This window comes from Bidens hawaiensis, unplaced genomic scaffold (assembly GCF_021521415.1).
Source record: "Bidens hawaiensis isolate Kalapana, Puna unplaced genomic scaffold, B.hawaiensis_p1.1 tig00018044_1, whole genome shotgun sequence".
NCBI classification, from domain to species: Eukaryota; Viridiplantae; Streptophyta; class Magnoliopsida; order Asterales; family Asteraceae; genus Bidens; species Bidens hawaiensis.
The window spans coordinates 57,638-129,726 of record NW_027492726.1 but is presented as its reverse complement, the minus strand read 5'-3'; the positions used below and the strand labels follow the sequence as shown (position 1 = coordinate 129,726).

The 72,089-nt window shown below is 36.8% G+C and overlaps 4 protein-coding genes, 2 non-coding genes and 1 pseudogene across 6 annotated transcripts in view; 4 read left to right on the top strand and 3 right to left on the bottom strand.

Annotated features, from left to right (window-relative positions):
• The window catches only part of LOC143555312 (protein LONGIFOLIA 1-like), a 3,645-nt gene extending 3,521 nt beyond the window's left edge, over positions 1–124 (top strand). The window contains exon 5 of the mRNA XM_077044884.1: positions 1–124. This exon is cut by the window's left edge and continues 724 nt beyond it. Coding sequence (XP_076900999.1) covers position 1 — 1 coding nt within the window. The 3' untranslated portion in view covers positions 2–124.
• A 4,471-nt stretch (positions 125–4,595) lies between these two features.
• TRNAT-CGU (transfer RNA threonine (anticodon CGU)) lies at positions 4,596–4,667 on the top strand. Its single transcript has one exon. It is a non-coding gene; the product is annotated as a tRNA-Thr (tRNA).
• Positions 4,668–10,383: 5,716 nt separating this feature from the next.
• On the top strand, positions 10,384–13,989 carry LOC143555306 (putative alpha-amylase 2). Its single transcript, XM_077044879.1, has 14 exons — positions 10,384–10,535; positions 10,620–10,680; positions 10,873–11,482; positions 11,571–11,602; positions 11,679–11,811; positions 11,903–12,000; positions 12,184–12,228; positions 12,320–12,425; positions 12,503–12,629; positions 12,881–12,996; positions 13,108–13,184; positions 13,254–13,388; positions 13,475–13,543; positions 13,634–13,989. The coding sequence occupies exons 1-14, from the start codon at positions 10,393–10,395 to the stop codon at positions 13,904–13,906; spliced, it is 2,025 nt and encodes a 674-aa protein (XP_076900994.1). The 5' UTR covers positions 10,384–10,392; the 3' UTR covers positions 13,907–13,989.
• Positions 13,990–14,195: 206 nt separating this feature from the next.
• Positions 14,196–14,268, bottom strand: TRNAA-UGC (transfer RNA alanine (anticodon UGC)). Its single transcript has one exon. It is a non-coding gene; the product is annotated as a tRNA-Ala (tRNA).
• Positions 14,269–43,815: 29,547 nt separating this feature from the next.
• Positions 43,816–48,759, bottom strand: LOC143555319 (uncharacterized). Its single transcript, XM_077044889.1, has 17 exons — positions 48,723–48,759; positions 48,142–48,215; positions 47,946–48,011; positions 47,790–47,861; positions 47,644–47,716; positions 47,521–47,558; positions 47,315–47,428; positions 47,091–47,210; positions 46,926–47,006; positions 46,762–46,830; positions 46,588–46,665; positions 46,335–46,490; positions 46,135–46,242; positions 45,977–46,045; positions 45,821–45,883; positions 44,738–44,889; positions 43,816–44,185 (listed from the first exon to the last, which is right to left on the bottom strand). Exons 1-17 carry the CDS (start codon positions 48,757–48,759, stop codon positions 43,816–43,818), a joined length of 1,740 nt encoding a protein of 579 aa, XP_076901004.1.
• A 6,104-nt stretch (positions 48,760–54,863) lies between these two features.
• LOC143555317 (H/ACA ribonucleoprotein complex subunit 4-like) lies at positions 54,864–62,482 on the top strand (annotated as a pseudogene).
• Positions 62,483–63,856: 1,374 nt separating this feature from the next.
• On the bottom strand, positions 63,857–65,884 carry LOC143555305 (microtubule-destabilizing protein 60-like). The gene is made up of 8 exons (XM_077044878.1): positions 65,160–65,884; positions 65,021–65,066; positions 64,831–64,920; positions 64,588–64,707; positions 64,406–64,504; positions 64,269–64,328; positions 64,078–64,172; positions 63,857–63,935 (listed from the first exon to the last, which is right to left on the bottom strand). Exons 1-8 carry the CDS (start codon positions 65,882–65,884, stop codon positions 63,857–63,859), a joined length of 1,314 nt encoding a protein of 437 aa, XP_076900993.1.
• Between the last annotated feature and the right edge of the window lie 6,205 nt (positions 65,885–72,089).

Below are 72,089 nucleotides of genomic sequence, written 5' to 3'. Positions count from 1 at the left end.
GAAGTTGAAATGTTTGCTTGCTTTAGAAGCATAATTTTAGATTAGTGAAAGCGTGTATCTGCAAAGCGAAAGCTTATTTGAAGGCATATAATTTATAATACATACTAACTGCGTTTATATATATCTTATTTGCTTCAAATCATTAGTTGAATATATATTGTGACATTATTGGTGAAAGATGTTCAAAACTAGTTAATACAATTTCAATGCAAGTAATTTTGTATTTAATATTAGAAGTGCATTGTTATAAACCGTAACATCTGCTTAAAGCAACGAATTACTTTTATGAACATATGCCGTCATTTCAACCATCTAATTGGCTATCAAGTAAATTGGCAAGAAAAGTACAGAATGGTAATCTCAAAGAATCATAACTGTCTAGAACTCATAACCGGAGAGTATCAGTCTATCAGAAGCACCTACAAAACCTTGTAGCTAGGTCTCTCTAAATTGCTCGATGCTCGATTGAAAAATGCTAGTTCAACTTCGGCTCGGTTTGTAAAGGAGCCAAGCACGAGCAAAGGTACGCTTGCTCATTGTCGAAACATGAAATGAATCTGACCTGATCCATGACGATGTTTCCACGGATTTCGAGATGAACGAACCACGTCTTGATCTTCTTCTCCGGTTGCTTGAGATCTGCAATGGCTTTTTGGGGGTGTGGAGGTGACTGCTAAGAAATCTCAAGGATCTCTTGTTTACAGACACAAAAATATGGTGGTGGCTCTTATTGAGCATGACCCCTTAATAAGGAGGTGGAGACCTCCTTATATAGAGAGCCTCATGGCCACCATCATGGTACCCTAATGGGCCTAGGCCAGTTAGGGTTACCTCCACAAAACCCCCTCAGCCCAATAACATTGTATTAGTCCATATAATAAAATAAGCCAAACATAATAAATTTAGGGTCGTAAAACCGGGTTTAGTACCGTACCCCTACAAGCCCCCCAAGTCCAGCGTTGCTCCTAGGCGCGCAAGCGTTTAGGTGGAGCGCTGGACTTTATGAGGTGTGTTAGGACATGAGGCGGTTTTTTCCCTTTTCTTCGGCCTTGTCTTTATTGTCTTTGAGTTTTGGGAGGTTTTCTTCATGATGGTGACATGTTATGGTCCTTATGATAGTGATGGTGCACTAGCATGAATAAGATATATCACACATCATAACAATAGTGGCGCGGGGCCTGATAAAAGATAGAGTGCGCGTTTCGATAATAATGTAACATAACTTGCGCGCGAGGCAGCTTACGAGCTATGAGAATAATAAAGCTTGCGCGCGAGGCAGCTTACGAGCTATAAGAATAATAAAGCCTGCGCGGGAGGCGACTTACGAGCTATGAGAATAATAAAGCCTGCGCGCGAGGCGACTTACGAATCTATGAGAATAATAAAGCCTGCGCGCGAGGCGACTTACGGATCTATGAGAATAATAAAGCCTGCGCGCGAGGCGACTTACGGATCTAGGAGAATAATAAAGCCTGCGCGCGAGGCGACTTACGGATCTAGGAGAATAATAAAGCCTGCGCGCGAGGCGACTTACGAGCTATGAGAATAATTAAGCCTGCGCGCGCGAGGCGACTTACGAGCTATAAGAATAATAAAGCCTGCGCGCGAGGCGACTTACGGATCTATGAGAATAATAAAGCCTGCGCGCGAGGCGACTTACGAGCTATGAGAATAATAAAGCCTGCGCGCGAGGCGACTTACGGATCTATGAGAATAATAAAGCCTGCGCGCGAGGCGACTTACGAGCTATGAGAATAATAAAGCCTGCGCGCGAGGCGACTTACGGATCTATGAGAATAATAAAGCCTGCGCGCGAGGCGACTTACGAGCTATAAGAATAATAAAGCCTGCGCGCGAGGCGACTTACGGACTATAAGAATAATTAAGCTGGCGCGTGGCCATGTGGGATATTATTAGGCTCCCGACCTTTAAGTTTGGCGCGTGTGATATGCGCCATGCGCAGATGTTTCATGCGCGGATGTGATATGCGTGAGCATATGTGATGCGTGAGCATACGTGATGCGTGAGCATATGCGTGAGCATACGTGATGCGTGAGCATATGATATGCGCCACGCGCATAGGTTTTGGCTTTGTGTCTTCATGACATCCTGATTTTAAGCCTCGTCTATATTTTGTGGGTTGACCCGCCTCGCTCGATGTAGGGCGGGTGCATACCCCCTTCAAGCCCCCCAGTCTAATGTGTCTTGTCTCGCGCGAGCGAGATAAGATAGATATTAGACAAGTTTGCTTTTTCAATAGGGCTTGTTTTTTCTTTTTCTTTTCTTGCACGCGCGTTGCGCGTGATTCCATCCCTCTGGTGAAAACGAATCGTCAATGCACGTGGTTGGTTGGTGTTGGATCACGGTGGTGCGGTGCTCAGTGCTAGTGCGCATGAGTGACGGCGCGCTGCTGCTTCAGGGCGATGTATTGAATCGTGGTGGCGCATGCGTGGTGGCGATGTATTGAATCGCGGTGGCGCATGCGTGATGGCGGTACATCGAACCATGGCGGCGCATGCACGATGGCGCGCGCGTGTGCTTGTTGAATATAAGGTATGCTTACATGTTGAAATTTGAACAAGGTTGTAAGGAATTTATTAAGTACTCCTTAATAGTTGTCATATTTCAGGCTATTTTGCGATATTTTGAATATGCTGACACGTGTCTTGGCATTTCGTTATTCCTCTTTTGCGCGACGTTATCATGCACTTATTATAGGGAATTATGAATGAGTTCTTTAGCCTTTTGCGCGTCAGTATGTGTTATATCCATAATAATCCCATGCGCGGCCCCGACCTGAAACCTCAACAACTATGTTTTGGCATGTGCTTTGCCTTAGTTGTGCTTAGGTATGTTATGGTCGAGCCGCGCAATACGCGGGATGGATGCTTTGAGTAATTTGAGCTAAGGCTCATATTATTGGGCTAAGGCCCTGACGTTTTAGAGTTAAAACTCGTCAACGCGTTTGAGCTTGAAGCTCGCGCATGTATGTTTTACTTCGTTTTATTTTTAGTTTGATGTCAATATAATGTTGTCATATTGCTCAAATTAATAAAAGGAAGTGTGAAACATGTATGCAAAGATCAAAATCAGGCTTGCACATGCATGGCGGCGGAGTCGTGACTCGCGGGCGAGCATGCATGGTGGCGAAGCTTGCTCCTTGGCAGTGCGCATGCATGGCGGCGGAGCGGTGACTCGCGGGCGCGCATGTATGGCGGCTAGTCTTTTGCGCAAAACCCACATGATGGTTTCCGCATGGTGAGAATTCGCTGGCGCGCGTGCATGGCGACGGGAGTCTCCGTAATCTAGATTGTAATTTTAAACCTAAAATCCAGGTCTGTAATCCAGATCTAGATCTGTAAATCAGATCTAGATAGATCTGAAGCTCGGAGCAGAGAGAATTTAAAACCGTCACAGATCTGGAGGTTTGATCATCCGAATCAGGTAGTTTCTTTTTTGGATCTACAAATCCTTTTCAGCTTCATTTTTGCACAGATCTGGAAGCCTCTTTTAGATCTATGGATCTTTTTGAGCTTTAATAGAACAAGTCTTGAAGCCTCTTTCTGTAAACTTCTAGATCTGGGTTTTTCTTGGGAGAGATCTGAGGACCGAGACGAAAAATCGAAGGGTAGTTCGTTGCCGTCCCACGGATGGCGCCAATGTCGAAACATGAAATGAATCTGACCTGATCCATGACGATGTTTCCACGGATTTCGAGATGAACGAACCACGTCTTGATCTTCTTCTCCGGTTGCTTGAGATCTGCAATGGCTTTTTGGGGGTGTGGAGGTGACTGCTAAGAAATTTAGGGTCGTAAAACCGGGTTTAGTACCATACCCCTACACTCATTTGGCTAGAATTAATTTTTTAATATAATACCAGTATCTACATTTCTATATAGTATAAAACTACTAGTCTGGTCACTACCTAATTGCCTAAGTTCTAAAAAATGTAGATTTCTTAGCAGTCACCTCCACACCCCCAAAAAGCCATTGCAGATCTCAAGCAACCGGAGAAGAAGATCAAGACGTGGTTCGTTCATCTTGAAATCCGTGGAAACATCGTCATGGATCAGGTCAGATTCATTTCATGTTTCGACAGTGCCGAACACGAGCAAAGCCTCGCTTGATTCAGCTCGGCTCGTGAACAGCCCTAGTCCAAATGTTTCAGACTAATTTGCATAGAAACTGCTTGTTATATCATCAGACATGTCATGGCAATTTTCATCCTCATCTTCAAACTAGACTCAGTTCTTCTTGAATTTGTTCATGTAAGCAAATTCATATCACAGTATTTGAACATGTTAAAATGTATTAAACTAATCTATTGAAGCAATTAACGAAAAGCACAATTACTAAACAGCTCATGGACAAATTAAGGTTATCGTAATTGACGTCTACAAATGAAGATATTAGGCTTACAGTATAAGCAATACGTGAACTTACCGATTGTACGTATACATTAGGGTTTCCACGATTCAACAGCGAAATGAGACACCAAACACTTCAATTCGAATTTTACTGACAACGAATCCAGTAAAACCTCAGATAAGTGGAGAGACAAATTGAACATGGCCAAACTTGTATAGCATATTTGCTTCCGTAGCATAGTCGTAGTGCGTTCGCTTCGTAAGCGAAAGGTCGCGAGTTCGATCCTCTCCGGGAGCTATGTGTTTTTACAACTTCTAGCTAAACCTAAATTTATGGTATTCACACAGCTCATATCAGCCTTGATTATATGTGGCTTAAAAATATTCAGATAAGCTAATTGCACATAGTACGGATAATGGACCTAACACTGAGTACCTCTCTTTAACGCTCATCCTTCGTTCTTTTTAACTTCATACTTAATTGTAAACCTATGATAAAAGAGTTGAGATGCGAAAGTAGCTAGGGGAGTGATCAGCGTTGGAGCATGGGTGTTAGTCTAGACTTCAAGTTCGGTAATCTTAAATCAAGGAAATGAACTTGTAATAGTTCCAAATAAGTATGATCTTTGAATCACATAATTTTGTGCTAGTTGATTAATTAAGAGTGTTGGTAAAGTTATTCATGTAAGTATTAGAAAACATGAATAATAATAAACCTATGAACGAACCTGTTATAGCAGGAAGAATAGTAGCCGTAGCAGGGTATGATATAGTCGACATGTTTATCATCTTAATCGAGTTCCACTTTAGGATATATAGTTAATGATGGTGTTAGGGTTCTTGAGGGAAACCCGATTTTAGAAGAGATGAGGCACACAAATTTCTAATGTGTGTGAGATTATATTATGATTTTAATTTATTCTCTTATATATATACACCTAAGGGGAATATGGCCCATCAACAATTAGTCAATTACCAAACTAATATATGATAAGGTATAGTTTATATTTTGATCTAATATTATACAAATGATTATAATGGCCACCTATAAATAAATAGATATTAATTTTATTCTTACAAAGAGTCATTCAACGTTGCTAATGTGTTGTGACTTCGAGTTTAGTCATCGATTAGTTTGGTCAGTATCAATTAAATAACAAACTTAAAAGTCCATATGGTGTCAGTTCAACTAGTATAATTATTTAGGGAATTCTTTGCACAATCTTTCTGAATCAAGCAAGTGCTTTCAGATTGAAGTATTTTGGCATCAATGTGCATAAAAATTAGCGACTTTATAGCTGATATATTTCGCTAATTGACCGCACTTTCAGCAAAGAAAACATCAAGAAACCATACTCATAAACCATCATGTGTCCACCACAAACTGAATGTTTCAGTTCAGTCACCCCATGAGGAAACTTTAGATTTGGCGTTGGAAGAGGAGATCTTTAACTCATGAGGAAACTTTACATTCGGCAGCATGTTTGAATATGCTGCTGCATGTGAGGGTGAACAAAGTTAACATTCAATGCATGATTCATCCGGAATTTTTTCGGTTGCGTCTATGAAGAAGTTGTTGTCCGATTCCTCCAACTCTCCCGTCTCGTTTGTCATGAAGTGGAATAGTTGGATTCCTAAAAAAGTTAACATTCATGCTTGGAGGGCCGAAATGGAGAGGATTTCGTCTCTAAAAGCGCTTTCAAAAAGAAACATTGAAGTGGGATCGATGAAGTGTAGATTGTGTGGGAAGCATGAGAAAACAAGTGAGCATCTCTTTACGTCTTGCTTCGCTGCCTCGGTGGTTTGGCAAGGAGTTGGTACTTTGTGTCATCTACCTCCTATCTATGCTTTCTCGGTGCCGATCTCCTCAAAGTTCATGAAACGAGTGATTTGGGCCATCTCAAAAGTAAGGTGTTATATAGTATTGTTCTAGCCGCTTGGTGGTGTATTTGAAAGGCAAGAAAAAAATCTCATCTTCCCCAACAAACCTGTTTGCTTATCTAAAATAATGGAGGATATAAAATCGTTGGGTTATCTATGGATCAAGAATCGTTCTCCTCTTAAAAGCATTAGATGGATTGATTGATGTAATTTTATGTTGTAATCATTTCTTGGTCGTGTATTGATTTCTAGCGCCTCGCTAGTTGTTTTAATGAAATTTGCCATTCAAAAAAAAGTTCAGTCACCCAATTTTACCATTGTGGAAAGGGGGCACATGAATGCAACCAAGGCAAGACTTTTACAACTTTCTAAATATAAATGTTGCTAAAAAGCCAGGTGATTTATGCTTTTTTTTAGCAAGGAGAAGCAGATAAAACATGGACACAGATACATATGTCTTAACGGCAAGATTTGAATCTACTGTTGATACTGTTTCATTCATTTCTTGTAAAATCGGTTTGGGAACTGGAACTCGATGAACTTATTGGCTCAAACATGCGATATGAAGTCAGGTTTGGAATGAAATCTTTATATCATATATTCAAGATTCAAAGGAAAACAATGACTGAAATATATCCAAACAAGCCCGGCAGGCCATCTGAACAGAAAAAGAATTCGATCAAGATTTATAAACTTTTATATAATTTTAAAAAAATGGTTCAAGATTTCAACTTTTATAAACCCTTTCCAGCCCCATCAAAATTCATCAACTTTGAACAGCACCCAAATCTTGAAACTTTGAAGCTTGAATCTGCACTACCTCATATTAATGGAAACAACCCACAAAAAAAAAGAATCAATCTTGAACATTTACCTTGAATTGTTGATTTTTAGCATACGAATTATGATGATGGCAAGAGAGAAGATGACTTGAAAGATTTAGTTCTAGCAACAAGTCTTTTGGAGACTGGAGACATCATCATATCTGATCGGTTGGACTTTTATACCTACTCAAAAACATGTACACAAGCAAAACTCAAATTTTATAACCCGGCCAAAAGTATTAGAATTCAAGTATTAATTAATCACTTACATCTCCAGAAATTTGAATGCTTTGGAGACGGTAAGACGATCAGGGGTGGCGGATGGAGTTGGGGAATTCATTTGAACCTGAGGTGTATGGGGAGAGTTTTGATCCATGGTTAGAGATGGTGCTTTGTAAAGTTTTATGATCAGAATGCTGGTTTTTGGTTGGGATGTGATCCTCATACACTACCCTCATATGCCTATGCGGCTCGTATAGGCCTATACGACCGACCGTATAGGCTACACATGACTGACAATGGGACAAAAAAAACAGTTTTTTTCAACCTATACGACCGTATAGACCTACACGAGCCGTATAGGTGTTAAATGGCTCGTATTACTACCTGACACACCATAAAACCTATACGGTCGTATAGGGCCGGCTATACAACCGTATAGAAAACTTTTGCCAAATGTTTGGGGTGCACATTTATTTTTATGTATGTGGACCAGATGTTAATCAGTATGTTTTGGTCATATGTTTTCTTGTTTGCTTAATCATTGATTGATTATTGTGTATAGACTATTATTAAATGTAACACAATATAATCTTAAATAAATGTTCTTGGGTACAACTACAAATTATTTAGCCGAGTATGTTATGTAAATGTTAATAAATAATTTATTCTATTCTAAAATATCATATTTAGCCAAGTATGTAGCGTACTTAATACATTAAAATGTAAGATATTAACGTATTAATATTTAAAATTGTGTCCAAAAACTTGTCTATACGCCCGTATAGGTCTATACGGTATTAACGTATTAATATTTAAAAATGTGTCCAAAAACTTGTCTATACGCCCGTATAGCCCTATACGGCCCGTATAGGGCTATACGAGTCACTGCAAACAATGACCAACAAGTTCCGACACAAACTGACATGATTCAGGTGCTATACGACCGTATAGCCTTATACGAGCCGTATAGGAAAAAAATGGTGTGTGAGGATCCAAGATGGTGTGGGAGGATCCTAAGCCTTTTGGTTTTGTCGATGTGGAAGAAGATAAAGTGGTGGGAATAAAACGACCGTTGGTACTTGCTACAACAAATTAGTGGTTAATTAACGGCTCAAATGGGCGGGCCATGGTGTAACACCTTGCTAGTGTTTTTCAATAATTTTTCTTTTTGTTGTCGTTAAAAAAATAAATATTTTAGACTTTCTCCATCATGGTGGTTCTTCAACTATGCGGAGTTTCTGTAGAGAAAAGAGCCCAAGGTCTTCATCGGTTTAAAATAAGAGTCCCTAGCTACAGATACTACTTAAAGAAGAGAGCATTTTTGTGATAAACGGTGTGAAGGTCCTTCGAGGTCTTTGCTTAGTAGAACTTTGACCGGAAAAATCCACTATAGTTTTGGTTTAACGCAATGAACCACGGACTAATAGATATTGTTCGTATATGGAGCACTGACTAGAACACTTTAACAGACTTTCATTAACTAATTAAGTTATAGTTTTATTTAGGTATCAAGATTTTTAGGTACAATTTTAAATTCTTGAAGGCCCATTAATAATTTTAATAGCGGGCGAGAACTTGCCAAATTCAAGAAAAACACAAAAACTTTGGAGAAAATAAATAGTTTACACTTTAAGTGAACACTTCTACCGACATTTCCAATAATTTAGGGATCCACAATATCATTTCTCACACTTTAATAGAAAATTATATTATTAACTTATTTTAGCAACAACAATATAATAATAATAATGCAAATTAAAAATAAATAATCTCACCTTTCGTGAATTGGCTGATAATCATCTCACCTTTAAAAATCACCAATAACTATAATTGACCTCCGTTGAAAAACTGAGTTTCAAACCGATGTTTTAGGGTTTTTAATCGGAATAATAATAAGAGTCGATTGATGTAAAACTTATCTCGAAATGGTGATTCAAACGGCTTGATTTTGATTAATTGGTAATTCAAACGTCCGAATTGGTTGGTGTGTTTGTTATAGAAAGGGAAGAAAACGTAGAAATAGTTGGGTATAGAGGATATAGTTGTCAGGTTGTGAACAATGGATCAGTGGATCCTTATATTTGGGGAACTATTGTAACATTCATGAAATTATTCGAGATTTTGATGGAGAACCCCAATATAAGAAAAAACTATAATTCCTAATTTTTAATCCAACCTCTCTTCTTCCCAACACCATATACTCCTTGATCCACCATTTAGATACCTAACACTTTACTAGCCTCCTTCTGCTGCCGTTCAATCCCTGATTTTCAGGTCACTGAATCTTAATGTTGAACGTTTACCTGATCCTTTACTATTTGTTATGAATTTAGGCGTTTTTACGCGTTAGATGCAGCATATGTTTTTTTTTCCGTTATGGTGTGCGTATACATGATTTGACTTGTCTAATTGTATACCTGTGGCAATTTCCATTATCTGAAATGAAGAATAATTCATGCGTCATATTTAAGTCTAATGTTTTTGCTTACAGATTCAGATACTTTTATGAAAACCGTATTGAAACGGTTAAAGTGGCAAGCTTAATTAGGATTTAATTAATAGTTTGAAAGTTTAGATTTATCTGCTTAGTTTATGAATGTTTATCTAGTTTGTTTGAATGTGAGTTTGAGGTTCATATGGTTAGGGTCATTGTAAGTGTGTCAAGTATTATATTATAATAAACAGAAAGAGTCATCTTGGTTGAGATCAAATTCCGTGTTCATGTTGTACGGCCTCATTTCCAGCAAAAGCCACGTCGTTGAAACCTAACTATTCTTTTCAGCTAGCGTAGCTTAATAGAATAACTTGTGGATAATTACTCTGCGAAAAGTGATATTGTGATGCAACCATGAGCTTTTCTGATTGGGAAGAAATTAATGTCTGTTATGTGTTTAATAAATTAATACTTAATTAGTGTCAGTGATCTGCCTATATTTGGATACCGTTTATGTGTGGCTGTTTCATGTGATGGCCTTGGGTTTGAAGTTTGATTCTGTTTTAGGATGTTTAGTTTTTGATGAATTGGCACTCGTAGTAATATTTGTTTGTTGCTATTCTAAGCTTTGTTATAATTAGTTATTCTGTTGACAGGGATAAATGGCTGCAATCTCAGTAACCGATGTCGCCTTCAGGACACTTCCACACCACCCCTTTATTTCCTCAAGCAGTCACAGGTCTAATTTGCATGTTCATCACAAGAAATATTCACTGACCTGTAGAAAGCACTCCAACAGTAAAAGGTTTATATTTTTAAGTTACAGCTTTACTTTTTTACATTTTTTGTTTTGACCTGTCAGTTAGAATCATGCATGTGGTTTTTGCAGAAAGATCTTACAAAAAAGTGACTACCTGCGCAATTCAAGGGCTGCAGTGTGCTGTAGTGCGGTATGTTAATATCATTATATGCTATACTTCTTTACTGTTGTGAAAAATGTGGTGCAATGCATTAAATTGGCATCGATTACATAAAACAAGTATTGGAAGTATCAATGTCAATGATCCTGTCAGTTTAATGGAGATAGAAAGCTAATCTGCACAACTGAAATCCAATATTATTCTGTGTTTATTTTCTTACAGGGTGATTCTGGCGACGCTTCTATAGATAATACCATACTAGAACTCGATGAAGATGACTTAATCACCGCTAAACAAGCACTTTATGAGGCAATATCCAGACAAGAAGCCTTAGAAAAGGAAAGACATCAACTACTTGAGGAGTTGGCTACATCTAAGCTTAAGCAACAAGAACTTTTGTCAATACTTACACAAAACAAGAAAATGACAATCCCGGAACTTGCACAACCTGTGGATGAAGATGAGATGACTGTCAATGGTGGAAGATTAGCCCTGGTAGTTGATGATAATTCTCAGAAATCAAAACTGATTAATGACGGCCCACGTAGAGAAATACCAGATTGGATGGCTCGAAGGATAGGCTCTGTTCGCCCTAAGTTCCCTCCTAGAAAGATCAACTTTTCTGAAGTCAACACATCAAACTTTAAGTCTTTGGAGTTGCCTAATCTTGCTGAAGTATGGTCAATTGCACAAGCAAAACCAAAAGATGGAGACACATTAACTAATCATGTAATTGAGAAAGAAGTAATTCAAAAGAAACGTAAGGCTTTAGAACGTGCTCTGCAGCGGAAGACAAGTCAATGGCAGGAGACTCCAGAAGAAGTCAAATTAGGTGTTTTTTTTATTTCATCATTTAGCTTTACTAAACCGTTCTTTCTTCTCTATTATGTATAATTTTAGTTATTCTTTATGTCACACAGAGCCAGGAACTGGCACAGGACGTGAGATTGTGGTTAGTATCTTGGTTTAGACTTACTACAATTTTTATTTCTTTAAATGCATATCTTATAAATCTTTGAATTATGAAGTTTCAAGGTTTTAATTGGGAAAGCTGTAGAAAAAAGTGGTACCAGGATTTGGCTCCAAAAGCTTCAGATTTATCTAAATGTGGGATAACAGCAGTGTGGTTACCTCCACCAACTGAATCTGTTGCTCCACAAGGTCTTCATTACTTAATTATCCTTTTTTTTTCATTATTTTCATTCTTTTTTTTGCCCAAAATGAATTGAATTAAAAAGATTAATGACTCCAGGGTATATGCCTTCTGATCTCTACAACTTGAACTCTGCATATGGTACTCAGGATGAGCTGAAGTATTGCATAGAGGAGATGCACAACCACCATCTTTTGGTATAATTCTGAAACAAAATAAACAAAAGCTCATATAGATGATAAAAACATTGTAGCAACCAAAAAAAATCTTTTTTCTATATATCCATCGATCTTTTTGGGTTGACTTGTTAAAATCATAAGTTCAGCAACCGTTTCTTTATCCTTTTTTGGAGATTGATATATTTGTTTCATGTTTTGCAGGTATTGGGTGATGTTGTACTAAATCATCGATGTGCTCATAAACAGGTGAACTACCTATTGATATTGCTTATTTTCAGTTGTTTTGTTTAGACATAACATCTCATTGTATAATTCTGGTGCTTTATATTGATGCCAGAGTGAAAATGGAGTATGGAATATATTTGGTGGGAAGCTTGCATGGGGACCTGACGCAATTGTTTGTGATGACCCAAATTTCCAGGGTCGTGGAAATCCTTCAAGTGGTATGGATATAATCATTTACAGCACTTATATGTATTTATATTTGTATCACTTCCTTTGCTCATGTTATGAATTGCAGGTGACATATTTCATGCAGCACCAAACATTGATCATTCTCAGGATTTTGTAAGAAATGATGTAAAAGAGTGGCTGAATTGGCTCAAGAGCAATATTGGTTATGATGGCTGGCGCCTTGACTTTGTAAGGTGAATGTTTAAAGTCGATCTATTATTATTATTGTTATTGTTATTGTTATTGTTATTGTTATTGTTATTGTTATTCTTATTCTTATTCTTATTATTATTATTGTTATTGTTATTGTTATTGTTATTGTTGTTGTTGTTATTATTATTATATTATTATATTATTATTATTATATCTGTAATTTCTTGCTTTTACCTATAATACACACAATTTTTTAGTAATCCTATTAAAGATGAATAATTTTGAGTGGCAGAGGATTTTCAGGTGGATATGTGAAAGAATACATTGAAGCTTCAAATCCCGCATTTGCCATTGGAGAATATTGGGATAGTCTAGCTTACGAAGGTGGTAATCTATGCTACAACCAAGGTAAAAGAAAACATAAAACTTAATGCTAATCATGTTTGATTAGTGAGTTGACTTCATATTTATTCGACATTAAATCACCCTTAATAGACGGTTTTGATTGTATGTTCTCAGATGCACATCGTCAACGTGTGATTAACTGGATCAACGCCACTGGTGGTACTTCGTCTGCATTTGATGTCACAACAAAGGTAAGCCATTTGTTATTACATAAATCCTATGAAAAATAGCACAACTGTAATAGTTATTGTACTCTGCAGGGAATACTTCATGCCGCATTGCATAACCAATACTGGAGATTAATAGATCCAAATGGAAAACCAACAGGGGTAATGGGATGGTGGCCCTCACGTGCTGTCACTTTCGTGGAAAATCATGATACCGGGTCAACACAGGTCCACTCTTAATCTTCATGTTTGGGCCAATGGCTATATTTTAATCATATGATAGCTTAAAATGTAAATTAACAATTTTGTTACAGGGTCATTGGCCATTCCCACGAGATAAGCTTATGCAAGGATATGCATACATCTTAACCCATCCCGGGACGGTAATCTCGTGCTTTTTTAATACAAGTGGCCCATCATTTTCATTCTCATTTTTTACCACAGTGTTTGAGTTTTTTCATTCTATTTTGCAGCCTGTGGTATTTTATGACCATTTTTATGATTTTGGGCTCCGTGAGGTGATAACGGAACTAATAGAGGCTAGAAAACGGGCTGGGATCCACTGCAGAAGTCCGGTGAAGATTTACCATGCGAATAATGACGGGTATGTGGCGGGGATAGGTGATACATTAGTGATGAAGCTTGGCCAGTTTGATTGGAATCCTTCAAAGGAAATTGATTTGGATGGGAGTTGGCAAAAATTTGTTGATAAAGGGTCAGATTACCAGCTCTGGTTGAGAATGTAGTTCTTATATATATTTGTATGTATAACATTATTGCATTAAACTACTCAAATAATGTGAAAATAAACTTTAATTAAGTGAAATATAACTTGATGCTAATCTCTATAAAATTGAATACAAATGTCTTGTAAGTTGTAATCTTGTTACAAAAATGCCTTCTGTTTCAATTACTTTTATGTTTAAGAAAAAGTTTTAAAGCTGTGGAGATAATAATTACGGTCATATAAAATTGCATTTAATATTATTGTGTAGAAACTGAAAGATGTTTTCAAAACAAAATACATGATTTAATTGGAGATGCGGGGAATCGAACCCCGTGCCTCTCGCATGCAAAGCGAGCGCTCTACCATTTGAGCTACATCCCCATCTTTGCTATCTTATTTGAGGACTTTAACTAAATACATGGTGATGTTAAACTAAGTTGCTTGGTGTGACGAATCAGTATGACGCATTTATGTAGGGGGTGTTAATCAGGTATACTTGGTCGGGTTTTGTTTTAAAAAAGAAAAGGCTTACCCACAACTCGACCCTATTAAGGTTCGGGTTTTCCGGGTTCATGTTAGTTGGGTTTTGTGTTAATAGGATCGGGTTCGTCGGTTGTAATAGATATTGGGCTGCAATATATATGTTTTTTAATGATTGGGCTGTGAATTGTACTATAACGGGGCCATGTAAAAATATAAAGTTTATGAAAGACAAAAAAAAAATAAAGTTAAACAACCCAAAACCATTAATCCTTGTGAAAAATGTCACATTGGTTTTGAAAAGGCCTAATACATGCCTGTCCAATAAGGGGATTAGGGACTGCAAGCTTTAAACTCATTTTATAACTCAAAAGACAAAATAAGCTTCAACCTTTCTGTGGTCAAAGCAAAGAAAAATGATCACATCACATGAATCAAACAATTTATTCAAAAAATAAGCATAACTTTTATTAATCGGGTATTCGGGTCAACTCAAAACCCAACTTTTAACGTGTCCAAAAAGAACCTTAACTCGAACACACTTGGAATCATATCATCTTAACATGGCTCGTTTAACCCATTTAACTACATATGCTTTTATGGCTTCAAGGTCACAATCATGGAATTTGCAGGACCCCATTCTTAGAGAGTATGGCATTGATGTAGTTGACTCTGATTATCGATGCGCGATGGATCGTTTGCGCATGTTTCTTCCCGATTTCGATCTTAGTTGTTTCTCTAATAAGGGCACCGCTCCCTAAAGCCCAGCATGCTTTGGCGAATGCCCTGCTTAGTGGAATCGTATAGAGTTTAGGATCACGGTTTAATCTTTCCCCTCACCAAAAAACGGTGTTTGAATGTCTTCGGGCTCCTCGAGCTCAGGATTTCCTGATGGTCATCCCCATTGAAGGACTGGGCCAGCATATGTCAGCTTTGGAGTATCGGCCTATTCTTAAACATCGACTAATGATCCCTATGTTTCTGGTTGATGGCCCTTGCCCAGTTTGCTGCAAGGTTTGCTTGGATTCTTTTGGCGAGCACACACTCCATACAAGGAGTTGCCTAAGTTTAAATATAGGTATAGTTTGGTTAGGGGTGTCATGTGTGATGTTCTTAAACGAGTAGGAATTTCCACTAAAAAAGAGCCCTCCCTCCCCCCTTGCAGGAAAGTCAACTCTACGGCCAACTAATATTCTTGTGTTTGGGTGGGCAGAGGGTGGACATTTTTGTGTGGACATCACAGGAGTGTCCCCTCTTGTTGGCTTAAGAGACAATGGGTTTATTGCGGGTCAGACTGCGTTGAAGACGGAATCAAGCAAAGTTGCCAAACATGAGAAAACTTGTTTAGAGAATCAACACGTGTTTCTACCATTTGCTTTTGATACATTCGGTTTCCTAGCTGCGGAGGCTGTGGCTTTTTCTGACCAGTGTTTAACAAGTTGTGAGTAGTAACTTTTCAGATCCTAAAACCCAAAATTTCATTTTTAGTAGGATATGATTTGTTATTTAAAAGAGGGTTGCGATGCAGCTTGTTGTTCGCTTTACCTGCCACTTTATTGTAATTTTTTTGAGTTTAGCAATGAAAATGAGGGTGATTAAATATAAACTAGACGGAGTTGAGAGTTGTAAATGTGTTAAGTTGGTTGATGAGTTGCAGAGTTACAATTAATGGATTGTCAAACCATGTAGTTAAACGGGCTAAACAAATCAACTCAAACAAGACTCATTTTTGTGACATATTTTATGTCATCTTATAAAAAGCTACCGACACTTTGGATGTTTATTTTTAAAGAAAAAAAAATGTATTAACCGGTTCTTAACTAAAAAAGTTCTATACTTGCTCCGGTGAATGTTGCTATAGAAATGATGTTGGTAATAACTATCATTTTATAGAGAAAATCAGCAACTAATGAATTAATATTGTGAAGAAACTCAAAAGTTTTCAACAAAGAATAAACAGCAGGTTTCGAGCTAAAAGGAACAAAAAGTTGAAAGCTGGAGATGGGGAGGATCGAACCCCGTGCCTCTCGCATGCAAAGCGAGCGCTCTACCATTTAAGCTACATCCCCATTAGTTATTTTCTCATCTACTCAGTTTTATAGAATTTAAAGTTTCAGTTTCTATAGATTACAAGAAGCTACAATAAATTCACATACTGCAATTCAAAACAACTCATTTACCTAAGCAAGCCAAACATACAGTAGTAAATGGATTGGACATGTCAACTTGTAATATACTAAATTGCGTTAACAATATTATGTTTTAACTTTTAATGTTGGACATCATATACCCAACTGTGTTACTTGGCGCTTTATCTCTCTTATTGTTAGAGGTAACAACACATCATCGACTATGCCAAAAGTATAATACGTTAAAGCTAGTCTAATGCACAGGACGTGCCAAAAGGGCAAAATTGTCTTTTCATATTAACATTCCAACCCCTTTTTGTTAAAATTTGAAAAAGAAACATAAAAATTTGGCTATCTTGTTCTGTTTTTCTTTTTTTTTCCTCACGACGGATACTTATGAGTTTCTTGATCTTGATGGTGGTCAGGGCAAAGTGAAAATGATTTGGGATATCTCATAAGCTTATTTGAATAATTGATATATAATGTGTGTTCATCTCCTGTATATCAATCATTCAAATAGTGTGTGTGTGCGCGCGCGCATGGCACGGTATAAACAAAATCCATCACCAAATATAAGATAAACATGAATATTGGAATCAAACCATTAGCATTACAAGTAAACGTAAATTCACTATATGTGAGCAATGCAGTTGCAATTCAGTGGCGAAGCTTGGACTAAGACACCGGGGGGGGGCGAACTCAAAATGTATAGAAAAATTCACAAACGATGGGGGGCCGGACTCAAATTTTCGGCCGAAAACGCCTAAATTTACACTACGCATAAAAAATTTCGGGCGAAAACAGGTAAATTTACACTACTACGCGAAAAAACCGGGGGGGGGGGGGGGCGGGGCCTCCCCTGGCCCTAGTAAAGCTTCGCCAGTGGTTGCATGTGGGTAAAGAACAAGTAGAAATATAGGCTTTGAAATGAAGTCAACGGTGAATTTCAATCTACAAACACATCTTATATTTTATATTTTTGGAACGGCAAGAATTGTAACTAGTAAGAAACTAGAGAAGTCAAAACAAGACCCGATACAAACACGGCCCATCACAAGTTTGTTTTTTAGTAACTTTGTATCTAGCTCCTTGCAAGATGCTGTTCTTTCAGTTGTTTAATGAATAATGATTAATGAATTCACCATCGAAAGGCCCATTCACATGTGTAGCCTGCCAGCCACAATCCAGTTCATCTATAAAGAAAACCCAACCAAAGTAAAAAGTCAACTAAAGATAATATCGCAATATCACATTATCATCTGCTGTTTTCTTTTCTCCTTAGATAAACAAAATCTTTTTAATATGTTTTGATTGATTTTTTTATATTTTTTTCTTCGGTTCACATAAATTCACATATGATCTAACTCTCAATCTCTCTAATTAAAGCATTTGAACACTTGTTATAGATGTTTAAAAATGCAGGCATTCAGTATGAACCTGTGTTGGTTCACATGCAAACTAACGTGCAGCATGGCCCGATCAACACGACACGTTATGCCAGCTCTACAGTTCATCACAAGCTACAATCTAAACACGCATAAAACAACGTTGTCACTAGACCTCGCATAAACCAACGTTAGTTTGTATCTTGCACGTACGTATGCATCTCTCTAGGTATGCGTATATATGTCAAAATGTGACTGTGTAATACAAACATAGAAACTGCAATAATTTCCATAGCATAAATTCCATTTAAATGTTTTAAAATGTAAACAACATTAACATGAAACCTAAACACATCAAACTGGAATTCTGACACAATACAAGACTTAACCAAGCCATCATTTAGTTGACGGTGTCGAGGGCGTCAACGGCGGGTCCCTGCGGAACTCCTTAACAACTGCAGCAAGTGCCTCCGGGTTGAAACCGAGGTCACAGAGGGCAATGAGCACAGAAAGGGTGTGGCGGTCTAAACCGGTCTCAAGAATATTCGACATCTGAAAAACTAACTCAAGTGAGTCCTTTGCAGTGCGTGCAGGATCTTGATCCATAGAATCAACCTGCAGATTCAAAAACCTTACTAAGAATCAAACAAATTATATGATAGTTGGACATGAAGATCACAATTGAATTGAAAATATAAAATATAAAATATCATAAACACCACAGAATTTGTCAATTTGATTTCATTACAGCTTCCGGTTACAATTAGAGGTGTGCAAACAGGTCCGATACACGATACCCGACCCGGATCCGTTTAGTGGTATTCTCAAGACTGGGACCCGACACTATTGTAAATAACTGGGTGGGTCTGTTTATGTAAAGAGAAAATGGTCAGACCCCGTTGAATGGTATTCTTAGGACCTGGAACCGACCCAGTTGTAAATAACGGGTCTGGTCTAGGTTGGGTCTTAGCCGGTTTATGCTAACCGGAATTAACCGAGGAAAATTAAATGATAGGCATCGTGGATTCAAGCATTGTATATGAGGCAGATTCGATATCAGATCTTGCGAATCAAAGCTATAGGAAAATGTATGTATCATAAATCGGTCTCGAATTTTACCTTTTATACGCACTTGAAACGGATCTGGAACTCGGACTAGTCACGGAGATGGTGATGCCGAGTTGCGACGGTGGTAGGGTTTCAGGGCGTTGGGGATTTGTTCTGGTTAATAATGAAGTGACGCGGGTCGATGGGTCATGTACGGGTGCGGATTGAGGGCTGTAAATGAACCAAATCGAATCACATTCCTCATGTTTGTTCATTTAGCATTACATGTGTTCACGAATATTTCGTGAAGATTAACTAACTGGACGGAAAATCTTGTTCGTGTTCATTTATTAAGAATCTGAGCTTGTTTATAAACAGATCATGAATAAAACGAATATGTACTATTTACAACCCTACGCAGAGATGAGCAAATTCGGGATTGTTGCGGGAACTGAAATCGGTACCGAATCGATACAAAAAGTTTGAGTTTTCGGGACCGGTACGGTATGGTACTAGTATTTCCCGAAATTTACCTTAAATACCCGGTACCAATACCGAACCGTACATTTCGATACCAATACCAAATTTTGTGATTTTCGAGATCTGGATTTTCGGTACCCGGTACTTACCAAACTATCCCTAACCCTATGTGTCATCGTTGCCTGGTGTTTTTCATTGTTCTTTTATTTGTATTTATATTAATCCATTACTTTATTTCTTAAATATAAATTTTTACAACGTTAAATTTAAATTTCACTTCGTTAAAAGTTTATTCTAAGCTATTGTTATTACACCTGGATCATTATTATTTTTTGTTCTTTTATAAGTTTGGTTATCGTAAGGAGCCATCTATCTCTCATAAATGATACGAGTTCGAAATCTTCTAGAATACATAAAGCTTAAGTGCTACATTGGCTTCCATGTGCTTTCGTAACCTAGTCCAAGTTGTGGTACACGAGAGCATTCACATGATCCTAACTCTAAATTTAAAAAGAAAAAAAAATCAAAAGACTATCATATCTCTATAAACGGCTTTTCTGGCGTCCCCGACTACCGACATTAAGATTATCTTATTGCAGATCGTTGGTAGCAAATATGTTAAAGATAGGACCGTCAAAATGCATTTTGTTAGTTAAGATTATTACTTGTCAACATTTCTTAGTTAAGATTATTTAAACCCAATTTTTAAAAAATATTGGTGATGAGGCCTGCCTTCACATTTTCAGTTTTTTTGGGCCCAATTTAGTTACTCTTAATTTAAGGGGGAAAAAACAATAATTTTCGCTTTGGGCTTTTGTTTGTGTTCTTATATATTTTTTGTTTTTTGAATAAATGTTTACTAGGGTTCCGTAAGCTTTTATCCAAGAGAGAGAGAGAGAGAGAGAGAGAGAGATGAATAAAGTACTACTATAACTACACAAATATGTAAAAGAGGTAAGAGTCTAGGTCGGTAAACGAACCGAACGTTCGGTGAATATTCGTGAACCGTTCGGCAGAAAGTTCGTTTATGTTCGATTTTTTAATAAACGAACGAACATGAACAAAAAATTTGTGTTCGTTTAGTTAAACGAACGAACATGAACACATGCTCCGTTCGTTCATTTATGTTCGTGAACGTTTGTTTTTGTTCGTTTATGTCTGTTTATTTATGTTCGTTTATGTACTAATATAAAATAATTAAATATTATCTGGATAGTTCATTTACATTTGTTCATGTATGTTCGTTTAGTTTTGTTCATTTATGTTTGTGTAGATTATAAACAAACGAACACAATGTTAATTTTAAATAAACAAACATAAACATAAATATTTGTTTGATTATATGTCTGTGTTCTTTTAAAGTTAAAATGAACGAACACGAACATGCCCTTATTCGTGTTCATTCGATTCGTTTACAGGTTTTCATTATTCACATTGATGAATACATCGGCCTCAATCTTTAGGCTCTACCGATTTATTTGTGTTCGTTTGTGTTCGTGAACCGTTCGTGAACACATTAATTTCCTTAATGAACGAACACGAACATAAAATCTCGTTCGGTAAGTGTTTGTGAACACATTATTTTTTAACGAACGAACATGAACAAGGCCTTGTTCGTGTTTGTTCGGTTCGTTTACAGCCCTAGGTAAGAGTGAGGTATCGCTAATGTTTCTTGTAAAAAAAATATAAGATAACTAGGTAAGAGTGAAATGGTGAATTCATGTGAGATTTAGAACATCCAAATCTATGATTGAGTTTTCACTTTCTAGGAGTATTCATTTACCTTTAAAGTGAAAAAGAACGAAATCAAAATTTTTCTATTTGCTCATTTTACTCTATTTTTAAATTAAATTATCAACATTGGCATTCTATATTAATTACTTTAGCTATAAACTTATTAGACATAAGGAAATGGCTAAAAAAAAGTCAAAATATGACTTGAATAAAATGTGATATATTTCTCAAGCCACGTTTTGTTATAAGCGAGTCCAAAACCTCTATTATTATTGTTTACGTATATGTAAAATCTATAGCTTTTGGTATAATGGATTAATGACAAATAAATTCAGATAACATAGAAATAACTTTGATATCCAAGTTACCATATGTCACAATAATAACATGGAAATAACTTGGATATCCAAGTTACACCCCAGCTATTTATCACCATCTTCGGACAAGGCAAAAAGCCATCACAAATTCTCTGTCCTGTCACTCAAATGTCTTCGTCTCTTCTCCACGGAAAGATAACATGTGACATTTATTTTGATATCTCATGCCACCTAAGCGTCAGCTAGACGACATACTAGTTCAAAGACCCTCATTTCATTCATAGGTTAAACATTTAACCCATCGGCCCACCAAAATACATAGATTCACATCACCACCAAATTCACATTGTTTTCTGTCGATTCTATCAACGAATTTCAAAATTAATAAGTCGATTAACCAATCATACAATCCCAATGAATTCACATATTAACATATAACCAACATATTAAGACCAAAAAAAATAAATAATTGAAAATGAAAAAAATAATTTAAACCCCTAGAATTCCTAACATGCATTCAAAATCTAAAGTCAACACCAAATTAAAACAAAATAATAATAATAATAATAATAATAATAAGAATAGATAAAATAAATAAAAAAGCCTCTCTTTAATTTCTCTGATCCATATTAAAAAAAATAAAAATAAAAATAAAAAATCTTATATGTAATAATTAATAATTACTGCTGTACAAGTGAAGGTGAAGAAGACGTTCCATAAAAATCGACTAACTTCTGTAAGATGGAGACTTGTGTGCGTAGAAGAAGAATGTAATCCGCTGTTTCTTTGAACAGCTTATCGGCGGATGACGTGGCGACAGCATCTCCGTCGATTTCTTGTGTCGGTATGAGGTTCTTCAGAGCCTCCAGCTTGTCGGAAACAGAGGATGTTTTTGTAATTGTTGATGTTTTCTTGTTGTGTTGGGATTTAGATCTTTTGCAGTGTGAAGGATTGGATTCTTTTCTTGCCGGAATATTCTTTATTCTTTTTGGTGTTGATCCCATAATTTGCAAGTGGTGGAGTTGGAGTTCCGTTTTGGATTGGGGAATGAATGAAGATATAACGGAGGAGGATGAACGTTTCGGGGTTTAAGTAATTGAATTGGTTTTCTTTAACCTTGGGCTTCTGAGGTATTTACGGATATGCCATTCTCTTTTTAGTTTTTAAGAAAAATATTTGTGATGTAATCGATACTTTTGGTTTCCGGCGTATGAGGTTGTAAAGCTAATTAGTCGTGTTTGACGAGTTATGAATAAGAATGTTATAACCTCACGTTCTATAAATGTTATTGTTAAAATGACTTAGGTTTGTCATTAAAAAAGGGTTAGCAGTGCAACTTGTTACTCGTTTGCCTTTTGTATCCATGTAACATTGTTTCTTGGGAAAATCCATAAAATGGCCCATCTACAAAACAAAATTCCAAATTTGTCCTTCCAAATTCAAGTTTCCAGTTTTATCCCATAGTTATCTCGTCGTCGTCGACATATTGTCAGGGAAGAGGAAAAGGCATGACGCGTTAATAAAAAACATGTAACGCACGACAAGTTATGCGTAACGCATCGTCGACCCTACGTTATCACTGAAAACGCATCGTCGACCCTACGTTAGCACCGGAAACGCATCATCGACCCTACGTTAGCACCGAAAACGCATCGTCAACCCTGCGTTAGCACAAGAAATGCATCTTCAACCCTATGTTTTGTCAACAAGTCGCCAGCCATGAGATCCGGTAAGCCGTCGCCGGCGATGTGAACACGGGCGTCAGGTATGGCAGCCCGACGTTGACGTCGTGAACAAAGAACATGTATAACAAATCGTATGCGATGAAATGGCCTCGATAACACATCGTAGACGACCTATTCCGGCCAAATTCCAGCCACGTGTCGTCCTCTGGTTCATTTACTAACTCGTCGTCGGTATTCCCTAACATGTCGACGACGACGAGATAACTTTGGGACAAATTTGGAATCTTGAATTTGGAGGGATAAATTTGGAATCTTATTTTGTAAGTGAGTTATTTTGGAGATTTTCCCTTGTTTCTTTAATGAAAAAAAGGTTATAATTGGTTAAAAAAAACTATTGTTTAAGGTTAACGTTGAAGTTAGCATTTGAATCTTATTTAAAATGAAAAATAAGTCTTTAGACTAACTTTGGCGATTGCGCTTACATTCGCCTCGCGTGCGGCATCGTGGCCCTCCGTGGTTCCACCCTTGACCGCGTGCAAGCTAATGTTGAGATAAAATGAGTTTGTCGAAAGAATTGATAAATAACTGATATTGCATGTTGACTATACGTGAATTTGATAAGAGTGGCATTTAGAATTGTGGATAATCTAAGAGGAATAAAGAGAGGGGCGAGAGATATTTTATAATCTAAGACTCATCACTTTATACGTGAGTTTTCATAAAATTAATTATATAGTTATGAAGATACAAAATTATGAGTCATTATATTTGTACATTTACTATTAAGTATTAGTTAACAGTTAAATATATTTTCACCATAAAAAATGGTATGTAATGTAACGATAAAACTTCATTAATGTGTTTTGTTAGTTTATGTATGGTTGAAAATGAAAGGGTTACGGGGTAATGGTGTAATTAGTGAGAAAACGACAAATGAGTAGTATCTTACTTGACATTTATAGCGGGAAAAGATGGAACCCATCTCCTCAAAGCCTGCTAACCTGCAAATGGCACATGTGAAAGCACCACATTTAGGGTCCATCTCATTCCTATTTTACCAAAATAACCTCTGTCCTATTTTTCTATATATTCCTATCACCCATGTTTCATCAATTTCATGCTTTTATATTTAATAATGACATGTTGGACAAGTGTCGAAACCAAGTCTTCACAAGAGGTGACGACCTTTAAGCATAGAATAGACATTAATTAATCATATCTTTTCAAAATATTGTGCTTGTGTTTCCATCATGTTTGATTTTCCTTTGCTTCTATTTTTTAAGAGTTCATTTATTTGTAACTTTTCACAACATCGACTCGTTCTAAAATGACATTTCGCACTACCAATGATAGCTGTCGAGTAGGCACCTAATGCGAGAAAGAAGGGTTAATCAAATCTAAAACTATATGACTATGCTAACTTTACAATACTTATATTTCCTTGATATGTTGAATTCTTATCTATATGCTAATAGTTCTTAAAGTTCAAAATTTTGTTAGTTTAAAATCTTTTTTTATATCGTCGTAACACTAAAAACACACAAGTTTAGTTAAATACCTCCCCCCCCCCCCTCTCTCTAATTCCACTCTCCTCTTATTTTTAGCCGGCATCTTCCAATCCCCTCTCTAAAAATTTTCCTTTTGTGTCATCTCTCGCTTCATACACGTCTGGTTCACCGACATCCCCACACCGTTGCATTCAAAACAACTTAAGTGAAAACTGAAGTTTCATCCGCTAGTTCCCTCTTTTGACCTATACCATAATGTGGCATCAATAATATTTCAAATCACGAAAATACTAGTGAATAGTTTATTATCATATACGAGAAATACTTTTTACACATTTTCTCTCTGTCAAACATGATTATTAGTGAGATTAATATGTACTAACTTTTTTTTGTTCAGAACGGAGACTTTCTTTTATTTAGCTGCCAACTAGATTTGAAGAACAATGTTGCTCCACTCTGGCCAGACTCTGTTGTCTTAACCGGGTCCACGTTTCCCTGAGAAACAATAACGCCGGATGCCTTGACAATCGTTGTGGATTAATATGTACTAACTAGTTACCTATTAATCTATTGATGATAAATATTAAGGTTTATGCATATAATAGTTACCATAGTTAACATGGGTGTGCTTATTTAACAAAATAAATATTTGGTGTTACAAATTAATAAGGGGTACATAGATATTTGGAAGGGAGGGGCAAAAGTGGGAATAAGCAGAGAGGGGAGGCGTGGCCTCCGTAAAGGAGGCATGTGAAATGGGGATGGGCCAGGAGGGGTGCGTAGTGCGCAAAGCGGCGGATGCACATGGAAGGGCACATGCAAGCAACAGGACTGTATTTGTATTTGTACCTTAGAGAGTAGCATGTGAGAGACAGTGAAGCAGCATCACTTGTACCGCATGTTCTGCACATTCCCAGCAGTTTCTGCTACCTCTACTCCACTCTGCTACCCCTTGTACGTACTACCTGTTATGCATCTTGTACCCCTTACTCCTATGCATTTGACACCCGAACAGGGCACTGTAAATAGAGCCTTTAGGTTAAAACAAAGTTAGAGATGGCACTTAAGTTATTTAAAAAGACATACATACTAGGGGTTTTATTTGTAACAATAAAATTCAAAAAAGACCATGATTTCTCGTTTTGTTTTAGACCCCCAAAAGGCAGGGCCGGCACCACTACCAAAAATATAAGGAACATAATGTATTGTGCGTAACTCGTTTACCCGAAGAAACTCTGTTTTTGAAATTTACTTTTATTTAGCGATGCATTTTTTTTAATTTCTAATCATCATTGTTAGTTACGCAGTTAATCCCTTCCGTTAACTGAAATTAACAAGATTTAATACTAAGGAATTTAAAAGTCACAAGTACAGGTATTTAAGTTATAAATTTGTAAAAAATTAGGTATCTATTTTTTGCAAAAATAACGAAAATGTCATTAATTTTCTGTTAACATTTAACAAAAGTTACAATTAGTAATTAAATTTGTTATAAATTTATAAGTTGAATATTTATTTGTGACTTTTAAACCTTAAACCCAATCTTGTTACTTTTAGTAAATGTAATTATGTTTTTTATTTATTATGTAATTTGTTTTTCAAAAAATAGAAAGGCCGAATGTTGGTGAATGATGGGTAGTTTCTTGATTGAAAGATTGGGAGGGTGGTAAAATGATGTTCGAGGTAGCACGAAGTGGAGAATGGTAGCGAATGTATACCCTATGAAATTATACTTATAGCTTATGTTAATTGCTTTCTTTCATGTGCATCATTAGATTCTCTTTAAAACTACACTGTTAGTGTCACCTTTTATTACTTAGTTTCATGTATTTAGTTTTTTAACTAATAATTTCAAGCATGTATTTTATTTTCCACGTATTTACTTTCTTTTACTTAAATGGTATGTTAGTTTCATATGTGAAATTAAGTATATTTTTTTAAACACCAATCTAAATTGTGAATATCACTAAATCAAATGCCATTTGATGTGAAATTAAGTAAATACGTGAAATAGGAATAGTTTTATGCACGTCATTAGTCGTTACTATGTAGGTATAAATTGGACTTGCCACGTATTAGAAAAAATGACTATTGTCAGAGGCTATGTTACGGCACCGCACGTATATGACACTTGTATAACGGGTTTAGATTAATATCAAATTAATGTTATTTATCAAGAAAAAAGGTTAATAAAATATAATGACAAGACTAGAATAAAGAAAAATGCAAAACTGGCACATGAGGCTCCTCCACAGGGCAACTTGCTCTTGATGTGCGCACCCCTATCCTGCATCCTCGTAAGAGGTTGTTTCCCCGATTTAACTCCCTGATCTCCAAGTCACTTCATAGCAACCTTGGCATTGCCCACAACACTCGCCAGAGTAAATATTAAAAGTCCTTTTTACGTGTATATTAAATAAACCCATAAATTTTCATTCAGTTCAAAATAAATCATTTAGTTATCAAAACTCTTCACTTGGTATTACTCATCTGATACTAGTCCCGCTCCTATATTTAATTTTCTTAAATATATAAAATATAGTTAGATTAGATATGAAACAGAAATAAATTAAGAAAGAAAGAAAGAAAGTTATTTATGTCAGTCACATGAAAGTCCTCAACTACATTGTTTGGTGATTAAATGCATTTATTAGATGGCAAGGTTTACACCATGGGAGGTGATGGTGCAAGGACAGAGTGGCCTACGATGGATACCATACAAATAGTGGGTCATGCCTCATGCTGCTTGCCGGTCATCACTCATGACTTTTGTTTTCTTTCTAATTTTCAATGCATCAGCTTTTAATTTTAAATTATAAAATATATAACTTATTTTTTTGAAAGCTCACCTGCTTACCGCTAGTTTTTTATTTATGTGAATTTACGCTTTGTTGGTATAAATCACATTTTTGTGCATGGGAGCATTACCATCACGGCGTAAGCTATTTACACATTCAAAATCGTTTTGCACCTCTTTGACATGACTGTTTAAAAGTAAACGTTTAATCTATGAGTTATAAAAATTTATTTACAACTCAACATTGCGGTTTTTTATGAACATTTGGTTTTAAGTTATATATATATATATTATTAAAAAAAACAAAGAGTGAGAAATTTATATAGAAAAATTTCACACCTCGATTTTATTCATTATCAAAAAAAGTAAAACTATCGCAAACAGTTTATTAATTTAACTTTATGAACAAACATTATATATATATATATATATATATATTAAAAGTAGACGAAAATACAAAGTTATATGTTAAATAAGAAAAAATAAAATAAAAGCTTAAAATTAGTTAGACAATAGGTGTCGACGTAATTTTGAAAATGCCGATTGAACCATGCATTAAAAATGTCCTTTTTATCATTTTACCTTCCAACTGATTAAAAATTAAAGTAAAATATATTTTTAACGAAAAGCATGCTAGTCATTCTAAGCTCGCTAGTTTTTATGCAAGGGACACCGCCCAATTGCTAAAACACCGGCCTATACGCGGCGTATAGGCCGGTGTTTCTATAAAATGCAATCAATTTTGTCTTATTATGTTTTTTTTTATTTTTTTTCTTTGTTATTTTGTTATTATTATTATTATTATTATCATATATTAATTAATTATTTATTTATTATTTAATATCCTTTCGGTGAAAAACAGTTCACACATATATATACCAAAAATCATTGTTAAATTTGTACAAATAAAAGAAAATACGACAACAAAAACATAAAATCTACGTGAAGTCCCCCATGTCCATGCCCATATCGTCGTCGTGGCCCACGAACCCCCCGAAGGCGTCGCCAACGTCGGCGTCATCCTCTCCCCTGCGCCTCGGCCCCGAACCGTTCGGGGCATCCACGTCGTCGCCCCGTCCGCGTCTCACGCCATACGTGCTCGCCTCGTGGTCAAAACTGGGGATGGTGGCGGTGGTACGGTGTACTGCTGTCCAGACAACTCCGCTACCCGACTGGCAACAAGCCAGTCGATTTGGCACGACATCTGGCTCATCCGCCAGTCCGTCTGGCGCGACATCTGCCTCATCTTCAACTCTAGGGCCTCCAACCTAGCGTCGGTGGCGGGACCCAGACGCACCGCGCGATATGTGCGTGGAACGTGCTGCGTCGGGCCCTAACAACAAAACCACAGAAATACGTTTAATACGAAGTCGAATTAAAAGAAACGATAAAACGATAATATATTAAAACGTACCTGAGATGCGCCCGGATCCTCACGTCCGGCACCACCGTCGTCAGGATCCCCGCCGGCCCCCTCCCCCGCGTCGACAGGCTCATGTACAAGCTCCACCTCCGGTGCCGCGATCGGGGGAGACTCGACTAAAGGCACCGGGACGTAAGGCGCACGTGCCCCCGCACCGGCCACCAGTCTGTCCTGCGGGCCGTGGGGCCCGGGGAACGAACACACAATGTGCATGCTGCCGCAACGCTGGCGATCCAGCGGGCAAGGACGGGTCGGAGTGATACGCAGGCCGTCCACTAGGTCTCCATGGCCCAGAGATATCGCAAGCTGGGTGACGTACCTGCCACCCATCAAGGACACTCGTCCCTGCCTGAACTGGTAGGCGACAAAATAGTCTGCAAACCCCCTAGCGAGGTTGCAGTGCCTATGAGTCAGCAGACACCTAAAAAAAACAGGTCGCGTAGGCTGTAGTGATCCACGCCCTGATTGCGACCCGCAATGGACATCGCAATCAGCCTGTGAAGGTACCTGTGTAATATAAGATAATATAATTTATTAACAATAATTATATTATATTATATTATATTATATTATATTATATTATATTATATTATATTATATTATATTATATTATATTATTGCATATTATTGCATATTATATTATATTATAATATAATATTATATTATTAATATATATTACGTTATACTAAACAATAGAATACATTTTAAGAACGTACATGTGCAGCGGGTCCCTAATAGATGAGACCTTAGAACTGGTGCTCAAGGTCCTATCATCGAAGTCGTGATCGCTGATGGCCCACCACCATACCCGCAGCTCGTCCTCCGGCATCTGGTGGATGCTCTCCGTGTATATTGGGCTGCGTACCTCCTGCGCGGTGTATAAGCCCAGAGCAACCGCGAACTCCTCCATCCAGAGATGGACGTCATGCCCGAACATGCGGAAGTAAACCTCCGACTGTGTCGTATCGGCGCCTGGCACCCTCATCTCAATCTCTGGCGTACCAGGCGCGCGGGGCCTGCAATAATATAATATAATATAATATAATATAATATAATATAATATAATATAATATAATATAATATAATATAATATAATATAATATAATATAATATAATATAATATATTAAAAACATAACAATGTGGAGTAAACTTACGTAACGCGTATCGTGGAGTAAACCTCCAGTGTCAGCTCCCGGTGAGCTGATAGTGGCATACTGAAGCATCGGCTCTAGGGCGTATCATGTCCAATGTACTCAGCCGCCCGCTAGTGCGCGTCACAGGACTCCAAAAACGACCAGGAAATAATCATGCTGGGAAACGGGTGCATCTGACGTAGGCGAATGTATCGTGTGTGGGCGTCCGAACCCTCAGCGAACTGCACATGAGGGTAGGTGAGCAACACGTTGTTGCCCTCAGGGGTCCGCACCCCCACCCCGCGGCCCTGCCCCTCGCCCTGCCCGAGCTGCTCGAGCTCGTGCTCAATCTCGTCGTCCACAAACTATAATAATAAAAACCAATAATAATTATTAAAATAATAACAATAAATAGTAATAATAATATTTATAATAATATTTACAACGAATAATAATAATTATTATAATACTAAAAATATTAATAATAACAGTAAATACTAATAATAAATATTATTAATAATATTTATAACAAATAATAATAATTATTATTATAATAATTATAATAAAAATATTAATAATAATAATAAATACTATTAATAAATATTGATAATAAAATTTATAATAATATTAATAATAATATTAATATTAATAATAATAATATTATTATTATAAAAAATAAACAGAAAAAAAATTATATCAGACGCGACGTATAGAATTATACGCCGCGTCTGACAGTCCAGGTAAACCGACGGCCGGACTCCGGCCGACGGTTTTATCCATCCAAACAACATAATCAACATCATCAAATCATCAACAACACATATTAATCATCATGTTAACCTAATCATCATCACTAATATAATATTAAAAAATTACCTCCATATCGTGTCGGTGTCGGTGTTGGGTGAAATCTCGTCAGCTCGTTTGGTATTCCGGTCGCCGTCTGATATAGGCTCGTGTGTGGATGCTCGGTCGTTTACGCGGGAGTTTTGAAATTTGAAAGTGGGCATCTGAGCAGGCGTCTGCTGATAATATGGGGTCCTAGACGCCACGTATAGGCCTATACGTGGCGTCTTAGGCCTAAGTCTGGTAGCAGAGTAGACGTCTGCTGATATAAGGGGTCCTTACGTGGCGTCTGAGGCCTATTTTTTTACTTAATTATCATTATTTATTAGTTATTAATATTAATATTAATTTGTTATTTAGTTATTATTTATAATTATTATTTTTATTAATTTTATTATTTTTTTTATATTATTTAGTTATTAATGTTAATATTAGTTTGTTATTTTATTATTATTAAAATTATTGTTATTTATTATTTAATATTTATTATTATTATTACAGACTTTTTTGTCCATTGATACTATGTCTTCTATAAGCTGTCTAGATCTACGTTAGAGGATTCCCTTCGCCAACCCTGGCATATGTCTTCGTACTCCTTCAAACGTTGTCCGAACCGTGTTTTCCATTCGAGCGCTGTCGGTACGGCGCTTCTTTCCCAATTAGGGTTTGGCCTAGGCATTGGGAAATCCCTTACCAGGTTTATATATATCCAATGATCACCTCCCCAATTAGCGATGCCTATTACCTGTGGGTCCGGAACCAAGTCAGGACCGATTCTCAATGGGAAGTAAGATTCGGTCTGATTGCCAACTAGGTTGACTAACACACACGCGTATGTCTGAGCAGCCACGTGCCCGTGACCGGGTAAGCTGAACCAACGACTTGGCGGCGCCGGTTTGACCGTGTTGTAGCACGGAATGCTGGAATGAACCCAGCCGTACAATCTGTCATCCTCTTTGTTGAACATCGCCCTCCACCACCCTTCGTTCATTTTCAGCTCGTTCTGCATCGCCCGCCTAATATCCGGCCAAACTTTCTCTTGTATCCCCAAACCCACTTCAATTGATCGAAAACCGCAGTTATCGTCTGGGCGTACGTTTTTATGTCTGCGACGAACGGTTGGGCCCAGCTAGGAATGACGCTCCTAAATGTTTCTATCGCCGGTACTTGCGCAGGTGAAACCATCAAAGGAAACCCGAGGTGAGCTCCCGTAGGTCGTCCACGAGGAGTTTTAAACCGCGACGCTAACTGAGACAACGAACGAGTCAGTTAGGATGGGGAGGGGTTTTATTGGCTGGGCCCCTGTGACGAGGATGGGTTGTAAGAGCTGTGTCTGGGGAGATCTAAAGCGGGGGTGTATGCGCTGTGCCTCGGGGGATCTGGGTTTTTGGGACGCCCCTGAGGATCCTCTCTTTTTTATGGCTCCTTCTTTTTATATCTCCCTGGAATAGCAGACAAGATCCTGACGAAAAAACTTTTCTTTTGATTAGGGTCATTTATGGACGATAGCGTATCTGTGATGTCCCGCAGACCTACTGCGTAGTCTGGCTCTTCGTTCGGCGGACAGGCTGGATCAAAATTAAGCCTCCTCCAGAACGGGTTAACATCCTCTATTGGGATACACGTGTCGTTAACTATGTATCCCTCAATCCGACAGGCACATGGCAACCCCGAAGACGAATACAAATGGTGGTCGCATGAAGCGCCGCCATCACGCATCTTGTGTATCAACCCATACTCGTTCACAAGCAGACCCAGACGTGAATCGACACCCTGTTTATTAGCTTCTTCAACCAGACGTGCTGTCGATGTCCTTCCATGACCTTCGAGCGGGAGGCTTCAAAAGATTTACCGATTTCTTTCATCTGCGAGTTGACTATTTTAAGGATTTGCCTAGCAATTGTGTCAAGCGAATTGTTGCTTCCGTTGAGGTACCTTTTCAGATTTGCGTGCTGGCTCTCAACTCGGTTCGTCGTAGTTTCGGCGTTCGTCGATCCAGCAGGCTACAAACTTGTGTTTGTATGGATCCAGCCAGCTCTTGCGAATGTATTGCCAGACCTCTGAAAAATAAAAGGAAACGTTATTAACACGTATGTTTAGGCTATTAAAAACTGTCAGGTGATACGAAGGACTCACCGGCTCTATCGTCCCGTATCAAATGACGCTCCATGTTGAGGCGACGGTGGTCGTACTCCTGAATCGTCGGCGACTGATACATGACCTTCCACCAGTACGCAAAGTCCGTCCCATTTCCGTGCTATATAGGCCCTTAAATTTTCTCCTTATATTCTCGGATATGTGCCACCTGCATAAATTTTTGGTGGCATTAGGGAAGACCGCGTCGCATGCGTTCATGAGGGTCTGGTCCGCATCAGTCAGGATCACGCGTGGCTCCATATAGTCGTAGAGCATTTGTTTAAGTTTCTCCAGAGCCCAGCCGAAGTTCCTTTGCCGTTCCCTGATCACAAACGTGGCGGTGATACAAAACGACTGTGATGTCGAGGTCACACCGATAAACTGAACCAACGGCCAGTCGTACATGTGGGTGTTGTACGTCGTGTCAACCATCAGCACCTCGGGGAACGCACGCCACATCTTATGCGACTTACTATGACAGAAGAAAATTTCCTCCGTCCTGTCGTCGGTATCACTCTCCCGGATATAGAACGTGAAACCGTTGCCTGCGAGAAAGTTTTCCGGCGCTTGCATTGGATGAAATAAAACTTTGCTAAATATTACAAGCACGACAAGTATACATTAAAACTACAAGTGTTTTGAACTACCTTCATAGGGGTGTCGCCTAGTAGCCCATCCCTCCTAATCTTTGTTGTGTGGTTGTATATATCTTTTAATGCAGGTTGCACACCGGGAAACTTTTTGCGGAGGGCTGCTTCGATTTCTTGTGGCTTCACGCCGGCCCTGTGTAAACTGTCAACCATATCCAGCTAGTCGGTGTTCATTTTTCTAAAAGACGCACACCCCTCCTTGAATTCAACGGGATCGTGGTTGTGAGTCTAGTTTACCACTTGAACCCTCCAACATGCACTCCTCGAGTCGTACCTGCCCAGGATCTTAAACGGATAGCATTTTTTGCTGCTGCCGGTATGTCTCACCGTCGCCTTTATTTTGGGTTCGCCTCCAGGATTGCATGCAAGGTCCACGGCGTTTTTCCTTGACCGCTAGAACACAACAACAAACCCATGCTCTCGTCCTCTAACTTTTACCCATTTCTCCAGCTCCTCGCGGCTCTCAAAAATCTGAAACAGTTTTACGCTAATTCTTAAGCCGTTTATTAAATAACATACAAACAAATAATATTAACTTAAACAAAACACACGGTGTCTTACAGCATCTGTTTTATACGAAACCTTCACACCTCGCGTATGTAGTCGTCATCGTACCCATCTTCGTTATTTGGGTTTGGCCCGGCATAATCATTTCGCCCGTGGTGCGATGAAGACTCGGTTCCATAAAACGGATCATTTGCTACCGGTGGCTGGTACGATGACGTAGCCTGACCTTCGTAATCCGATCAGGCGACAGATGACGGGTACGAAACTGTCTACCGTAATCCGACACGTCCTACCATACATAAATTAGAAATTCAAACAACAGTGCTAGTGGTAATAATTAATAATAATACCTATAATAATATAAAATATAATATTTTAATAATAAATAAGAATATTAAAATAATAATAAGATAACCGTATATTTACAAAAAGACTGTATAACAAAACCTGTTTCAAGTTTGGCAAGCCCGGCAAGCCAGTGTTACCATAAAACTGTTCGGGTTGGGTATCATACCCGACATACTCCTAACAAAACGTAATGCAGCATGTGTTAGTAAAAAAAACTACTAAATTCATACTAAATAAATATATAACGAAACCTGATTCAAGTCGGGTAACCACAACGTGCCAGGCTGATCGTTAGCAGCGTAACCTGGGTCCTCCTCTGGAAATAAATGGTTAAACCAAGACATTCTGGGTATATATAGTACAAATGTTGTATTGTTTTTCGTTGAACGATTAAACATAGTCCAACAACAACATTTATAATAAAGAAAAGAAAGGAGGGGAGCCGGACTCCAATAATTCAGCAACATCAAGACGCCACGTATAGGTCTGTGGCGTCTAAGGTACGAGTTGACAACCTAGCCCAGCCTTTGTAGGGCAGGTTGTAATCAGACTAAGACGTCGCGTATATACCTATACGCGGCGTCTTATTCATAAAAAGACGCCGCGTAAAGGTCTACACGCGACAGATAGGGGAGCTTTTCTAGAAAAACCCACCAGCTTGTCTTGTTATGTTTTTTGTTTTTTTTTCTTCTCTTTTTTTTATTTATTGTTATTTATAATTATTATTAATATTATTTTAATTATGAATAATATATTATTATTCACAATTCGGCAAAGCGTGTTCGGTAGCAGGCCTTATATGGGAAAATTGACATTGCAAAACGACCCTTCAATTTGTTGGCTGCTATCGTTATGGACATCTTGAATCAGTTACGGTGATTACCTTGGGAAAAACTGACAGTGTCAAACGAACCCTTTCTTGGATGTTCTCGGTATCAGCACCTCAAATCCGCCTCTTCGATATCTTCAAACTCCAACGCTCTTTACCTTCGGCCACCACCGGCAACCGTAGTTGTGTTCACTCAAACACATATCAGTCGTCACTAAGCTTAAGCTCAGGCTTGTTATTAGTTTTATTTTTAGTTATGGGTATTCTAAGTTGTTCATGTTGCGTATATTAAAGAATTATCGGCTTTTATATATACGTATATATATAGTAGATGTGCGGTATAAGAATTCATTGCGTCGAGATAACCAGCACCAGATCGAGACGCTAGTTTGATGAGTTTCAATCTCTTGGATCCGCGGTATACGTTAACGGCAGCGAGAACGTGAGCCCATATTTTGGACAGATAAGTGGAAATTCGGTCATTGCTCCAGCTCAACGAGCACCAGACTGGGATATTAGCCGGGACCTACCTGAACCGGTTGACACGTATGCTGACGTGGATTTAGGCTCCGTGCTGGCGCTGATATTAACACGTTTGCATAATACACAATGAAAGCACAAACTCAAACAACAATCCATACAATAGCAATTCTTTTCAACGACCAGTCAAACAAGAAGAAGAGAAAAATAACAAAGACAATTGCTATTGTATGGATTGTTGTTTGAGTTTGTGCTTTCATTGTGTATTATGCAAACGTGTCAACGAATGCTATAAACATACGTGTTAATATCCGGGTCAGCACCGAACCTAAACCCACGTCTGCATACGTGTCAACCGGTTCAGCTAAGTGCGAACTTATATCTCAATCCGGTGCTCGTTATGTTGGAGCAATGACCGAATTTCCACCTATCTGTCCAAAGTAGGGGCTCCCGTTGTCGCTGCCGTTAGCGGATACCGCGGATCCGAGAGATTCAAACTCATCAAACTAGCGTCTCGATCTAGTGCTGGTTATCTCGACGCGATGAATTCTTATACCGCACATCTACTATATACATATACGTATATATAAAAGCCGATAATTCTTTAATATACGCAACATGAACAACTTAGAATACCCCCAACTAAAAATAAAACTAATAACAAGCCTAAGCTTAAGCTTAGTGACGATTGATATGTGTTCGAGTGAACACAACTACGGTTGTCGGTGGTGACCGGCGGTCAAGACCGTTGGAGGTCGAAGAAATCGAAGAGCCAGATTTGAGATGTCGATAACAAAAGCAGCCAAGAAATTGAAAGTTCTTTTGGAAATGCCAGTTTTCCCAAGTAAGCTACTGTAACTGATTGAAGATGCCCATAACGAAAGCAGCCAACAATTTAAAACGAAACCTGGTTTAACTCCGACTGACTGTTAGCGTCGTCCGGCATCTCCTCGTCCGACTCCGGAAACATACATGGTTCAACTCCGACTGACTGTTACCCGTCCGGCATCTCCTCGTCCGACTCCGGAAACATATATGGTTGTTGGTGTTGGTTGAATGAAGAGGGTGAGGGTTAAGAAAAAAAATAAAGGAAAAAGGAAATGGTAGAGAGGGAGGTGAGGGAGCCGGGCTTCAAGAATATACAACACCCTAGGCGCCGCGTATAGGGCTATACGCGGCGTATAGCCCGTACGATCCGAAAACCCTATGACAGGCCAGGCTAGGACGTCAAATCGTACCCTAAAACACCGCGTATAGGCCTATACGCGGCGCCTAGGGCGGTATCCTTAGCAGGACCCTTTTTAAGGGAAAAAATTGTATATGCTCTAAAGAAATATTCTCTCCGTACTTTAAAGTACAAATTTATCTATTTCACTTTTCACTTTAGATGTACAAAATTTAGCGAATATTTTGATCTTACATATTAAGTCGGAAACCATTAAATCATTAATAGTTTAATATTGTTTCAAATCTTCAATTGCTAGCTAATAAAACCAGTCGCTCTAAGGGGCTGTTTGGCAATTGCCGAATCATTAAGTGCTGAACCATAAAGAGGTCTGAATGGTTAAGAGGTTCTGCGCCAGTAAGATCTGAACAAGATAAAGTCTATTTGGTTGAAATCTGAATAACTGTACAAAATAACTATCTTACCCTCTGAACTATTTTATGCTGAATGAAGTGTATCTGTTTATTAGAACTCAGAATGATAAATAAGTATAAAAAGAAAATACAAAACATCATAGAAAATCCAAATTACACTATTACTTCAAAATCCATGGAAACATATTAAAATCCAAATAGAAGTTAATACTTCGCATAAAAAATTAATTTTATTAATTTGAAATTAGTTGAGTAGCTGTCTCGTCACGCAAAGTAGTCATATACTCAATGGCTTGTGAACCCCATTCTATACATAAAAGTAAAGAGAATGAGCTTAAAAGACTTGAAACAATCATGATAAACACTCTGTTCGGACAGCAAACTACAGCAGTAGAATTAGCTTGATTTACATTCTATACATAAAAGTAAAGAGAATGAGCTTAAAAGACTTGAAACAATCATGATAAACACTCTGTTCGGACAGCAAACTACAGCAGTAGAATTAGCTTAATAAATCAACATTCACGGCTTAAAATTAACACACTACACTTTCCATTTGGACAGCAAACTACAACAACAACATAACACATTAAATTGATATATTTAGCAGCAAAACAGCCTAATAAACATGTAGTTTCGACAGCAAAGCACTGCAGCAAAATAGCGTATTAAACGAACATTTATAGCTTCAAATGAACACATTAAACATGCCATTTGGACAGCAAACTGAGCATACATTCAGTGGTCATGCACTCATGCCACTACTATCAATGTTCATGCTTAGTTACAAGTAATAATGGATAAATAAATAAATTCCAAAATTTGTGTCTAAATTTAAAAGTTCAGATCTAATTGGTTACATCATAAATCTAAACCAATATTCACATTTACAAGGTGTTTAGACCTATGTTTGTCAAAAGCCCTCGAGCTTGCGCCTAGGCCCTCACGTGAAGGCGCAGGATAAACACCTTGCTGCCATCCAGGCCCTCCGGCAAGATTCTATTCAATGAGAAAGACGTTTACCTGAATGTGAAAATATTATGTTCAATGAGAATTCAAACAACCTGCCTAAAAAGGAAAAATGTTTAATATTATGAGACGACAGAGGTTGCAATGGTCAAAGTAAAGAAACTAAACAAAATATAAAAAGAAACTTGAAGTTGTCAACCAAAGTAATTACCTTACACTAAGCAATGTTTATCACAATCCCTTTAGTCAGCCATTATGCACTCCATAAGAGAATATACACTTTCAAACAAAGAACATCCTTAGAGCTAATCACTATGTCACATAATATACAAAACAAATTCGCTTTGATTGCCATCATCAAGTGTTGTTTAGTTTCCAAATTTTCTCTTATTTAACGCTAGTGTTCATACCAACCCACTGCAATCTCTCTAAAAACCTAAAATCATGTTAAAGAGAAATTCATTACAGCTTGATCAACTTGATAATAAACAAACAAATCAAGATTTTGGCAAGTGCAAAGTTTTTGCATTTCTCATGAAGTAACATACTAAATGACAACAAAATATAAAAGAATTTCCTATTTCTTATGTCAAAATAAGCTATAAGCTTTTCATTGAACACCTTATGAGCACACCTAAAATGCTAAAAATACATGCATTAATGTCAACATAATACGAACTGATATAAAAATAAATTGAATTCATGAGTGCCTTTTATAGTTTAAAAAAACTTTTTCAATTCGCCCAAGCTTCCTGCAACAAAGTCAACACCCTTTTAACTGAACAAAAAGAAATATATAAAATCAAATTTGTAAGTTCAAAACATAAACTGCCGCAATGGTGAAATCCGAAAGCTGATGCAGTTAAACCGACCTGGTCTAAATTCATATCTAGATTTCAAGAACAAAACTCAATCGTGAAACATACACAAACCCAAAAACCCATGCTGTTGATTAAAACACAAATACAAATGGAAGCCTGATTCAAGTAGAGCAATTAAAAAAAAAACCAACCTAGATTCATATACAAACACCACTTAACATGTATCGATAACAAAAGTCTGGTTTTGTGTCTTAAAAATCTAATTTACTGTTTAATATTATAAAGTAATGTAGCTTTTTCAAAACTATAACTCTTGATCTGGGTCTTCGCCCAAGTGAACTGTTACAAAATAATCACCTCTAAAGCCACTAAAACGTTCGAAATCAAACTATAGGTGAACAATGATTAACATCTAAATCAATTGAAGAAAGTGAACGGCCCAAGCACATAATGCAATTAAAGAAAAAAAACGAATTACACCCCATCTGAGCATCATCCAAATCAGTCACTTAAATTACACCCCCATCGTATGTATGTAATTGAAATGAATTAGTAATGAATTTTTGATTTACCTGTGTTCTATGTAACGATTGAATGAATCACAACTCAATCCTTGAGATGCCATCTCACAAACCCCAATCGATGTTATCGGCATCTTAATCTAACACGACGGAGATTCACACTAGTTTTTGAGTTTGCCAAACACTCCTATCTCTTAGCAGCGATTCAGACCCTTACCTCTTAATCGGTCCATTCAGACCTAAACAAACAACCCCTAACTTTAACTGTCAAAAAAAAAATAATAAGAAAAAGATAAAGGAAATGGAAAAAAAAACTGATTCGGGAGTCGGATTTTTCAAAACATTACTTTATATGAAAAAATAGATAAAGCAAGTTGACTAATAATTATTTCAAGTTAAAAGAGAGAGCAATTTAATAAACTTAATTTGATAACTACAACAACTTACACCAACTGATGACTACTCACTTCGCTAATCTTACACCTAATTAAGGGTCGTAAACCACCACCAAAAATTGTTCAGCTATCAGCAGCCAGCTTTTCCATCATATTATATGAGTCATATAACGTTATTTGGATCGTTTGATAGAACAAAAAAGGTTACACGACCTGTATAGCTTTATAAATGGTATAGTCAGTTGTTTCATAGTACGTCACTCAAAAATAATATTGGTAGGAGGCCTTCATACAACCCTTATGACCTTTTTTCGCTTCATCATAGAGTCTATATGTTCATTCTATCATACGGCTCGTATAATTATGCGTGCGATACTACACATTAGTGGTGTGTGGACAGTTGTCCGTTAGTCAATACCCACTGGGTCGTAACTCGTAAGTATAACCACGAGCATCAAGTATTTGACTCAAACTGCTCATTAGGCTGTTCATTACCCGAAACTGGCTCTTAAATTACCACAGAATCAACTTAATATAACTACTAAAAGATCAATAACGTTAATGATTTCAAGTTCGAAACAACTTATTATATTCTTTTTAGTTATATAATACGGATATATATATTTGGACAAACGGATTCCTGTCATTCTCCCTCATCCTGTTAACACCATGCTCCACCAATATATAAGTTAACAGTGGATACCTTGATAAATACGAAAATCTAACCCTACCTAGGCACCCCAATATGTTAGCTTGTCTTCTCCACAACTTTTAAAATCCCATAGATTTCGTCGGCGGTCCGCGGGGCTGTAAACAAGCCGAGCCTAGCCCAAGCGCGCCTCGTTTTGACTTGTGAGAGCTCGAACTTGGCTCATTTCGAGCTCAGTTTGGGCTTGGTTTGTTTATTATTGATAAATTAATTTATATACAATTTCCATTATTTTTAAAAACTCTTACGAAGGGGCTAATCTCGGCTCAAGTTCGTATGCAGTACCTTAAACGAGCCAAAGCCCATGCCAAGCTCGGTTGTTCAGTGCAGAGTTAATACATAGAAGTCCAAGACTTGAAAACACACTAGGCTCGTTAAGACTCGACAAACCTAAACCATCTTCCCATGCAAGGCTCGAGCTCAAGCTCAATCATTAAATGAGCTTTATAATTTATAGCTCAGCTTATTTCAAGATTTTATCGACCCGATTTTAAGTAGCTTGCGAGTAGCTTGGCTCGCTTGCACCCTAGGTATGCGCCGGTCTGGATAAGAACAACTAATCCCAGATCTCGTTAATCGTTAACACACACTCTTGCTCATTACAAAATAACTCTCAAAACTCAAAAGTTTCTAAATGTGTCACCATGGCAATCAATATTATTTCTCTTTATAGTATTTACAAATAAAACCATTAGCTAGCGACAAAACTATGAATCAAGATAATTAAATTTGAGGGACCAGAAACGAAAGTGATAAAAGGGTGGAGGGCCAAAGTAACATTAATAAGTCGGGCCAGATGTTAATGTTCGGTTTAACTGGGAGTCCATGTGCCACAAGGGTTTCACTTTATTCTCTTTGTTTTCCGGTCGGTTCACAAGGCCCGCTTAAGTTTCAAATTTAGTCCACAAATGGCTGTACGAGGCGCATATATGCTTGTACCTGATATTTACAGAGATAGATTTTGCTTTTGTGTTATTGGCACATGCATACGTGTTTTTGGCGTATGTGTAACATTAAACTAGTGATGTGTGGTTGTGGGTTTGCCCTGTCGTCCTAGGTCACTTGTCAAGTGTCATCCATCTCCTTAATTTTATGGACGATGGTCGGCACAGAGGTAATCATCAGGACTTAGATTTATTTTGCAAGATAAGATAAGAATTGTTAATCATAACGGTTAGGGAAGCTTCCATAAGCTAAAGAAGAATTCTTTAGCTTTAAATATAAAAACAATATTTTTTTATATGTGATATTTAAAGTGAATGAAACACGTATAATTTGTAGCACGTTTGAAACTGAATTTGAAACGTTGCTACATAGGCGGGTGCATAAACATTAGAAATGTTTTATAAGTAGAACTAACTCACTAAGATATTTGGTAAGCTTAATTTGTGACGTGGGTCAAAGATAGTCTGTAAAAGAATGAAAAATCAAAAAGAAAAGAGCTCGAAATGCTCTTCCAAAACCAAAATATTGCATAACAATCGGGTTGTTCACTATAGGCGTTAGTGGGTGACGCCCATAGCCCATCCACTCTATAAGCTGTGGGTGCCCGTGAACCCACAACAAGTCGAGGCACCATCCATGTTGCCTTTTCCTCTGTTAACACAATAACTCCCAAGAGGCTGAATTTTAAAAGTGGGGTCCACCATAAACAACCAATCAAACTTTTTTGTTTATTGTTTTTATTTAGTTTTAGTTAACTCACAGAGCATTAATTAATGAGTTAGTTGATGAACGGTGCCTTCGTGGCGCTAATGTAGCCTGATTTTCATTTAACCCACAACACATAGTCAACACATAGTCTCAGACTCAAAGCTAAACATATGGCCTGACAATTAACCGTGCTGAATGTTGACCCATTACTCCCAAAAATATCGACTCACTACTACATGACCCATTACCTAAGGAAAGCGAAATAAACAACTATAACCATAACAAACTAGAAACAACTGCTGACTTGCATAATGACTCGCCCTATTGCATGAAACTTGAGGCCCATGGTTCCGTATTGCATCAGAACAAACACACCAACCAGCAACGACATGTAAGTCTTACTAATTTAGAAGTATCCTTGATATATGTTTAGTTGGTGAACTGTAATCTTTTCACCCTAGCATGACAAAAGGAAAAGACATAACAGAACAAAAGTGTTTGAAGTCTTATTCTATTTACAACCAACTCAATTCCATTGCATCACTCTCGCGTTGAGCGTGGTTAAAGGAGTAATCACATTGCTTGCTTCCAAATGTAAGCAAGAGAGAAGAGTAATATTGCATTTAAGCGCCTTTATAGAGATTTACACACATTTAGAGAGATTCAATTTGTGCCCACAATGCATTCACCGCCTGCACCTTCGATGGACCTCATGGTGGAGAAGTTCCTGTCTCATTGGAGATGTAGTCACTGTATGCATTTGGGGCACAAGTTAAAATCTTTTTCTTCTCTACTTTGCATCCGGAGCTTAACTGTCAGTAAAGTGATTTCTATAATAGAGCATGAAATAAAATATTTCACTTTTTTTCAGTGATGCAACCAACAGCTTTCATTTGAAAGCAAAGCAATATGATTTCTCCTCTAATAGAGTTTAATGATATACTTGAGCGAATCGTAAATATAATAAGACCTTACTTCAACCGTTGGTCGTTGCGTCCCTCCTTGCTCTTTGCCATATCAAGCTGAATAGACCTCAGTCCACCAGCTAAACTTATAACAAGGACAAGTAAAACTTAGTAATGCAATTACCTATTGTTGCTGAAAACAAACAAATTAAGCTAAAAACCAAAACTGGAAAAAGTGAATCATTACTGAAAGTGTTTGCAAGTAAAATTGAACTTAAGTCGCCTGAATAAAACTGGAAAACTAGAAATAAGTTGGTAAAACAAGTAAACTGAAAACAACTCCAGTAATGTATATTGCACAATTCTGGGACAAACAAACGTCGCTTAATATCAACATAAACTGCGTTACCTAAAACCTTTATTGCTCTTACAAAGAATTCTTCATAGTCGGTACGCATTCTCGTAAGGGGCTTCTGGAACAATGGGTTCACCGGTAAATGGGTCAAACTTGTATGGTTCACCAGTATATGGGTCAAACCTCATTTGGGGACGAGTAGCTGGGGCATCACCAACACCCCCTTTTGCATAAGCTGGTATACAGTACGGGTCTTCTGCATAAGATATTGAAGACGAACCCGGGATTTGGTGTGATGGGTTGGGACTCATTTCCTCCATGTTTCCATTAGCTGTCAGAATATTTGAATTAAGTAAATACCGACTGTAATTAGCAGTAGAAGAACCGGGTAGTTCATGACTTGGCAGACGATAATCGAAATATAATGAAGAATAACGAGACGCGTAACCATCCGACCTGCATTATACACAATTCAATAAACGAAAACAGTAATATACTAATATTAAGTCAGCTGAAAATAACTTAACCAAGATAACGATTTTATTTTGTCTTGTTCATATGATAATATTTTATTTTCTATAATCATAATAATTATCTCAATTCTCAAATAAAAAAGAAATTAATTTGAAATAGGTTCTAGAATAAACTTGGAGAGCATTTCCATTTGGGGTAAAGTTTTGATCAAACTTATATTTTTGTACTTTGTAATCATTATAAGTTACAGGTTAGCATTTGCTGTGGAATTTTGGTTCACAAGTATACATGCTATCCATATTGAGGTGCAAATTTAGATATTTGGATAGTAATCAAATACTTATGTTATAAAAGGTGTTACAAAACTTTTGTTTCGGAATTATGATATTTCATTAATTACAGGAGATTTTACAAGTATTGGTAGGAATATTATTTGATCATGCTTGATTTACAATTGAATTAGATTTTATTAAGCTTATCATGTTTATGAAATTGCTCTTAAAAACCAAGTTGCTTCGAATACAAGAAACAAACCTAGGCGCACTTGGGTCAACATGCAAGGCAAGAGAATCAACAGCTGAAAGATGGGCCCGGAGGCCCAGGCCCACTGGTTCCCTGACATTAGTGTCCCTTAATCTTGACAAATTTAAAGGTGGTTGATTCAATCCAAGTTTGCTCACCTGGTACTGTAAGCGAAATGAAGATTACTCGTGTTGGAACTCTAGAAATTAGAGCAAGGAAGAATTGAGCATATAACCTCCGAAAATTTAGTTTTGTGTTTGTCCTTCCAAAGTTTATAATATCATTTTCGTGCTTTCAAAATACCAAAAACAGAGCGCCAAAAAAATATTTCATTTTTACATAATTATCAATTAACAAATTGTACGACCAATTTACCCCTCCCCACAAAGTGCCAAAAAATTTCTCTGTGTTCCCACTCTCACGGCATTGAAGATGATACTTTTTAGGTTTGTGGGCTGTTAATGACTTTGGTAAAACTAGATTAGGACTCTTCTGCCCCCTTCGCGATTTTTTTTTCTTTTTTCTTTTTTTGATGTTTTTCTGCATCTTGCAGAAAGTGAATGGGGGTAATTTTGTATGTACACTTGTTTTAGTAATAAAATGTTGTTCCAAAAAATGGTTAGTGATAGTTCAGTTGGGTAGGTAGAATAATGATGCAGTGGCATTATTGTTTTTATTTCTCATATTTGGGTAGCTATTATTACAAGAGAATCAACCATCTCAATATAAGAGCTCTAATGTTTTGAAACGTTAAATTGAGAGTTTTACTTCACGATCATGCAACTGGTTCTCATTTTGTTGCTTTTCCACCATGCAGAAGGACGGTTAGATTAGTTTAATCAATTTTGGTTGTTTTGGGCTTCTATGCATATATAATGCTTCTATAAAATTTAGTGTACCTCATTTACTATGAGAGGTAAAATGGGAATTTATTGGTGTAGAAATATACTTAAAGAAATTGATGCTGGGGTGAAAAATACAAGTGTTTCAGGGTTTTAAAAGGGCATATATGATATTCAAAATATACATAAAATATCAAAGCTTTAAGATAGTGTGTGTGTGAAATTCTGCCTAAAACTAAAACTTAATGCATACCTTTGATATTAGTGAAGCAAGATATGCTCCCTTGTCATGTTCATCTGCTCCTGATAACATGAACTGTAGAGAAAGATATAGCATGATGATTAATGTATGAGCTAAAAAGTATTACTTGTGTGCAACAGATATCTTAATATTCAATAGCAGTTAAACCTGATCAAGAACTAATATGGCTGTAGATTCAGGTAGCCCCGCTAGATTATTAAGAGATTCAACTTCAATCTGCAAAAGAGCATTATATAAACATCAAAAATCCTAGTGTCAACTTCCCTAAAAGCATCAAGAAAAAAGTAAATCAGAGGATAACATACATCATATCGAGTTGCAATACCGAGTCGTAAAATGCGAAGCAACCGATCTCTGACAGCCACTGGTAGCAAAAGAACTGCAGCTTCATGGGGATCAGCAACTGCAGGTTCCTAAAATTAAGCAGAAAAAAAATATCGTGCAACCAAGTTACTTTTCAAGAAAAGAATAAGGATATTTATAATTTGATATCAATCTAATAAACCTTTTGAATTGTGTCTTCGCGGTAGCCATTGAAAGAACTGAAGACTGGCTCATAATTTTGAGGTTTGTAGTTATTTAAAATCTCACGAGGCTGAGTGATTTGGGAATCTTCATAAAACCTTTTCCTTTTCTTGTCCATGGGCCTTGCAACTTCAACCTATTATTATAATAGCATAAGATTGAATACTCAAGTCTCATTCTTGTTTGTTTTTCTAGCAAATAAATAATTAATAACCTAGAGTTGCGTACAGTACCAGTATCTTAAATGATGGACCACCCTTTGGCGCTTGGACGCTTTTTTCATTTAGTCCCCTTATCACATTATCAAGATGCTATTTATGGAAAGAAAGTTAAATATTAGTCATTACAATAACATCAAAAAAGATTAAAATGTTAAAGTGTTTGCTAACTTAAGCTTTGCCACTTACTGATCTTTGAGCAAAATGAATAAATCCAACTGTAGAAGTGCCCTTGTTGTGTACCACCACTTTTTCTACCTGAAACACAATCAATCAAACCATTAAAATGTACAACTTATGTACCTTAAATAGTTAAATTAAAAAAAATAATAATAAACTAAAGTGCCTCTAACCTTCCCAAAGGGGTCAAAGAGTAATTTCAAGTAGGTTTCATCAGTACCAAAGGGTAGGTTTCTGACAAATGCTATTTTTATCTGAAATAAAAAATGAACTCATAGATGGGATATCAAACTTATAATATCATCATACATGCAAAAATTACTGAAATTAGTAAACACCTTAGCAAGTTCATCTGGATCAACTCCAGCATTCTCCTCAGCCCACTTTACAGATGGATGCAAAGTACCACCAAGAACACAATCTGGCTTGGCACCAGCCTTTAATGCACGTGATGCAGCCTGAAAATAAAAGTATAATACCAGTATATTATACCACATGATCTGGTCTAAAGTAAATTTTGATCGGTCAACAAGATGATAGGATTAGTAAACAGAGGCCTTACAGCATGGGATGAAAACTTCACAAAACCAAAACCACGGTTCTTGATCTTTTTGCTAGCAGTGTCACTGCCACTTGGGGGCTGTGCAAGATCAATGGAAACAACATCTGGAAAAACCTATAACCACCAAAACAGTTAATAACATGGTGTTTTGATTAGAATAAGTTTAGTTGATAACAAAAAAAGAATACTAAAACAAAGTAATTTACCTGGTGGACAATCTTACTAAAATCATCAGCACTCCACCCTAAACAAACAATATAAGTAAGATAGAGGGGAGTAAATAACTTTAGTCATCATGTTAACAGTATTATGAAGAGATTAAAACAAACCTTTGTTAAGGTTTCCCATAAAAAGTGTATCGTGTCCAGCTGATGGAAGAACACCAATCTTTTTCCCGTCAAGCTGAAACAGGCAAGCCAAAAATACAATTTGATTCCACCAGTTAACCGTAAATTTGGTTAGAATTATTCTTTACCATAGAATCATGTAACTCCTTCAGAGCCTTGTCAGCAGCATCTTTTGTTGCAAAGCGTATAAAGCCAAACCCCTATGTATTTTGCACATAAACAGATATGTAAGCTTCAAAAAGAGATAATATAATTATAAGCAGACTATTGGACAAGCATAACACCTTTGGGTTGCCACTTGGATCCTTCATCAAGCGAATGTCAACAATTTCTCCACAAGCTGAAAACACCTAAAAGAGACATAAACAGAGGGTTGAGAGTCTGACAAAGTTGAGCAACTTTGTAATCCTTTTGCTAGCATATTTACATATAAAGAACACAGCAAGAAGTTATTTTATTATACATAAAGAGATGGCTGACCTTATGAACCTTGTCTTCAGTCAGAGAACGGGCTAAACCGCCAACAAAAACTTCCACGCCTTTGCTTCCATTCTCTGGCAAACCGAAAAGAAAGACCCCACTTAACTAAACAAGACACATCAAGTCTTTGAAAAAAATGTAGATGAGAATATGAGGCATCCCCTCTGTTACAACGGAGCTACATTTTACCCTTGAAATCAATTTAACCACAAAAAGAAAATAACAAAAGAATAAAAATCTTTACTTTTGGACCGAGTATTCTTTTATCAACCCAACTAGGGATTGGCTCGGTACTGTATCGTACGGTACCGCTCCTGAATTTCCCAAAAACTTGGTACCGTAGGCAAAAATTCGGTAAACACCAGCACCGGTACCCATCCCTAAGTTACCCAACCTAATAATGGTTAAAACTTTTGAGGAATAAAATGCATAGTTTAATTCATATGTAATTTGTTTCCAAAAAGTGCAGGCAGAAAGCCTAACATTAATAAACTAACAGGCTAGAGTTTGAGCTTCTTAGTTGTTAGATATGAAAGTGTAGTAATGAATTTCAGCTTCCAATTAAAACAAGTAAAACTTACGGTAATCAGTTGAATTACGATCCAATGAGTGGCTCATGATCTGCAATCAATTAGTAATCGGATTACAAATAAAGCAAGCAAAAAGATATTATTATTATTATTATTATTATTATTAAGAAAAAGGATTACGGTCTGTCTTCTTCCGATTGATTGATTGATTGATTGATTATCTGAAGATGCTCCGGTGGAGAAAGATGGATCACCGTACAAGCAATATATAGATTCTTCGGTCACTTCTGTGAATCTAATCTAATCTCTCTCGGGTTAGGGTTCTTTAACTTTTATTTATCCTTCCCGTGCCTTTGTTCTGTTAGCAACATAGTTCGTGCAAATCATCCGTCATAAACCGTTAATCAAATCATAACTGAGATAATTGAACCGATTTTAACCGAAAACCGACATAACCAGTGAGTCAGTTTAACGAATTTTTGAAAACCGTCAAATACGATTCGGTTTTAGTTATAGATAATTTCAAAAACGACATAACCGAACCGCCCCATTTATAAGATCCTCAACTTTATGGAGTATAATTAGAACATGATGATAATATGAAGAAATTAAAGAAGATAATAAATTAATGATGCTCTCATTTTTTTTTTACTATATGATTTAATTTTACTAAAAAGTTATTCATTTATCTATCACTTGTTTGAGTATCATTAATATTATGGAATATATATTTTGTTAAATTATGTCATGTCATTTTTAATTTTTGGATAATATTTAGTATCAAAGTTTTAGCTCAATTACATTGTTTTGGTCATGATTAACTGACCCATAACCGACTCGCTATAACTTTCAAAACAGATTAACCAAAACCGCTAAAACGATCGGTTATGGTTATGGTTATGGTTATCGATTAACCAACATATTGGTTATGGTTATGGTTTTGGCCTAAAACCACCCCCAAACCGACACATGTACACCCCTATCTACAGGGGTTGTATTAAAAGCATGTTTGGGATTAATTTTGAAAAATGCTTATTTGCTTATTGTTGCCAATTACAAAAATATTTCTTATTTTAGCTTTTTGAAAGGGTTAAAAAGCAGTTTTTCAAAAGCCACACATCATGGTTTTTCAAAATGGCTTTTCAAAAAAGCAATAAGCCAATAAGTATTTTTCAAACTCAATCTCAAACATGCTCTAAATCAAAAATAGCACATTATTTAACATAACAGCTGCCTTGTCGTTGCACATGAATGAAGTAGAGTAAAGTTAAATACATAGGAATAAAAATGAAAAGTGTGAGAAGAATTTATAATTATGCAAAAAAACCCATTAAAATTAATTTTAGAAAAATCATAACTCAAAACATTAATACAAAACAAAAAAATTTAAAAAACTAAATATTTTCCCCATCATTCCCGTTCAGAAAAAAAACACGAAAAGACACAATGCCGATATCAAAGACACAATGACGGAAATGAACAAAAGACACAATTGTAACTCAAAATGACACAATATATCGTAAAATATAGCACAATGCCGAACAAAATATAACACATTGTTGAGTAATATAACATAATATAAAAAAAAGACAATCAATGATAAAAATAAACACAAAACACAACAAAAAGACACAATAATGTTTTTCACTCAACATTGTTTTTTTAGAACAAGAAAGACGGTGGAAACACTTTTGTATTTTTTAGGGTTTTTTTTTATGTTGTTGCAAATCATTCTCATCCTTCTCATTTTAATCCCCTTTGTAAAATAACTTGACCCTTCAGACGTATACAACTATTTTCATGTTTTCGGTATAGTTATTTTTAATAGTGTTGCCTTACTAGTACCATACTGAAAATTGATACGGTGTTTGGCATGTGCATTCATTCATTTTCGGTATTGATGGTCGGGTATAAATCATGTATATGTGTGTGTGTGTGTGTGTGTGCGTGTGCGCGCGTGCTATTTCATTTGTTTTAATAGTTTAGATATGGCGAGCACGATTACTTTAAGTTCTTTTATGCTTGCAGGTGTTCGATGCTTAAACGAGTTAATCCGAAGCCATTATAACGATGATTAAAAAATCTCCAAGATATATGAAGCATAAGAAAGTGAGGATGAATGATATAGAATAATTTGGGAAGAGTTTGAATGAGAAACCTGAAGATGATGCTAACAAGATGAGTTGACAAAAAGCGACCAAAAAGTAAAACGAGCATATCATACGCTAAAAAAATGAGTTACGGAGCCCAGAATACATGAATTTGGAGTTTCTCGACGAGAAGTTATCTTTGGTCGCATATCGCGGCCACATGAGTATATGGCCTTCGCGATACATGATCAACTTAAAAAATGTGAAAAAACGGGTTTCGACCTATAACTTTTGTTTTACTGTAACACCCCAAAATTTAGGCGTTTTCAAAGTAAATCGGTGTGCGATACTTGTATGAGATTTCCGAAGCAAAATGATTAATAATTAAGTCGAGCTGAATTTAATTATTATGGTTTGACCGTTAACTGTAATATGATTTAATATTGTGAAAATATAAGTTAATAGCTGATTAATACTATTGGATATTGTTATATGAAATGTAGGTTGAAACGAGTGTTATTAAAATTTGAGGAACCTAAGTGGTCTATACAAGATCGATGATAAAATCTCATTATTCAAATTAAGTTTGTGATAAATAATTGATGGTTATTTGATTAACGATTGATGTATATTATTTATATGACATGATTATACATACACATACATAGGTATATTTAATAATAATAATAATAATAATCTATCTACTATAATAAAATATTACCACTTTCGCAACTTGTCAATCTCATAGTCCTACTCACATTTTTTTCAATCAATTTTAATATATGGTCTTTATCTTTTATGACATTTCAATATATGAATTCAATATTTTTTATTAAATGTAGATCATAACCGATTCATTTATTAACATTAATGGTGAAATAAGAAAATAAAGAAATATAAAAATTGAAGTTGTAGGTCTGTTAGAATAAAATTTTAAAGTCACGGGTAATTACAAATACAAATAAAATAAAGGTGCATCATTGTCGAAGAATCTGGATTTGTATGGTAAACTACAAATTATTTTTAAACTGGAATTCGGGTAAAAGTGCGTAATTTTTTATATAAGATTGGTTTCAAATTTTGATTTAATAATTTTCTCATATGTGTTTGAACTCAAGAAAATGTGTATTTTCTTAATTTTCTCCAAACATTTTGTATAAATATTACAAACATGAAGAACACCTATTATATATATCTTGATGTTTAGCATTAAATTATTAAAGTTGAATATTATAACTATAATCAATATGTATAACGATTTACTATATGAACCATCTGTCATTTTGTAAGGATACATAAGAAATTAATCATTTATTCATATGACTTTTTTGTGTAGTGTAAAATGTTTTAGCAATAAGAACGTCAATATTTAGTTTTCAATATTTAGTTTTCAATATTTTCTTTCACAACTCAGACCAAAATGTTTCATAAACATATATTTTATAACTTGATTTATACTTTTTTATACATTTAAATATAGTCAATTTAATATGTCTTAGAAGACAAAGTATTACTTAATTAAAAGCGTTCAAAATTTTAAACGAAAAATCTGCTTCAATCTCATTCCACTATTTTTGCTCTTTAAAATCATTTAGGATATCGAAACCTAGAATATCATTTTCATTAGTTGTTTACGTAATTTTAATATTATATTAACTTATTAATTTATTTTTATTCAAATACAACGAATTGGGTTTACGTTAGTGTTATATGTTGGTTAATACACAATTAAAGTGTTTATTATGGTTTATATTCAAAATAATAAAGCTATATATAGAATTAAAAAAAAACTACAGTCATAACATTTATTATTAAAATATGTTATAAAAATTCATTAAGATTTACACTTAATATAATGTTACTTAATCATGCTCCTCATTACAATTAAAGGAATATTCTATTTTCACATTAATTAAAAAAACAGTTAATCCAGTTAAAAGTCATTTGTTATGATTCCATAAAATCCAAAATCTTTGCCTCCTTTTTTTCTATAAGTTGTTTATATATATATATATATATCGATTAATTAAATATTCCAACAACTACTCATAATATTAACTAATAACACGGGATTAGTATTCAAATTTAAGTATTTCTAATCTAATACTTTCAACTGCTGTAAATAAGAATAACTACCTTCACTTTATACAACTTTAAATCTTTTAATATTCTGCTAACTCACTGTTATTTGAACATGGCTTTAAGGTTAGTATGCTTAGTCATTTTCCTGACAATTACATTTCATATTAAATGAAACAAATCATTTTGTTATAGTTTTTCGGTTTTATATGTTGCTTGATTATACAATTGTTAATTGTAAAATATAAAATCAATTAACAATTTGTCACACACATAATATTAACGCCAACAAATTTATCATAAATTCTAAGGACGCTAAGGATGATTATATCAACAACGTTCAGGTAATCGGGTTTTTGGGATAATCTGTTTTTTTGATAAACATGAGCAGATGATCTCAAATGGCATCATATTAATTGATTAAAAGGTATGATATTTTATATGCATGGATGTTTTTTTTGGTAGTTTCATGGATACATTATCATTTATCTAGGGTTGATATTTAAAAGCAGACATGAACTAAAGATTTCAATTTTTGATAAACAATATATACTGACCAATACAATCACAAATGTAGTGTACAAGGAAAGTTTTACTTATTTGTAGCATATTTGTGTAATCTTAATTATGTAATTTTAATGTAAATTGTAATTGTATTAACAATATCTTATTATTTTATTGACTGTATTTTACTTAATGGTTAAAGTTTAAATTTTTCATCAATTATCTATGTAATACACGCAATGACGGAACTACAGGAGGGTCAGGGGGTCCTTTAACCCTCCGACGACCCTCCAACAAGCCTAAGTTTCTTAGAATGGTGGTGTTTAACTTCGTCACTTTCTTCGCTTTGACCCTCACAAATTATCGTTGGTAGACATAGGGATACAAGGTATCTGAGAAAAAAAAAAGTGAGTAAAAGTAATATCTAGATTTTTCCGATCACCTGCATGATAAAAAAACTGCCATAGTTAAAGGAACAAGGAAAACGACGAGTCAACAACCTAATTTCATTTTAGAATGTGTTGGGCCTGTTTAATTAAGCTTTGGCCCAGTTTAAAACAGTTCTCTCTCTTTCTTTTTTTTTGGTTGTTTTTTAATGAAGAAACTGTTCAAAAAGTTTAAAAAACTTTAAGAAGCAAATGTACGTTATAACATTTCATCTCTTTGTTATTTGTTAATTTATCAAACTCGATATATAAAATAAAAAGAAGTTTATATTTTTGTTTTATTTTATTTATTATGATTAATTTGTTTATACATTTATCTTGTTAATTATTTATTAAATTTTAAATGCTTTATGGTTTTTTCTTTTAATCTGAGTAACAATTTTTATTGCTTTTTGGTTTTTTTAGATCTGAATAACAATTTCTATTGTACAGCCATACCTCTTACAAAAGTGCTTTTATAATGTATAAGTATATGATTTATCAAATCCACTAAATACCAACTATAGCAATGTTAAAAAATGTCGACAATGGTTCTAGTGTGAGATCGATTGTTAAAAAAAATGGCCGGCATATGATTATGAATATAAAACAAAATTTATATGATTATGAATATAAAACAAAATTTATTTTAGACCCTTTATTAAAAATTTCCTGGTTCCGTCCCTGAATACACGGGCCTAAAACTAGTAATAAAAAATAATAAGATACAAACAACACGTTCGCATGGATTGAGGCTCAAGACTTGGAGATCTTTAAATTCAAATTTATGGATATGTATGATGAGATCAAAATTATCTGTAGTCCACCCTTATTTGTTGTTGCTAACCAACACACATATCGGGAAAAAACCACATAATTGAGGTGTTATTCGTCCAATGAAGAACCCATTATGAAGAGGAATTAAGAAGGTGCAAGCAGCAGCAACAACAGCTGAATTTTGTGGTGATCGGCCTGTGTTCTAGTCTAAACTTGATGGCCAAACGACAACAAATAGCAGCGTCATTAAACTGCAAGAATACAGCAGCTAACATAGGGCGTGTAGTGCATCACGGGATCGATATCGGGGCCAAACCATGGCGTACAGGGCTGCTGCAATTTGGGCTGTTTTACAGCTTTGTGAGGGCTGCAACGGTGTGCAAATAACACCGTATAGTGGAGGTAATGGCTGTCAGAGCATAATCCACATTGGGCAGCAACATCGGGTAAAATCGGTGAGTTTTGATAGCCATTAGTAAGGAGAAACAAGCGAGCAAGTCGGTTGATATCAGCCCTCAACAAGAACTTCAGTGGTGTGATCTGAATCAGAATAGTTGCGCGATAGGAAAGTTAGCATGAGTGTTAGCACCTAGCAATGTACAAAGGACTTGTTTTGGGTTCACGTGATGATTGAATGAATTCAAACCGTACGAACTAGTGGAATGCATAAGATCGACTTACTTGACCAAGGTGAGTTTTATGAGCCTACTTTTAAATGTTTTATTATTTTTAGGGATAATATATATGCGGAACGAAAATGAGATTTTATGATTTCACAGATTATGAAAAGGCTTTATATTTGAATGAACCTATGTTTTATATGTACATATATTTTGTCTAGTTATTTTACACGCCACTATAATACGACTTATGTTATGCATGTATTACTTTATGTTTATACATTACGTGTGACGCTATAAGTTTTACTTATGATTTGATGTAGGAATATGGATGTGATGATTATGTATGTTTATGGTTTTATGGTTATGCATGGGTCGGGTCAACTTAATGAAGTCGATCTATAGCGAGATTCCCCTTTAGATTCGATGATTTGAGGAAGTCCAATTTATGGGCATTATGATGATGATGATGATGATGATGATCTCCGCCAAACCTGGGTGAGATGGGGTAGCCTCTCCGACTTTGTGTTTGGTATGTCCTTGGGGCAAATGATGGACCCATACGACCCTATGCATTTCATTATGTTATGTTATGATATGTTACATTTATGGTGTTTGTGAATTGATTGCCAAATAATTATGTTTCTAACACTTTTTATAAAATAGAACTCACTCAATGTTGCTGACTTTTGCATATATATTAGATCGATTTCAAGTTCAGGTTAGATGATGGAATGAAGAGCGCTTGGCTGATTGTGAAGTTATCCGTATCGAGACTGGCATTTCATTTTTAAGCAATTTGTTTTTAAACTATGTTGGCTGTATTTCCTGTTTTTATCCGGATGTTAAATGATTGAACATTTTCTACTGCATTGATTTATTTGATTCCAGTAGTTGAACTATTTGCTTATGAATGACCAACTATATGACCTTTCGGGTTTCGGGTCTTATATTTACGAACCCTCAACCATTATCATGACTTCCAGCGGTTGTTAGGCAATTTTGGGTGAATTCCAAGGCTACCAATCATCTCTTGATCAATCCTAATAGCTTTCCTCATCATGATTGAAGACCTATTGATGACAAGGCTCGGCTAGTCTTCTCGGGTCATACCCGGGATGTAGAGTATGCATTTTTAATAGTTTTTCTCATGCTTTAAGAACAACTAATTGTAATTGTTTGTTACTGATCTATGAGCATTGATGTTTGGTATTTTTGTGCATTCAGTCGGTTTAAGTTTATTTCAATCAGAATGATTAGTTTGCCAGTTGTTGTGATACGTGTTCATAGGGTTGTATTGATTAGTTTGAATGTAATAAAGCAATGATGATACAATTGCCCTTAGTTAAGTCACACTAGCATAGACCATTTGACAACCAGTGCCGTGTGTTAGTGACTGTTGATACCTAAGGTTTATCTAGTTAATTGACCTTATTCGATTATTGGCAATTAATCTGTTAAATGACTTGAGATTGCTGTTTGTTACATATTTGAACCCCGGTGTGATTTGCTTTTGTTAATTGTTTGAACTTTTGAATTAATTGTTTGCTTAATGTTAAAGCCAAATCCTTGCTAGTGTATACTTCATAATGTTAGGAATTAATTGCACATTGCATTGACCGCATACACCTCGTGGTTCGACACTCTACTTGTCCTAACTAGTTTAAGGTGATTAGGACACCATTTAATCTTATTTTTGACTAGATAGCGACAATCTGGCATCAAGTATTGGGATTTCCTTGTACGGTACTAATCTCATCCAAATAGACCAAGACCAAAACATTAACTCAGACTCACATCTCGCTATGCAACCCGAGATATCGAATTATTTGAATCAAGTGATATTAGCTACCCGTCATGTACAAAATCGTGATATAAAGTAAATGCACGCCATTATAAAGGTCATAATCTAATCTAAGGTACTCAACAGAAAATTTAAACAAACATCACAGAAATAAAAGTTGGTGCCATTGTAAAATTACAATGGTCTGATATCAAATTTTCCAAGAGTTCATTATAACACAAAGATAATGCAATGATGGCAAGACTCCGGTCTTAACATTAAATTCTCGTACTGTCAATGATCATGAACAAGTTCAAAAACCAAATATACCACATCAACAGTTTAGATTTATATACTTTGTTACACGCTCGGTTGTTGAACGCACTTACGCACATGTATTTTATGTATTATAGTGGTGTACCTAATTGTTATATCAATCTTCTCTTTTGTTAAAACATATATACTCCACCCATATTACATATTTCACAAGATAACCTTCTATTAATTATTACTAGCATTATTTGTAATCCAATTACATGGTTAATCCAATTGTTGAAATCAGAATCACCCCTTATGGTGTCGGGTCTTGTTTCAAGGAGGGAGCACCTCTGGTGTTGGTCCGTGTTGGTGTTGTGACAGCGTTAGCTTTCATCTTCTAAGGTTTGATCCAACCACTTCAAATCCTATTTACTTTTTTTTTGTACAATAGAGCCAATATCATGTTCCTGTTAAGATGCAGGGCAAGGTGTAGTATAGTGATTGATGTTAAGGGGAGAGAGGCCGCTGACTTAGAATAGTGTCATCACCGCCTTCACAGGAGTCTGTTCGTGCATGGTGTGTACACGCAAGAGGGAAAGTAAGAGGCTAGATAAGACATGTTACTTTTCGTTAGAAAGCCTTTCTGTTTATGAGAAATACCTTGGGCTTAAGCCCTAATGAACAGGCCCTAATTGGGCTCACCAGTATTAGGCCTAAAACGGTTGTTGGGCTAATATGTTGGGACTTGGTCCGTTTATAGGGGTAAATCTTATGATATGTGCTTCTTATGTTTTATTGATTTTATAATGAGTTTTTTTTTACCAAAACAGGGCGGGAGAAAAATTATTTATCAAAATGAATGATTTAAAAATATTTACTAAATTAAGTGATTTTTGAAAACCCATTTTTCTAACTCCTAATCTCATGAGATGAAAATATTTTCTACAGATTTTTTTATCTAAATTTAGTAGACCAAACTATTTAATTGAAAAATAAAAAGTTTACATGCTTATTTTTCATCTTGTTTTTCCTTTTTAATTTTTTCGATGGCATTACGTTAGGCAGTGCAAGTTACGATGGAATTATTTTCTAGAAAAAATTTGTTTCATTTTATATTTATTATTATAAAACTTTTTGAAAACAATCAAGAGAGATCGAATCTTGATATATAAAACATATAAGTTGCAAATTGCTCTCTTTTTTACGGTGAATGTTTTCAAATGAGAACATGAATTTTGAATAAACATTTTTTTAATTAACTTAATAAAAATACAAGTTCAGCTCGAAAAGACTATAGGGATTTTTCAAATACGCACGGTTTGCCTGAAGTTCGCTTGAAAAAAAGCCGCTAAAAGGGCTCGTATGTAAACAAGTCTTGTCAAGCCAACTCAGTTTACATTCGATCGGAACCCGAGTTTTTCAGGGTTCGGCTCGTGCACAGTCGTACATCTAAGGTAGGACAAGCCTGAGACAAACCGAGCTAGCCGGCTTGACTCATTTACATTTTAATTTTTTTTCAAGTCGAGTTTTTTTAGTGATATTCAAGGATGCTGCTAGCTTTTAAACAGCCATGCAGTTTTTTTCGAGTGAGCTTTTCTCTTCATAAATTTGAAAACGTTATTTATGTAGTTTTGCTTTTCTTTTAAATGGATTTGTACAGTTAAAGACAAAATACTTTTTTTAATTAAAAATCATGTATACATGCGCTAAGTTTATAGCATGTGATGTAATGAAATTGCAATGAAGTAGTTCACAGTTATTTTTATTATTATTGTTATTAACTCGAGTTTTCGGGACACTTTTTTTAGTAATTTAAAAAAAAACGAGATGAAAAATAAATATTCTTTTTATTTTTCAGTTAAATAGTTTGGTCCGTTAAATTTAGATAAACAAAACTCATAGAAGATATTTTCATCCAATGAGATTAGATATGAAAAAAATAGAGTTTTTAAAAATCACCTAACTTAGTAAATACTTTTGAAATCACCCATTATAGTAAATAGTTTTTCCTTCCATCCCATTATGATATTCCACCTATCTAATTTACTCAAATTCATTTCAATGCATTATAAAATCAAAGCTCTTGTTCCATTTAATATGAATTTAACTTGATTTGTTCTTCTATTGAATAATTTAGCTAACACTATCTAAGGCTATGTGAAATGGTTTCACTAAAAACGAAAAATGTTCCACCATGCCACTTTCACATAAGCAAAAGTTATTTTACTAACCATTTATATTAAAGTGTGTAATTGTTTCACTTGAAAAGTAAAAAATAAAATAAAGTGTGTGAGGTGGCCATATTTCATTGCTAATGAAATTTAATTAGTATATCATCCTTGCCAAACGCTTGTCATTTGCTCCACCCACCCAAAAACGCCCTGAGGGCGGTGTTCTACGCTCTTTTGGGATGAGGTGGCCATGTGCATTGACCCATTACACATGACCTAAGGTTCACATTTAGCAAATTTGGCAATATTTTCTGAAAGCTTATTTATCAATTTACCACATACTTACAACAACAGCAATCATACCCAGTAAATCTCACTTAATTTCCTTTATAATGCCACCCTAAATAGTCACAATAAACCAAGTTCATCAACTATCGAGGTTGCTAACCTTTAAAACACTTTATCATATACATGATTTTTGGTCAAATTTGCTTACCACCATTGGACTATTGGAGTCATGGAACTTCCATCTTGTATGGCTAGCTAGCACTTAATAATCAAGATTTAAACTACAGATTGATTTGAGTTTTGGTGACTTCCATGGGCCTTCACACCACCATGGTCGCACACGTGAACTCACACGAAAATTTCTCTCTTATTTAAGAGGTGGAAGAAACGCGCACTATATCAGGTTTTATATGAGTTTTTTATCACCCACATTTGGTGCATTAACTTGAGTTTTGGCTCTTTAGTACACAATTTGATAATTTTTCCACCAAACCACGAGAATCAATTAATTGACCTTTCGACACAAAATGAGGCGACAAAATGGCTTAGTACTAAAACATCACAAAACATTATTTATCGTTGAAAATTAATATTTCGCATATGCCACTTAAAATTGGGATATTACAATTACAAAATGAACTTAGGAATTTGAACTATAGTAAAACAAATGATTTCATCATCAACATATGCAATTAATTACGCATCATCACAAATGTATGTAGTCTTTAATGAAATAGGATTAGAAACAGAGTAGATGATTTCATTATCACATTTAAAAAATATACATGTTGTTGGAATAACTAACATAAGATTGTTATTGCAACTCAAAATTTTTAGAGGGTAAAGAAGAGAATTGTATAACTAGCAAAAGTGTATATAAAATATGCACTTTCTCATACACTTTGAGGAGGTATGTGTATTACATAAAGATTAACTATTTGGTAAACAAGTAGTCGTGAAGCAAAACTAAAAATATGTTCATCCATTTAACATTAGTAATTCGCAACATATATAATTTGGCTTTATAATTAACACAACTATACAGTAAGCATCTCATGAAATAAAATTCTCAACACACACCACAACTAAAAGAATAAGTTATCTATGCGTCGTGCGGGCTTGCTAAATCAATTTGACAAGTGATCCTACAATGATGTAAAGACCTGGTTTCTTAAGCCTTTTATATCGGGTTCTCAAAACATATGCTTTTCACTTTTGGGATTTTATGGAGAGCTAGGAAGTATGTTGTGTTTAGTGGAAAATCAGTGAACTTTGGTGGAAGGCATCTTTAGGGATTTTATAAGTTTGTCATCGTTCGAGAAGGAAGGACATTACGTGCTGGTAAAGAGTATGTTTGCGTTGCACGCCTTCACTCCGCGGTGCCCGATGTTGCGAAAGTGGCGAGGGCGCTCGAGACGTTGACGGGCGCGGTGTTTCAGCGTCCCCCGTTGATTTCCGCGGTGAAGCGGCAGCTTAGGATTAGGACTATTTATGAAAGTAAGTTATTGGAGTATGATGCGGATAAGCATTTGGTTGTGTTTTGGATTTCGTGTGAGGCGGGTACGTATGTGCGGACTTTGTGTGTTCATTTGGGCTTGATTTTGGGCGTCGGTGGGCATATGCAGGAGTTGAGGAGGGTGAGGTCGGGTATTATGGGGGAGAAGGATAATATGATTACGATGCATGACGTGATGGACGCGCAGTGGATGTTTGATAATTATCGAGATGAGAGTTACTTGAGGCGGGTGGTTATGCCGTTGGAGGTGTTGTTGACTAGTTATAAGAGGTTGGTGGTTAAGGATTCTGCGGTGAATGCGATTTGTTATGGTGCGAAGCTTATGATTCCGGGGTTGTTGAGGTTCGAGAATGGTATTGAGAACGGTGAGGAGGTGGTTTTGATGACGACGAAGGGGGAGGCGATTGCTTTGGGGATAGCGGGGATGACGACTGCACTGCTGTGATGGCGACTTGTGATCATGGGGTTGTGGCGAAGATTAAACGGGTGGTGATGGATAGGGATATGTATCCGAGGAAATGGGGGTTGGGTCCCACGGCTTCGATGAAGAAGAAGCTGATTTCGGAAGGGAAGTTGACTAAACATGGGAAGCCGAATGAGAAGACCCCGGCTGAGTGGACGAGGAATGTTGTGCTTCCTACCGGTGGTGATTCGATGGTTGCTAGTCTTGCTGCTGCACCTGCATCTGGACCTGCGGGTGAGCAAGTTGTGGAGGAAAGTGTGAAGGTTGACAGTGAGAAGAAGAAAAAGAAAAAGAAGAAGGATAAGGACGGTGAAGATGGTGACGAAGGGCGTTAACGTAAGTTAGAAGATGAAGATGTTGCAGAGACACCGGTTGTGAAGAAAAAGAAGGTTGAAGCAGCGGAAGAAGTGGTGGAAGGTGAAACTACTGAGAAGAAGAAGAAGAAAAAGAAGAAGAAGGATAAGGACGGTGATGTGGATGCTTCGGCTGAGAAGGACGGTGATAAATCCGAAAAGAAATCTGAGAAGAAGAAGAAAAGTAAAGATGCTGAAAATGGTGAAGAAGTGAGCAAAAGTGAGAAGAAGAAAAAGAAGAAAGATGCAGTGGAAGAGTAGTTATAATAAGATGTGGTTTCATGAATTTTTAGTTGAACTTTGATGTTCCTATATTCATGGATCCAATAGCTGCTGCATATTTCTAGAAGGTAGCAAGTATTTTAGAGTTGAATTTCTATGTTTATTTTACATGTCTTGTTTTATTTGCTGTGTTTTTGAGATGTTTTGTAAGGATTTTGGGTTCCATGAGTTTTGAAATTTTATGTAGTTTCAAGTTGCAGCTTTTAAAGCATTTTGGTTTTTTAAGCTTTTCTTCTCTCTTATTAGCTTGTTTTGGTGTAAGTTTTAAACACTTAAACCTGACATTATCAACTTTTTATTGGTTTTAGGAATAATAAAACTATTAGTGTGGTTTAAGTAATAAAGTTATAACCGATGCTTACTAACAACAGAAAATTGTGAAAATTAAGTCTAAAAAGGCGGAGCTATAAGTTATAACCATCTTCTGAAAGAGGTGATGTTTATCTCAAGTGAGTTTGAGTAAAACATTTGCTATTAACTATTTGAATTCTTGACTCTTCCATCCGTATAATTAGAATATATTAAAAAATATAATATAGAATAAAAAATAACTGTTAAATATTATATTTTAAATGTTATATTATAGTAAATATTATAGAACATAACGATTAATTTAGCGATGTAAAATTTTTTTTATCACGATTAAAGATTCTAAAGAAAAAAAAGAAAAAATCGATCGTTGAAGTATTGTTTACAAACAAAATTTAGCGCAAGAATTAACCTTTTTCAAGATTTAGCGCAAGAATTAACCTTTTTCAAGATAGTCAAGGAGAGCCACACTCACATCAAACGATAAATAAACACTTAACTAAAGGACTTGATATCATCCACATATGGGTAAATAAATATATGGATACGAAACATCAACCATCCCTAATTGTCTTTTGGCTCTTTGAATGGTTTGTTTAGGTTGTAGACATTTCATTTTCATGTCTCTTAAAGGGGTGTTAAGTAAAAATCAAAATAACTTTTAACAGTCATAACACGCGGGATATTTGTAACTATTGCACTTCATACTAACTTATAAAAGAAAATTACCATTGTGCTTGCAAATTAGAATAAAAATGTTTAATTGTATTTTTTATAACTACTTTCAAGATATTTACAAAATTTATAAACTAAACCAATGTACCAGAACCGCAATCACCTCTTCCAAGTAAAAATAGTCAAGAAGAACCACCAAAGGAGTTGATGCCAACTGCGCATGGGAAAATAAATATATGAATCATATTTGCACTTATTAGTTTTAATCGGTCAAACCCACAAATCAGTCGACACAAAACAACCCGTGATTCTCTTTGGAATGGCATGTTTAGGTTCGAGACATGTAATTTCCATCTATAAAGTGGTGTTATGTGACACACCTTGTCAAACCATTGCAGTTGATTTTAACTTCTGGAAGAAAAAAAAACATTGCGCTTGCAAATCAAACCAAAAATGTTACTTTCCAGTTGCTTTCAAGATTTATACAAAATTCAATGACTATGGTAATGTACAAGAATCGCAAACACCTTTTCCAGGTAAGAATAGTCAAGAAGAATCACACTCGCATCAAACACTCAGACAAGCAAAACCTTTAGGGACCAACATGCATCTTCTTTTGCTGAGGGTTATAAATCTTTGGTTGTTTGGGCATGGTTGGTTGCTTTTCTGACCTACAAAAACGCACAACAAGCAGATCATTCATAAGAGTTCTATTAACTTTCACATTTTTTGTGTTCCTTGCCAAACAAGGATTACATTCAGCAAATGATCGATAAACTTGGATTTGATTTTTGGTTAACATAAATAATATACCTTTTTGGAATGAAAGGTTTATCAAAAATAGGCATAGGTTGAGCCTTTGGCTCAAGCTCCTTTCTCAACCTCGTCAATTCTTCCTCTTCTGCTAACTACAAAAGCACACATATCATTCAATCAATGCAATGCAATGCAATGCAATATATATAAATAGTAAACCAATATATTTATATTAGCTGGCTTTCTACCTTTTGTTGTTTTTCTTTTTCAAGTTTGAACTGCTCAATGAATGATAGCTTTTCTTGCACCTGCCATCAAACCATTTAGTCAAAGTAAGTTGACTCCATAGATTTAGTCATCTGGTTCAATCTTCTAAGCATAATACCTGCTGGTCAAATTCAGCACGCTCAACGGCCCTCATGTCACTATGTAGAACTAAATCAACAGGTCTGGTAATTTCCTTAACCGGAGGTTTTGCAAGACTCTGAAATTACTTAAACTATGAGTTAAAGGTTTACATTTTGATACATGTATTAATGAGAAAATGATACTGTAAAACAACTTCACCTCTGGTTCATCTGTTGTCCATGGGAGACCCTGTGCAATACGAATTCTCTGTTTCTCCTGCTCAATCATCATCTCTTGTACCTTCTTTGTGAACTCTTCTTGCTTTGATTTTCCTCTTTGCTGTATAAAAAATGGTAAATCACTCCATATACATCTTTCCGGCTTTATCAACTCAAAATATGGCACTCTTAATCTCTTTATTCTAAACTAACAGGAAGGCAAATAGAGTGATCAAAAACTAACCTCAGTTTTGAGATTGAAGGGTTGTTGAGGAGTAGTCTTAACTGTCCTCTTACCTTTTCTACCTTTAAAAGTTGCAGAGGATTCAGAGCTCTACATGATTAACAAAAACAACATCAAGCCATTCATCATCAAAGTAAACAAAACAAGCCCTATATTAATAATGTAAAAGCCACAAAAGAAGCTAACATACATTCCGCCTGCTCCGTCTCCCACCACCAGAATTCCTATTCGAAACACTAAACCAAAGAGACCAACAATCCATTCAGAATCAAATCCACATAACAACGAATAAAATTAAAATAATCGCAAAACAAAAAAAAGAATCCAACCTTGGCTTACTGTGATCACTGACAGATGAACACGAACCACGCGAATCCAACCCTAAGCTCTCCGGCGTGAGAAATACATCCGGCGAAGAGAACTCAGTCACCGGAGCCTTCGGTCTCAATCCCGGCAGCTCCCATTTAGGAACCTTAACAGTTTCATCTTCAGCTTCTTCATCCGTTTTCGGTTTGGTTATCGTCAACGCATTCTCAAACGCCTTCACCAAATGCAACACTCTCCCACACCCATTACTCGGAATACTCTGCCTAGCTACCTCCAACACCTTATCCCTTCTCCTCTTCATCTGTCCACTAAGCCTTTCACCAGACACCTCACTTTCCCCCAATTCCAAATTAGGGTTTTTTTCAATTAGGTTCTCCTTCTGTTCCTCTTCAGTTATAACACTACCAATCTTTGTAAACTCATCTTGAGAAGCCCTAAGACTCTCATAAGCAACACAAACACACTTATTCAACTTAGAATTAGCTCTACACTTACAATTGACAGATTCTAGGGTTCCAGATTTCGAATTCTTCTTCGCCACTACAAACTTCCTCTGACGAATATTGTTCACCGGAATCGGCTTCGATTTAAGAGATTTGATTGGCGGAGATTTTGAAGGCGTAGGGTTAGGTACTCTGGTGGTGGAAGTCTCTGGAAGCTTAGACTTTTTAGAGGGTTTTGGTTTAGACGGCGTTAGTGTGGATGCTCCGGCGTTATGCGATTCCATCTCCGTCGCCGGAAAACGCGAAAGTTAGTTTATTTTATTTATTGGAAAGTAGTTAAAAGAATAAATGACGGAGGTTTGGTTTGTTAGGTGATGATGATGAGTGGAGGAATGAGTATAAGAAAATATGAACGTTGTAGTTGAAGGGAAGAAGCGGTCTTTATAACGGCTATTTTTCTTGTTTGGGTTTTCCGGATCTAATGCGGGTCGGGTCACTCGGGTGGTTAAATTAAATCGGAATGTAGTTTGGTTCAAACTAGAAATGGAGCCTGCTTTATTTATATATTCAGGGATCCTAGGTAAAACATGAAAAACATTTTACCATAATTCCATAATCAGTTTTATGGTATTAGAGCCATGGTTTTAACCCTAAAATCACCCGCAGGTGACACGGTCGATAGGGCTGCAAACTAAACGAACGAACACGAACAAGATCTTGTTCATGCTCGTTTGTTAAGGAAATGATGTGTTTACGAACACTTACCGAAAAGATATTATGTTCGTGTTCATTCATTAAGGAAATGAATGTGTTTACGAACACAAATAAAATCGTCAAAGCCTAGAGATTGAGACCGATGTATTCATCAATGTGACTAATGAAAACGAATTGAACGAACACGAACAAGGGCATGTTCAGGTTCGCTCAATTAACTTTAAATAAACACAAACAATTATCGAACAAATATTTGTGTTCATGTTCGTAAATTTAAAAAATGAACATTTGTGTTTGTTTATGTTGTTTATTTAATATCTAAACGAACATAACTGAACAAAGATGAACAAGCATAAATGAACATATATGAACAAATGTAAATGAACACAAACATGAACAAACATTAATGAAAACACTTAAATGAGCACAAATTAACAAATATAAAACATTTAAGTAGATAACTCATTCAGTTAATATTTATTTAATTATTGGAATATTGGTTTTAAATAATCCCAACTATAACCTATTGGTAAATATCAGTCCCAACTTTATACTTGCCTGCTGACAGTCCCAACTATTGTTGTATTTGTTTTTAACGGTCCGCGACTTAACAGATGTTAATTCCGTTAGTCTAATGCTTACATGGCACTCTCTTCATTTTATTACTCTCTCTCTCTCTCTTATCTGCCATTAACCAACTTTGTTTTAGAGAATCCGACCATCATAGACGCCGACCACCACCATTGTTGTTGTTAATATGTCATCACCATGTCCTTACAATGAACTTTCATGCCATTTTTAGCTCTAGGTTTATGATGGTGGGGATTTTCATTAGAACCCTAGAAATAGTCACCAATCAGAACCCAAAATTCGTGTTAGTTGATTACAGTTTGCAATTAAAATCTTAGGGCTTTTATTTGGTTGATAAAAACAAGTAAAATTATATATTTATTACCTCAGATGGTGTTCAAATGGATAGCCTGCATCTAGAGGTGTACAAAAAAAAACTGGTTTCACCCAAACCGGTTCCCAACCCGACCCAAACCGCCAGTTTCAGGACCGGTTTCCCTTAAGATCTACCAAACCGGTTTTAAAACCGAACCGGTTTGAGAAAAACCGATTAAACCGGTTTATAAACCGAACCGAACCGAACCGACGTGACTAGGTCGGCCTATCTTGTGACTGACCGGTTTATAAACCGAACCGGTTTGAGTCAAACCGGTTTTGACCAGCCGTTGACCAAACTGGTTCGGTTTGGGTTTAAAACCGGTTTTGTACACCTCTACCTGCATCCAGGGTTGGATTTGGGCATGTGCAGGCTGTGCACCCGCACAAGGCCTAAAACCTAAAAGGGCCCTAATATTTTGCACACTGCAGCATAGGTCCAACAAATATTTAAACAAGCCCAAGTAAAATAATTTATGTCCTCACCCAAATGCTAGTTGTTTGGCCCAAAAGTACTTTGAAACTAAATAAAAGACCCAAATTTAAAATCCTTATTCGTTGAGAATTAATTAGTATTTCTTATGCTTTTTACGAGATAACAAGTTTTCTTTTTATTAATTATTTTGAACTATTTTCCTTTGGAGTTTAATCATATATGTTTATTATTTGAAGTTGAAACGAGTTTATTTATTTATTTTTCTCATTATGAAACTTTGACCGGAATGCACTTAAATACCCTTCATTATGAATACACAAACTATTTTAAACAGATCATCTTGTTATAATAGTATTGTTTTGTTTAATGCTAACATGTTATTACGTTTATCGTCTTGTTAGTGAAATAAAAAAATGTGTGTGTGAGAGAGAGAGAGAGAGAGAGAGAGTGTGTGTACATTAGGGCCCATTTTTTTACTTGCACAGGGTCTATGAAGACCCAAGCATTCTTAGGGACGGCCTTGCCTATATCGCCTTGCCGGAGTTTAAACGCAGTTCGGTTTCTGATTTTCTGGTTCAAACAACCCGCTGGAAAAACAATTTTGATTTTATCGGTTCAAGAAACACACTGGTGTTGTGGTGATTCGTTTATTCACCGGAAAAACATGGGTGATGGTAGGGAGATTGGGTCATTGGGTGGGAGGGAGGAGCCGGAACACCTGCAAACCAGCATAAAAGACATGTTAAAAGAAGTGCTGGAATGGGGATGGAGGCGGCAGTAGTTGCTAGTGGGGATGGCACGACGGTGTCGTGGTAGCTCCTGGAGAATAAACGGGGAGGAAGAAGATGCATATGAATACATACATAGTATATATTACTTTCATTGTCACCTAAGATCCTTAATACACAGTCAACCGCCACATAATCTTTCGTGTAAGAAGTTTTTTGACAGCTGGGATGGCCAACTCAGCAATGGATTAATAGAATTAACATCCGTTAGTCGCGGACCGTTAAAAACAAATACAACAATAGTTGGGACTATCAGCAGACAAATGTAAAGTTGAGACTGATATTTACCAATAGGCCATAGTTGAGATTATTTAAAACCAATATTCCTTAATTATTTTCTATTGATACATAAATCAATATAAAGAAACAGACATAAGCGAACATCAATAAGCGAACGGTGTGTTCGCTCGTTTAATTAAACGAACATAAACGAACTTTCCGTTGAATGGTTCACCGAACGTCCGGTTCATTTGCAGCTAACGGTCGATACATTGACTGTCATTTATTGTCGTCAATCGAAGATCAACAACTAGCCTCTAATCTGATCTATTATTTCACTCCGATTGATCCTTTCTTTCAATCCAGGAGCCAATGTTGGGAAGTATAATATTGGAGCCAACCATACTTTGCATACGCTCCTGGTAAACATAGTCACAAATATACATAATAAAATTCGTGTCCTTGATGGAACCAAGGTAACATACTCTTCATAAGTGAAGAGGTAGGTCCCAGCAGAGCCCAGTTGGTCCCGCAAGACTCACCTTAAACAGGGACGTCTGCGCAAAGGCCATCTGCTTCCGCAGGACCCACCATGCTCAGAGAACCTTACGCGCAGTACGCAAGCTGTACACGCAGGGAAAGCCTCCCAATGGTGAAGTACCCCGCCTGTTCCCGCAGTTGCGGATACAAGCCATCAGGGAAGGCTGCCCGCAGACAGCAGGGCTACACGCACAAGACAATAGATACTTCAGTAGTCACATGAAGGAATGAGCAAGACGGGAACAATCCCGCCAAAATGAGCCAGTCCGTATGATTCTGAAAGATCTGTACTATACCTACCAAGGTATGGATAGGACAGACAATCTGACCAGAACAGCCCATGAGCCAATCACAGGGTGACAGCTCACCGACAACAGTACGAGGAGGAGCACCCTCTAGTACTGTTTGTTATTATTAGCCGCTGCCTACTCACCAACCCTTACTGCAGGGCATGCGCAGCCTACAGTTGGTGAAATAGTGTTACTGTGGGCCGTAACTTATTCACCAACCAGCATGGCCTGCGTATAATCCACAGTAGGTAGGACGTGCATAATCTACAGTTGGAGGAATAGTGCAGCCGACATAGTTACTGTTGGCCGTAACCTATCCACCAACCAGTATGGCCTGTGCATAGTCCACTGTTGGTAGAACATGAATACTATTCAGCCGGCTATACCTTCTAACCTACCTTCAGCTATAAATACTCCAACATCTTGGAATGGTAAGATCATCTGCTACCCAGTTATCTAGCAATCTCTTAATATACACTTATATTCAGAGCAACCTAGTCTGATTCTCACGCCGGAGGGTGGTCACAAGGAGGAACCCCCCCCCCTTCTCAGTGACGAGCTTACGGTGTTTGTTTTGCAGGTCTCCTGAAGAACAGCCTTCTCAGCTAGATCTCATCCGTGGGAAACATTACTTAACCCCCAGATTATCTATAATCTGTCTAGATTATCTATAATCTGTCCAGGGTTCACTTAGTGTTTCTTCATTGGCGCCATCCGTGGGACAAAGCTAGAACTATTTTAGTTTTTTCACAATTTCTGAAGAAATGGTTAACGTTACTCCGGTCCAAAGGCCAGTAACCGACCAAGAAACCCCGGTAACAACCCCAGCAACTGGGGGGAACACCGGCGGTTATACAATCCTTACGAACACTACTCCGGCCACAAAGGCCGGAGCAAGTGCAGTAAATATTCCACTGGGGTTCACCGACACCCAGTTGGAAAAACGAACAAGGGCCCCTCGCCAAACACTAGATCAAGTGAAGGCGTGGGCCGAAGCACGGCAAAGAGAATTCCAAGCCGAATTGGATGAACGCTTGCGTTCAGCTCAACAGGCTGACGAATTCGGCAGTACTCGCCAACACCTCAATATGAGCAGTGACTGCGAGTACTCAGACGAGTTGGAGTCCGATACCGACGCGAACCCTCGCCATAAGGCGAAAGGGAAGCGTAAGGAAACGGACGTCCAACCAAAAAGGAATTTTGGGGAAGCTTTTCAACCAATCGCGGAGAGAAACCCGCGTGACTTCTCCAAAACCTTTAGACCAACTGCTACAAATGCAGGAAAATCAAAATTCGCAAGGGACATTGCGGAAGCAATCGCCCCGAGAAGTGCCAAACAGATGTCCAACATTGGCACTTATGATGGTCTATCCGACCCAGACGACCATTTGAACAGGTTCATTGCGGGGGCTACCGTCAGCAACTGGACGGAACCCACGTGGTGCTACATGTTCCAGATGACTCTGGTCGGAGCGGCCAGGGCATGGTTCGATCGTTTACCGATCCACCACATATATGACTGGGCGGACTTTCAGAACAAGTTCAGCCAGCACTTTAGCCAACAGAGGAAGTACACTGAAGAGCAGTGGACGATCCTCAACTGCGTGAGAGAAGAGGATGAATCTTTACTAGACTTCATCACCCGCTTCAACTCCAAGAAACTGAGTCTGGGCAACGTAAGTGAAGATCTCGTTCGCGCCGCTTTCATCCAGGGCGCCGAGTACCCAGAGCTTATCCGCACATTAACGGGTAAGGACGGCATGCCATCCACATGGGATGCCATCATGACGGCAGCCAAGCGCTTTGCCGAGACAGAGAAGCAGCTGGGAAGAGATCTTCCCCAGAGTACTCACCTCTATACGCAGAGGACAAGGGAGAACAACGTTAGGATCGCCCGGCAGAACAAAAAGAGGCGGCTAGGTATTTGGCAGTCAAGGGTAAACTTTGACACCTCATCCAGCTCTCGCCCTCTTGTTGGCGGAAGGGACAACACACACCCTTCAAACCGAAAACACCGGTGGACGCCACTCACCAAGAGCGTCACGGAGATATTTGCCACGGAAAAATTGCCATGGCCAAAAGCCCCATTGATCCGGCAGAAACCTAATGCGGATCAAAGCAAATCCTGTGATTTCCACGGGACAAAGGGTCATGGTACTGAAGAGTGCACATCCCTGAAGGATATTGTTGAGACATTTGTGAAGGATTGAAGACTTGCACATCTCGTGGCATCAATCAGGAAGGGAGGAAGAAATGACAACCGGTACAGAGGTAACGGACGAAAGCCCGTCGACATCAGCATCAACATGGTCCATGGCAAAGTCGCAGGAAGAAAAAGACGAGCGACAGAACCATGCGCGTGGAAGGAGGCTGAGGTGCGCTTCCCGCGAGTGCCAGGAGGCCCCAGCAAAGAAGGCCCCATCGTCATCAAAAGCCAGCTGGGGCATTACATCACTTCCCGCACTCTTGTTGACAACGGCGCTTCGTCAACAGTGATGTACAGGCAGTTCTTTGATAAGCTGGATGATGAAGACAAAGAACGCCTGGAAACGGTCTA

Excerpts from the sequence above, each read along its gene's own strand:
- LOC143555319 (XM_077044889.1), bottom strand. The coding sequence starts at position 48,759 with ATGAGCCACTCATTGGATCGTAATTCAACTGATTACC. Across the intron at positions 47,007-47,090 it reads ATCCAGATGAACTTGCTAAG|ATAAAAATAGCATTTGTCAG; the intron begins GTGTTTACTAAT and ends TTTTTATTTCAG. Across the intron at positions 46,831-46,925 it reads TCTTTGACCCCTTTGGGAAG|GTAGAAAAAGTGGTGGTACA; the intron begins GTTAGAGGCACT and ends ATTGTGTTTCAG.
- LOC143555305 (XM_077044878.1), bottom strand. The coding sequence starts at position 65,884 with ATGGAATCGCATAACGCCGGAGCATCCACACTAACGCCGTCTAAACCA. Across the intron at positions 65,067-65,159 it reads AGTGATCACAGTAAGCCAAG|TGTTTCGAATAGGAATTCTG; the intron begins GTTGGATTCTTT and ends TCTTTGGTTTAG. Across the intron at positions 64,708-64,830 it reads CCTTCAATCTCAAAACTGAG|CAAAGAGGAAAATCAAAGCA; the intron begins GTTAGTTTTTGA and ends TTTTTTATACAG.
- LOC143555306 (XM_077044879.1), top strand. The coding sequence starts at position 10,393 with ATGGCTGCAATCTCAGTAACCGATGTCGCCTTCAGGACACTTCCACAC. Across the intron at positions 10,536-10,619 it reads AAGCACTCCAACAGTAAAAG|AAAGATCTTACAAAAAAGTG; the intron begins GTTTATATTTTT and ends TGGTTTTTGCAG. Across the intron at positions 10,681-10,872 it reads CTGCAGTGTGCTGTAGTGCG|GGTGATTCTGGCGACGCTTC; the intron begins GTATGTTAATAT and ends ATTTTCTTACAG.